Consider the following 72,089-nt stretch of genomic DNA (forward strand, 5'->3'; position numbering starts at 1 on the left):
GGTGACTCAGTACCTGCAGTATCCATCTAATACAAGCAAGGTATACTCTTACTTTGAATGTCATGAGGAGGGAAGATATCAAATCCAAGAAGGTGCAATATAATGAGACTGTGTTCTATGGTTTACAGTACATAATCAAGAAATATTCTATAACAAAGAGCTTTAGAATCTCCTCTATTTAGGGCACTGACTTTGCTGACTGGGCCACAGTCAGTGTGTTCCTGCTGCTGTTGGTTTCTGCATTTTTTTGGTGGGGGGGTGGAAACCAGATTCCTGAACTGCTGAATTACCTAGCTAGTTTGTTTTGTTTTTTTTAAATAAACCCCCACACTACCACCTAACTGCGGTAGTGCTTTTTTTTCCCCCAGCACCCATGGTGTGCGCGTGCAGTTGTGAGACACAGTGAGAGACACAAGGTGCCTAGCTAGTTTGTTAACTGGTATTCTGTCTTTATTGAGGACTGATTTCTAAATTGCCTGATTCACACAGTCAATACCTTTCATTAGGGGATTGCTGTTTCGCTGGCTGGTTACAGCCTGTGTTACTCTTTTCCCTTTTGCTATGAGAAAAGGACTATGTTGATTTTGTGGCAGGGTTTAGCCCTTGGACTCTGGTTTTCTTTTGGTGTTTGGACTGAGCTCCTGTGAGAAAATACACCTTTCCAGATGAGCTGCTGCTGTGCGTAGGCCTGGCCCTAGGACTAGGCCTCTGTAAAGACTGAACACTTATGTGTGTGTTGGGAGGTGAGCAATTGATGCAGCCTGAAGTTTGGGAGTGGACCAAATCCTGATTTAACTGCACCTTTACAACGTACTGTGTTCCTGTGAGTGGGCCTGGTTCTTTATAGATGGGCCAGGTCTCTTTGGAGACTGAACACATGTGTGTGGTTGCTGCCTTAAGGAGTGGACTATGCTTTTGGCAATGGATGCTGTAGACTGGAGTGTACCCTATTTCTTACAATGCGCTTTGTATACTGGAGTGGACTCTGTTCATTGGAATGGACTCTACATTTTGAAGAGAACTGATTATGGTAACAGACCTGGTACCAGAAGGGACTCTGACTCTTGTTGTTTGTTGGGTTTATCATCTACACTGTCTTGAGCCTCCCTGGGTTTGGGAGGAGCCGGAAGGGACGTGGTGTGGACTGAAAACCAGCAGGGACATAAGAGCAGGCTGCCTTCAAGTGACCACAAAGTGGGAGAGATGGGTAGCTTAGTGTTGTGGGGGACAATGGTGTGGGGGGGGGGGGGAAGAGTCTGTACTCTATGTGCTGTTTGTTATGTAATTGGACTGTCTTGTACTGTTAATTTGTTATTGTTTTGTGATGACTGAAAGTGGGATTTGAGGTTTGTCCTCCTTTCCCTGAAAACTGTTTGAACAGTGGAGTTTGGGGCCTGGCTTAGCCACTCCTGTCCCTTGTAAATTACTGTGAATCTTCTCAGCCGAAGACTGACTCTGAGCTGACTGGCTACAGTCTGCGTACTGTACTCTAGTAAATAAAGGGTGGCTTGGTGATGGGATACTGGCCTCTGTACAGTTATTTCAACACATTAGCTAAAGAGGTAGATGTTAAGGAATGTCTTAAGTGGAAAAGAGCGTTAGAGAGATAGTGATTTAGGGAAGGGATTCCAGTATTTAAGAGTAGTCAGCTAAAGGCACAGCAGCCAATAGTGCAATGATTAAACTTAGGACTGCTCAAGGGTGGCATGATGGCTTAGTGGTTCGCACTGCTGCCTCACAGCACCAGAGACACAGGTTCAATTCCCACCTCAGGCAACTGTCTGTGTGGAGTTTGCACATTCTCCCTGTGTCTGCGTGGGTTTCCTCTGGGTGTTCTGGTTTTCTCCCACAGTCCAAAAATGTGCAGGTAAGGTGAATTGGCCATGCTAAATTGCCCATAGTGTTAAGTGCATCATTCAGAAGGGAATGGGTCTGGGTAGGTTGCTCTTCAGAGGGTCAGTGTGGACTTGTTGGGCCGAAGGGCCTGTTTCCGCACTATGGGGAATCTAATCAAAATGATAGAATCAAAGGACTACCGATATCTCCCTTGATTCTGAGGATTGTACCATGTTCATTGCTTCTCATCCAAACTGAAAGCAACTACAACTGACATCATATGACAATAGCTAATCCGTGTCCAATGGGCAAAGGCATTATTCCCAACATTCCAATATTTCATGCAAAAGTAAACAAGTAGTGCATGTGCCAATCATTTACACCTACTAGTTATCGAGTATATAAAGAGCTATGAAGAAAATCATCACGGGTGGACATAAAGTATGTGCTAATTCCAGTCTGTCCCACCTTTCGGCTGCCTCTGCATATGCATTGCTGAATCTTAGGTATTTTTGGCCGAGTCAGTGTATTATCAAGTATTTTGGAGGACTTTATGCCGTGAGGTCGACAAATTCTCTTGCTATACTTTACCAAACTCATCATATTGATTACTTACCGTACCCCATGGCCTCTCTCCCATCTGATTCTGGGTTAAGCTTATCACACGCTGCTCCAGGAATGACTTGGCACTCACTACGTTTCATGGAATTTCTCAGCATCCCTGACACACGTGCCCCCTTTTAGAAGGCTGTCGTGCACCCAGACAAGCACTGTCACATTCACACCTGGATCAGGATAGGTGCCAGCCCTGTAGGAATAAAGTCAATGACCTCATCCATTCCGCCATCCTAAGTATCTCTAGCAATACTTCATGCTCACTCTATCCCAGCCACGGTACCCAACTCCCACCGAAGCTCATGTTCTTCCATTCTCAGTGAAGCATCTTCCCTCACTTACTGCCACCTACTCCAACTCCTAACGCTACTAACCCTTCAAACTCTCTAAGTGGCCTGCTCACTTGCTCCAGATACCTCCTCACTTGCAGCAAAATCTGTGCCATCCATTTCCACCTCCTGACATACCTGTCCCTCTCTCATTCTGGCAGCTGAACAGTCTACAATAGTTCAGAGAGACAGGACAGCTGCTGGGTAGCCCAATACCCAGTTCCTCATCCCTTATGTGGGGAGGATCCTGACTCTAACCATCCTGAGAGCTGACCATTTCCAATCCTCTGACTAGTATTTGGACCTCCCTTGACTTGACTGAAATTGTTGACAGATATGACAAGTTTCCTTTCTGTGTGTCTCCCCTAAAAGGCAAGGCAGAAGTAATCTGAGCATGGTATTTCTGGCTGAAGGGACAAAGCACAAGAAGGCAAGACAGGGATGCTGTGAGCATCCAAGTAGGCTCAGACTGAGTGAATGCTAAGATGGTATGTGGAGAGCCAGGATATCCAGCCTGGTCTAGTCCATAAGCTGGATGCATGTCCATGAGTGCACATTGTCCTTGCAGCAGCATTACAATGATAGTTGTCAGTGCAGCATTGAAATGGCAAAGCATTCTCCTGGAAATGGACAGTAATTGTGCCCATTGTTGGCTGTTCCTAGGTTGATGATTTATTTTTCTCTCTGAATACCATTTCTATATCCATTGTTGCTGCTATGGTAACTATTCATGCTAATCCATTGCCTTTCTTGTGGAATGGTTGATTTTGGCACTGATGGTTACTTTGTACTCTGATATCACATCTTCCTCATCAACTTTGTGCTGCAGAGGTGCATCTTTTCCAATTGCACATTTACCACATATAGTTGAGGTTACAACATCTCTCCACATGTCCTAAGTTGCCAAATGGACTGACTTCTATCTTGTTTTATGCCCCACATTACCACTGCACCCAAGAGGGCTCAGAAATAATGCTTATGTTTGTCCCATATCAGCTGTGATTTTGTGTGTATGATACATAAGTTTTATATAGTAACACACTAAAAATACACCATTGTGCGAAGCCTTTACTATAGGTTTTTCAATCACCAAGAAAACCCTCATGTGGCTAATGAAACATTAATCAGCAAATCCTGTTAAGGGCAATGCAGTCATCCAAAAGGTGAAAGGGGGACAGGGTTTGCGGGAGGAGGGGAAAAATCAAAATGGACTTGAGGGGGCAATAAAGCATGCCGTTCTTCTCAATTTCCACCTCCCCGTAAAGACAGTGAGAGCATAGGTGGGAACAGCATGCTCCCTCTCCAAGGATACCGGGACTCGAATGTTACCACAGAAAAGGGGCAGGCAGGCAGCAGAGATGACTTCCCCACAGCCCATTGTCTGGACCCTGTTTATAGCCAGCCTGGCAGGTGCAGGAGGAAACTTTTCTGAGGTGATTCTCCCATATGCCCATCCCTCTCCATATCAGGTGCCCAAAGATCAGGAGTGTGATGCTGAAGGGCAACCAAACACAGAATGGAAGGCTTTTCAGATAACTGACTTCTATTGAGAGCAATATATGATTACACTGATCAGCACTCCAATGCCAAGCTTTGGCAATGATTTGGCAGCTTTATGAAAATGAAATTTGGCTTTTTGTCATTTCACTTTGATACTATCACTCATGCCATTTAATACTCTAAATTCAGTATTTTTCAGTTATTTGAAATGTAGTTTGAGTGTGACATTACATTAGTGACTAGACTGGATGACTTCCCATACCTTCAGTGGGTTTGCTTTGTACAAATCCTGTGTTGGATTTTTAATGATCCAATTGATTTTAACTGTTTGATCAATCTTTCTACGTAACGGGGGATAATGTGGAGAGAATGTTGAAGTTGAAATTCCCAGTAATTATGAAGTGCATGAATTCTTAATTTGTGAATTGAGGGCCACTGTGGCTCATCACAATACCTGCAATGTCACAATGACTGATATCTGTATCCTTCAACCTTATTGGTAAGCGTTGTCATTTTGTGAATGGCTCTTTAGCTTTCTTTGGTATTGATTCCAAGCCTTGCCTTCTTTTCCAGATCCCGGACTTGAAACTGGATTTGAGAGGAGGTGGAACTTAACTTGTCAGACGCTGAATTGGTCCTGCGTTTTTGACTACTGCAAGATGATACCCAATGGAAGGCATCCAAAACCTGCGAGAACATCTTTGCGATTATTTTAGGATTTGTTCAGTAGTCAATGTCCTAGTAACCTTCAAAATGTTCCAAATCTCTTCTGGTACATGTAGCTCTACTGATCCACACTTCAGATTTGTCCCCAATGAGACAAGAATACTTTACCTCAAGTCTACTATCTAGAATTGCAGATCTTTTGGTTCTTCTTATTGCATGCTGATATCAGCTTCATTTCTTATCTTGCGACAAGTACTGTTCCAGTGTCCAACCTCAACTTTATCTTCAAAGGCTCCATTTTCAGGTCACCATCTTAAGCCACTTTGCACAGATCTGTGAAGCTCACATTGTTATTTACATTGGCAATGTCTATCTGATACTGCACATTAATTTAATGTGCTCCTTTTGCAGTCACAATTCTAAAAGCTACAAATTATTTACCACTTTGAAATATTTTCTAGGCAGTGCCAATCTGCTGAATGGTGTACAGTGGAGTTATCATCCCTCCAGCAGCCAGTTTATCTTCTTTCCAGCAAAATTATTCAGTTTCTTCCAGTGAGGACACTGCTTTCCCGGTGCTGGACATGTTTCCTTTTCTTTTACATGGTGTCCTCAACAATATATAAATTGCTATATTTTTTTAAAAAACTAAAGAAAAGTGGATGCTGGAAATTGGAAACAAAAACATAAATCGCTGTAAATACTCAGCAGGTCTGCTTGCAACTGTGGAAAGAAATCAGAGTTCACATTCGGTTCCAGTAACCCTTCTTTGGAACTGATAGTAGCGAGGAAAAGGTTAGTATATATGCAGAAGATAGGGGTTGGGGAGGGGAAAGGAGTAAATGATAGGTGGAGATAGGGTTTTTGGATCACTTGGCTCTTTGGGTTCTACTTCCTACAATGGTTTATTTCTCCCTCGACTCCCGCAAGCCTATCTTTACCTCACCACTATCAGATCTGAAAAAGAGTCACTGGAACCAAAACATTTACTCTGATTTCCATCCACAGATGCTGACAGACCTGCTGAGTTTTTCCAGTTTTTGTTTCTGGATATAAATCCTTTATCTTGGCTTTGACCTTTCTGCTGGATTTTTTGTGAATATTTCTTATTCTCTTTCTGAATTTCATATCAAACACCTACATGTCATATAACATTAGTAGACATTTAAAGCTGTCTTTGAGGCCTTCAATATTTCTCCAGTTTTCATCTGCTCCACAACAAGACTGAAAGTACAATACAACTTGTAGCACTCTTTCCACAACAGTGATAGTGGTGGTGGAAAGCCAGGGACCGATTTGAAACTAAAATATATTTTTTTAAATGGGGCAATGTTTAAATGGGAACTAATATAGGTCAGTGAATGCATAGGTAATGGTTGAAGACAACTTTGTGAGTCAGCACATAAGCAACAGAGGTGTTAGATGGCCTCATGTTTCCAAGTAAGTCCAATCAAGAGTGTGTTGGAATATCAAGTCTAGAGATAACAAAAGAAGGCTTGAGCACCAGATGAGCAGAGACTTGAAAAGAATTGAGTTATGTTAACAGTGTTGGAAATAATGATGTGGATGTAATCAGGAGCTGATTCTGAGATAACGTATGACACCAAGGTGTGAACAATCTTGTTCAGCCTCAGACCATTGCCATGGAGTGAAATGGAACTAGGTTAGAGTTTATGTTTGGGACCAATACCATTGAGCTTTACGATACTTGATTTCAGAAAATTGTTCTGCTTGATCTGATACTTGCTAAGCAGATATGCGATATGATAGATCGGAAAGGGAGGTGATGGTTTTCAGACAACATGGCCGGAGACACACAAATGAGAAAGTAAAAAGGGCAATGATTGATCTCCTGGGGTCCAGATTTAATGGTGGAGGTTTGGAAGAGATGCCATGACAGGCGATTTTCTTTTGATGATTATACAGTTAAGAATGGCACTGGTCAAATTTAATCCCTTTTAAGCTTGAAGGTATTTGAGAAAAGTTGGAGGAGGTTGGTGAAATCAATGGTTCCAAAGGCTACAGTTAAGTCAAAAAGAACCAGGTGGAATAATTTATCAGATCATAAAAGTAATTTGCGACTTTGAGAACCATTTTGGAACGATGGCAGCTGTAGAAACTTCATTAAGGTGATTTATATGTTAAAGGTGGACTGCAGCGTGTGAGGTGATAGATCATTTAAGGTCTTTGGAAAAGACATGGAATATTGAAGTAGTTTCTGTGAGAAATTCTGTGAAGTTAGGCAACCTTTTCATACCAGGGAGATCCCCTAGTTTAAATAGCTTCCTACAATTTTTACACTTGCAGAATAGCTTGATATAATCTATTGTGTACACACCACTGGCTCCTCACCTTTCCCCTAACCCAAACTCAACAGAATGAATGTTTCATGTAAATATGAACATAGTAAAATAAATAACCATTTCAAACAAGTATTGACAAAAAGTCAGCAAAAATCAAAACTTGTAAGAAGTTCATTACTACTTCCTTTCACAAGTAAATGTTTCTTAAAACCAGGTGGGGAAGAGATTAGCTTCATGAACTGCTAGATTCAGCCTTCAGCCATTCTTGAGAATGCACCGACAACATGCCATGAATTGGAACTTCCCTGTAGCTGACATCCGTTATGCCATACTGAGTAGTCTCTGCTCTACATATCGAAACGAAAGAAAACCCTGCAGACAATAATGTATTCCTACCACATGCAGAACACAAGATGTGCAATCCTTATGTTGGTTAAATATCTTTGAAGTACGTAAACCCCATCTCCATCTGCAGAAAGTGACAGACTGCAGTTTTACTGACTGGTACAATTGCATTCCTATTGCGCCACCTATTGGTTTTTTTTACAAGTCTGTTGGATTCTCATGAAAACTGTTTTTAGATTAAAGATTAAATTCCCTGCAGTGCGGAAACAGGCCCTTCAGCCCAACCTGTCCACAGCAGCTCTCTGAAGAGTAACCCATTTCCCTCTGATTAATGCACCTAGCACGATGGGCAATTGAGCATGACCAATTCACCTAACCTGCACATCTTTGGATTGTGAGAGGAAACCAGAGCACCCGGAGGAAACCCACGCAGACACGGGGAGAATGTCCAAACTCCACACAGACAGTCTCCCAAGGTTGGAACTGAATCTGGGTCCCTGGTGCTGTGAGGCAGCAGTGCTAACCACTGAGCCACCGTGCCGTTCCTTGACAACACTTTGATTGATAGGTTGTCCATGCAAATTGGACACAGACAGTGGGTGGTGATGGGGGGATTGTTACTTGTCTCTGGTTGATTCTGGAATTGATTGGCATCTGTGACTTAAAACATTGGAGACTGTGTTATCCCGTATTCTGCTTCTCATTGATGACAAAGCACTGCCATACTGGTAGATGTACATAATTTTGCAAAGATAAAGAAAGTTTTCTGCCATGTTGTGTACTAAATAAATCACATATGAGATACATTGTAAATCTGCTGGGTCTCTGGAGAAGATTAGATTAATTACAGTGTGGAAACAGGCCCTCCGGCCCAACAAGTCCACACCAAACCGCCACCCACCCATACATTTATCCCTTATCTAACACTACGGGCAATTTAGCATAACCAATTCACCTGACCCGCACATCTTTGGACTGTGGGAGTAAACCAGAGCACCCGGAGGAAACCCACGCAGACATGGGGAGAACGTGCAAACTTCACACATTCAGTCGCCTGAGGGGGGAATTGAACCCTGGTCTCTGGTGCTGTGAGGCAGCAGTGCCACCGTGCCGCCCACAAAGTTACTATTCCAGTCAACAAATTGTTCACGTTTTGGTGTCCATGCTTATAAAGTTTAAAAATCACACAACACCAGGTTATCAACCACCTGATGAAGGAGCAGCACTCTGAAAGCTAGTACTTTCAATTAAATCTGTTGGACTATAACCTGGTGTTGTGTGATTTTTAACTTTGTGCACCCCAGTCCAACACTGGCATCTCCAAATCATGCTTATAAAAGAGGCTTCTCAGGTTCATGAGACACAGCTCAAGAAGCATTGGGTTTTCACGAGTTTAGGAGTCTACGCCACAAGGGCTTGATTTTAACTGGAGGTAAAACTGATGGATATTGGTAATGGCAGGGTACGATAGGTGAACAGATTAAATAATACACCAAGGCTTGGAGGGATTTAAATTGTTGGGTCTCAATTTCATGTACAACCTCTGTCTATTACACAAGAAACAATTCAGATATGCAGGAGCCCCAATGGAGGAGAGAAGTCTTCCATGAAACTCACCAAAATTGGCACTTCAATTTCTGGTAAAACTCAGCCCACTATGCCAGATGATTTATCCATCCAATGTCACTGGAGAACAGTTATACCAGACTTGAACCACTAACTCTGGTTCCCTCTGCTCAGGGACTTCCAGGCTTGCCAAGATTCTCCAGCACATTATTTCTTCTTTTTTCAGATTTCCAGCATCTGCAGTATAATCGTGAATTCGCTCTGATAAATATGAATATACAAACACATTGATTAAGAAAAGGCCATGCTGCAAGGTATCTGGAAAATCTTTCTCCAATATGTTAAATGAAAATGAAAAGTCAGAGGTGATCATAATATATATGCTGAATGGTAATTAGCTCTGCCTACCATGTTTGTAATTATCAATTGTCCAGCCTGAATGCTTTCACTGCAGGGTGGTCATTTCATTGTTGTGATCTGTGGTTGTAATGAGTCAAGTTTGAACCCAAAGTGAAACTTGGTTTGATAGATCATAGTTTCAATTTTGCAATTTGTTTACTGTGGTGATCAGTCATTGAACATACTCACAAGAGGCTGTCAATGTATTGTTAATCAAAGAACATCAAAATTTATTACGTACAAAATAAAAGGCAGTCACTCGGTTGGTACTAGGTATGGAGGGATTTTCTTGTGAGGGGAGGTTGTGTAGATTGGGCCAGTATTCATTGAAGTTCAGGATAATGAGGGGAGACCTTATTGAAACATATAAGATTCTTCAGAAGCTTTACAGGGTTGATGCTGAGAGATTGCTTCCCACTGTGGAAAGGTCTAGGACTGGAGGGCATAAGCTCCGTAGGGGGTAATCCATTTAAGACAGAGATAATTTTTCTCTCTTCAATGCGTAGTGAATCTGAGAAATTTTTTACCCACAGGGCTATCGAGTTTGGATTGCTAAGTATATGCAAGACTGAGGCAGACAGATCTATAATCAGGGAAGGAATCAAGTGTTATGGGGATAAAACTGGAAAGTTGGAGTTGAGCATTATCAGATCAGCCAAGATCTCATTGAATGGTCGAGTGCCCCCCCACTAATTCGTCAGTTTAGGGAACTATGCTCTTAGAAAAGAAATGGATGAGAATTACTTGAAAGTCATGTAATAAATTTCAGAAACAAATATTCAACTTGTTTATCCTCAACAATCTTGCAAACTTCAAATCTCAGTGCCAGGTCACCTGTTTCCAGTTTTAACTTCTTTGTTCATTATGTGTGGTTGTAACTGATTTCTTTATGGCAAATTTATTCATTCATTTAAAGCTGCTATTTTTGTAAAGTCTTCTTGACACCCTTAAACAATGAGCATAACTCACTTATTTATTAACATAGGTTCCTTAGCACCTCTTCCACATGCTCAGTTTTGAGAGATTTCTTTCTTATTGACATTAAACCACATCAGATTTTTTCTTTTATCCTGACTGTTTGGCATCGGCTAAACTGCGCTGCTGATAATGGAGGCCTTTAATGCTTTGAATTAACTGCTCCTCTCTCTGAAAGGACCTACCCACTCACTTGACCATTCCAAAGAACTTGGTTCTGCCTCTGTCTCCATGAGTCATGGCACTTTTGTTGCTATGCATCAGTTCAATACTTTTTTCCGTTCTACTCTTGTCTCCAAAGGACTGAACCATTCACCTCAAGACTATGAAAAGCCCCATTTAACTGCATGTAAACAAATTTCCAAACATTCCAATGCCACTCAGAGAATCAAAAATGAAACTAGATTTATGTCTTTCCTATCTTAACACATTGTAGTATTGGGCTTAAAAATGTATAGATTCAGACCTAGGGAGTGTTGCTGAACAAAGAGACCTTGGACTGCAGGTTCATAGCACCTTGAAAGTAGAGTCGCAGGTAGATTGGATAGTGAAGAAGGTGTTTGGTATGCTTTCCTTTATTGGTCAGAGTACTGAGTACAGCAGTTGGGAGATCATGCGTTGGCTGTATAGGACATTGGTTAGGCCACTGTTGGAATATTGCGTGTAATTCTGGACTCCTTCCTATCAGAATGATGTTGTGAAATTTGAAAGGGTTCAAGAAAAGATTTACAAGGATGTTGCCAGGATTGGATGATTTGAGCTATAGGGAGAGGCTGAACAGGCTGGGGCTGTTTTCACTGGAGTGTTAGAGGCTAAGGGATGACCTCATAGAAGTTTATAAAATCATGAGAGGCATGGATAGGATAAATAGACAAGGTCTTTTCCCTGGGGCCGGGGAGTCCAGAATTAGAAGGCATAGGTTTAGGGTGAGTGGGGAAAGATATAAAAGAGACCTAAGGAGCAACTTTTTTCACACAGGGTGGTACATGTATGGAATGAGCTGCCAGAGGAAGTAGTGGAGGCTGGTACAATTGCAACATTTAAAAGGCATTTGGATGGGTATATGAATAGGAAGGGTTTGGAGGGATGTGGGCCAGGTGCTGGCAGGCGGGACTAGATTGGGTTGGGACATCTGGTCAGCATGGACGGGTTGGACGGAAGGGTCTGTTTTTGTGCTGTACGTCCCTATGACTCTATGATTCTAGTAAGAGTTAATAGTGAAGGGTGAATTGTACATGACAATGAGCAATTGAAGTGAAGTGAAAAAGTACATGAAAATAGGCCTTGTGCAGGAAACATGCTTGTTGAGCTGGGAGGTAGCTGCATAACCTTGACTGGCTGTGGAAACTTTTTTTTCAGTGAACATAGAGCTGCCTTGAAATATTTTTCAACTTATTGTCTGCACAACGGAATGTCTGGAAAAGCACTGAGTATCACAAAATAGAGATTTTTTGACTCAATAGTATTGGGAGAGGTGATGGCTTAATAATATTATTACTGAACTGTTTATTTAGACACCCAGATGATGTTTTGGGGAGCTGGGTTCAAATCCTGCCATGGCAGGTTGTAGAATTTGAATTCAATAAAAAAAACTGGAACTAGGCGTTCAATTATGACCATGAATCCATTGTCGATTGTCAGAAAAACCCATGTGGTTCACTAATGTCCATTAGGGAAAGAAGCTGCTATCCTTTTGCTGGTCTGGCCTACATGTGACTCCAGACCCACAGCAATGTGGTTGACTCTTAACTGCCCTCTGGGCAATTAGGGATGGGCAATAAATGTTGCCTAGCTAGTGACACCCTCTTCTTGTGAATGAATAAAGAAAACAAAGTATTAATATCAGGGTCTTTGTCCTACTCATTGCACTTTTCACCACTGGGCTGGTGTTATGAGACTGGTGCCATGGATTCTGAGATAGAGCTCTAAGTGCCATCATCATCAAAGACCTCAACAGCAGAAGGCAGTGTGGGATTCACTTATTCATAAGTATGTACGTTATGTAGCTTAAGCTAATTTGTTCACTCATTAGTTTATAAGTCTCTAATATATATTAAGTTAATAAATTTGCTTCATATTAAAGTGCATGATGTCTTTTTTTTATTCATTGTGATTAGACCAAGCTTCCAAATAATAACAATAATAACATACAATGAGCCTTCATCATGGCATGAACTCTGCTTTAGCATCTTGGAATAGATACTATATAAATGTAAGTTGCTGGTGCCAACCCAACAAAATTCAAATATTACAAAATTAATGCACTGGAGAAAAAGAATTATACAAAATGGAGAAGGTTAATTACATTGAAATAAAGTAGCCCTGGGTAATATTCTTTAGTTGACCTTTACTAAATTATCATATGAATGACTGAGAGTCATCAGTTTCTATGGGTTGAATCTTCCACTTCTTTGAAAAAGTTCGAGTTGTGTTGAACTTTTGGAAGGGTTTCTCACGACGAGATCTATCTTATTCACCCTATTTTAGCAAACTCACTTTATTAATTACCCACCTCATCATATGGGTGTCTGCCAAGTTCAACTTGTGCCCTGTCTTACCATGCACCATTCCTGGAATAATACTTTGCTCTGTGCAATGACTGCCATCCATTGTGTCCTTCCCATCATTAAAACATGCAGTAAATCAGGCTTAGCATTAGCTTTTCAAAGTTGCCCTGCTCACTGATGAACAGAATCTGAACATGGTGAAGAGGAAGATGGCATGATGTTTCTCTGATGGAGGTTGGAGTGGTTAGGTGGTGTAACAAAGAGGTAACCTCTTCCAGGAACACTAGCAGAGGAGGAGATGCCAGCAGACTGTGCCTGAGGTGGCAGCTTGGGTCAGTGCCATGTCCAGGGTGCATTTGAATGGTCAGCAATGCTGCAAAGACAAAGATAATCTCTTCTCTGCCAGGATATGTGCCACATTCTTCTCTCTACCAACTCACACTCATGCTATCTCTGCTAGTGCTGCTAATCCCCACCAAGGCTCTTTCCCCTCAGCCTCCTACAGCACTAACTCTACATACCCTTAGTGCTGCCTTCTCATTCCTTTGGAATGTCACGCCAACTCATCTCCACATGTACCAGGACTATATGGACTTCAGTAAGGCGTCTGACAAAGGTTCCCCATGGGAGACTTGTTGGTAAGGTTAGATCTCATAGAATACAGGGAGAACTAGCCATTTGGATACAGAACTGGCTCCAAGATGGAAGACAGAAGGTGGTGGTGGAGGGTTGTTTTTCAGACTGGAGTCCTGTGACCAGTGGAGTGCCACAAGGATTGGTGCTGGGTCCACTACTTTTTGTCATTTACATAAATGATTTGGATATGAACGTAGGAGGTATAGTTAGTAAGTTTGCAGGTGACACCAAAATTGGAGGATTTGGTCACCAGCGAACGTTACCTCAGATTATAACAGGATCTTCATGAGATGGGCCAATGGGTTGAGAAATGGCAGATGGAGTTTAATTGAGATAAATGCAAAGTTTTACATTTTTGGGAAATCAAATCTTAGCAGGACTTATACACTTAATGGTAAGATCCTAGGGAGTGTTGCTGAACAAGAAGACCTTGGAGTGCAGGTTCATAGTTCCTTGAAAGTAGAGTCTCAGGTAGATAGGATAGTGAGGAAGGCATTTGGTAGGCTTTCCTTTATTGGTTAGAGCACTGAGTATAGTAGTTGGGAGGTCATGTTACGGCTGTACAGCACATTGGTTAGGCCACTGTTGGAATATCGTGTGCAATTCTGGTCTCAGGATGTTGTGAAATTTGAAAGGGTTCAGAAAAGATTTACGATGATATTTCCAGGGTTGGAGGATTTGAGCTACATGGAGAGGCTGAATAGGCTGGGGCTGTTTTCCCTGGAGCATTGATGGCTGAGGGGTGACCTCATAGAGGTTTATAAAATCATGAGGGACATGGATAGGATAAACAGACCAAGTCTTTTTCCTGGGGTGGGGGAGTCCAGAACTACAGGGCATAGGTTTTGGGTGAGAGGGGAAAGATATAAAAGAGACCTAAGGGGTAACTTTTTCACACAGAGGGTGGTGCGTGTATGGAATGAGCTGCCAGAGGAAGTGGTGGAGGCTGGTACAATTGTAACATTTAAAAGGCATTTGGATGGGTATATGAATAGGAAGGGTTTGGAGGGATACGGGCCAAGTGCTGGCATACAGGACTAGATTAGGTTGGGATATCTGGTCGGCATGGACAAGGTGGACCGAAGGGTCTGTTTCCATGCTGTACATCTCTCTGACTCTATGACTAACAGCCATGCCACCCACTATAATCTCACTCCTTTCCCCTTTTTATTGTATTACTATTGAAAACTGACAATAACAGGGTGGAGGGAGCCCATTAAGGGCGGAGATGCATACAAATAAGGGAACATCAACAGATTTTATTCAACATAACAATAGTAAAGGTCAAAGAGATCCTATCTGAGATTCTACACTTTCAAGTCCCGTTTCCATTTTGTTTTAACATAGCTTCTTGTATGCATTGCAACAAACTCAGCAGAATGATTCACCGAGAAAGACAGATCCAGACTGAAATCTGCTTTCATAGATTATGTTTTGCTTTGGTTTAAATAAAGTGGTCTCTCACTGAAACATGAGCACACAGCATTGCAGTTTTTGTTTTAAAAATAAATCACAAGTTTATTAACCAAAACTAATGAAGCTATAATAGTATGAGATAAACTATTTACAATGTTACACATTCAAAACATTTTAAACACACAGTAAAAGTATAATTCCATCAATCCCAAAGTACTCCTTCACAAGGTCCAAAAAAACATCCTTTGTACAGTATTCAGACTAAAAGGAAAAAATTTTTTCCAAACACCTCAACAGGCTAAAGGTAACGTAACTTTAACTCGTGTACTGTAAATGCTGATAGTTTCATCTTCGAGCAATCACACACTTATACATACTCTGCTTGAAGTGACCTCCTCAGGGTTTTAACCTAACATTTCTGGTGTGGAACAATTGCTAACTTCTTACTTAAAATTGTCTAATTTTGCTGTATTCCTTCCTTCTCAGAAGCACTGCTCTATATAACCATCTCCAAACAAAGATTTCATGGTAGGTTTTTACAGTTCCTGCGGTGGCAGGGGAAAGTGCCAGGATGGGAGGGTGGGTTGTAGGGGTGCGTCTATCCAAGTTCCTAAAGGAGCCTTCCACATCCATCAAAGTTTTACCTGCACATCCACTAATATCATTCATTGTATTCGTTGCTCCTGATGCGGTCTCCTCTACATTGGGGAGACTGGGCGCCTCCTAGCAGAGCGCTTTAGGGAACATCTCCGGGACACCCGCACCAATCAATCACACCACCCCGTGGCCCAACATTTCAGCTCCCCCTCCCACTCTGCCGAGGACATGGAGGTCCTGGGTCTCCTTCACCGCCGCTCCCTCACCACCAGACGCCTGGAGGAAGAATGCCTCATCTTCCGCCTCAGAACATTTCAACCCCAGGGCATCAATGTGGACTTCAACAGTTTCCTCATTTCCCCTTCCCCCACCTCACCCTAGTTCCAAACTTCCAGCTCAGCACTGTCCCCATGACTTGTCCGGACTTGTCCTACCTGCGTATCTTCTTTTCCACCTATCCACTCCACCCTCTCCTCCCTGACCTATCATCTTCATCCCCTCCCCCACTCACCCATTGTACTCTATGCTACTTTCTCCCCACCCCCACCCTCCTCTAGCTTATCTCTCCACGCTTCAGGCTCACTGCCTTTATTCCTGATGAAGGGCTTTTGCCCGAAACGTCGATTTCGCTGCACTTTGGATGCTGCCTGAACTGCTGTGCTCTTCCAGCACCACTGATCCAGAAAGATTTCATGGAACTGCCCAAAATAAAATTTTTAGAAAAAGTCTCTTCGTAGGCTTATGGGTGTTTCCCCTGAAACTTTTAAAAACACCTAACTCTAGAAATTTCTACCAGCCTTCGAAGCATAATGGTTACCTTGCCAACTTGTAAAACATCCCAAGATAAACAAAAATCCATCGGTACTGCCAAAGTTGCACACGACCCACAGATTTTTGTTCATTTGAAGATCCAAAAAGGGAAAGTTTGGGACCAAGACAACTTTGAATGAGAGCATGCTTCAGAGGGGACACATCCCTGAGGCCCGAAGCCTGTTTAACAGGGTGCATCTTGCGGCACCTTGTGAGTTGTGTCTATTTATTATCCTGATGTTTAATTTCCATTTTTTAAGGGTTTCTGTGGCCTGCAGCCTCATAGTTTTCAAAATGTTTGAAACCTGGTATTAAAGTAACTAAATCTTGTAATTTGACACAAACATGTTAGCCCCCTATACCAGAGATGACTCCTCAAAGACTAAATCAAAACACTAAAGGTGAAGCCCCATCCTAAAGACTCATTATAATGTCAGAGTAATAATGTATGAAGGTCAGTTTGATAAAATGATGGTTATGAGAGACAGGCTTGGAAAAAGAGATGAGAATGAAAGTGGTAGAGAGGGAAATGCCTTTGAGGTTATTGCACAGCATTTGCAGAAAATATTTAACCTAACCAGGCCCTACAGAAAAATTATGTGTCCTCTGGGATCTTGCTGTACATAATGGTTGGAACAATAACTGTTTTAACACTTATTATTTTCAACCTACCTAATGGGTCTGAAATTGAAACTCTGAAATGTTTTACTGATTTGTTCACATTTGCATCTTGCTGAGGGATTTTATGAGGTTTCAAAAGAGAGCTGGACATATATTTGAAAGTGGTGAATTTAGAGGGCTATGGAGATAAGGCTATGGAGAATAGGACTAACTCTTTCAGGAACTGGTACAGAAATAATGGGCCAAATGACCTGTTCCGTACTGTAAATTCTGTATGGTTTTATGATTTTACAGAAATACTTGCAAGCTAATTATTAAATACAGTCACACAGAAAACTTAGGTCACTAACCTAAACTTAATATAAATGACATTAATAATGAATATAAATCTAAGTTTAAGTCATTAAATTCAACAAGAGAAAACTATAGATTTGTGATGTCACTGGACTAGTAATTCAAAGTCCCAGGAGATATGAGTTTGAATCCCACTATGGCAATGTAGAAATTTGAATTAAATAACAATCTGGAATTAAAATCTAGTCTAATGATGACCATGCAACTGACAATCAATTGTCGTCAATAGCTATCTGGATCATTACTGCCCTTTAGGAAAGCACATCTACCATCCTTTTCCTGGTCAAACTTACTTGTGATTCCAAACTCTTAACTGAAATAGCCTCGCAAGCCATTCAACAGGCCTACATCCCATGAATGAATGTTACAAAATGCTCAGTAGCGAATATTAAGATGGAGAGATGACCCCTTACTTATACCCCTGGAAGTCACTGTACCTCTTTTAAACACTGAACAAAAACATCCCCACCCTGACACGAATGCACGCACATGCACACACACAGGCAAGGCATCAATCTCTAACCATATTCTTGGTTCTATTTGACAGCTGTTCAGGTGATTTCTTGGCACATTAGAAAATGTGGGGTGTTGTCTTCATTGTTAGTAGACTCAATTGCTACAGCAGTGCACTCAGAACAAACATGGAACATAGAACATTACAGCGCAGTACAGGCCCTTCGGCCCTCGATGTTGCGCCGACCTGTCATACCAATCTGAAGCCCATCTAACCTACACTATTCCATGTTTGTCCATATGCTTGTCCAATGAAGTGTTGACCTTGCTAGATCCAACAATTTCTGAGTATTCTGTCTCTCTAATACTGTTTGGTGAAGGTTGAACCATCAACTATTTACGTTTTGACTTCTCTTCTGACAAGTTCAGCTTCACCAAACTCACATTTGGCTGCTATTTGCCTCAAGCAGGTGCTAAACTGTTCAATTTGTTTTATGCTTTGTGCATCTGAAGACAATTGTCTCATGTATTGTATTCTTACTGACTCTAGAATAGAACGATAGTGCCTTTGTAGCTGAACTGTAGACATTTTGGAGTTAAATATTCCAAGAATATCTTTTGCATCATCACAGCTGCAATGGAAAAGTGAAATTTTTTGTCTTTGATTGTCTGTGATAGGAAAAACTTGTTTTCGCATCTTCAAAAGCCAAAGCTACATTTGCTAATGTGGGAAGCAACTGATGGTTCCAGATATACTCCAAAAGGCTATATATGGTAGATCGGGCATAGAAAATATTATTTTTCTCAGCAGTAGCGAATGAATTTGTTTGGAAAGCTTTCCTGCTTCACTCTTCTAAGTCTGTGTAGCTTTAAAACAGCTTAATTTTCTAAATGTTTTTGGCAACATTTTTCTCAGCAGTCGTGAGGCAAGACCTTTCCAAAAGATATGTCTTCATATTTTGGATTATTCTTATCACTCATGTGAAATTCTCAGGAATAGAAATAGCTGTGATAGCGAAGAATTAAAAGCATACAAACAACATGGTTCCTGTATTCAAAGTTTCTCACTTTCTACTTCTGCTTGCAGAGTCCCTCTGCTGGTATAATTCAGCATGATACCTTGAATTGAACAGTATTTACAACATTGCAAAGCATTCCTGATGAAGGACTTTTGTCTGAAACGTCAATTTTCCTGCTCCTCGGATGCTGTCTGACCACTCTAATCTTGATTGAAGGCCACGGCCTAACCCTCAGAAGTGAGGATGAAGGAAAAGTCCAATGACGCTATTAAGGTTTTTTTTTAAGTTTCTTTTGACACTTTGTTCTTGAATTTTCTGGAACAGTGGCGATGACAACTTGTCAGACAATGTTCATCACCATTATCTCTCTAAATCTGATCAGAATTTATGGATGTTCAGAACATGGGCAGATCAACATGGAACCCTGAGGTTGCAGTTTGTCACACCTGGGGCCAAATTGTACAGGTGGCAATGGTGACTTGCCAGCTCCCCCTGCCCCACCAATTTCCAGCTATTATGCGATGGGTGACCTGCACAAGCAGAGAATAGGATGCCAGCCCTTTGATGCAAAATTCCAGAACTCAAGTCAAAATAGACTGGGGCTATTTTACCTGGAGCATCGGAGGCTGAGAGGTGACCCTATACTGGTTTATAAAATCATGAGGAGCATGGATAGGGTAAATAGGCAAGGTCTTTACTCTGGGAATGGAAGAGTCCAAAACTACAGAACATAGGTTTAACATTAGAGGGGAAAGGTTTAAATGAGACCCAAAAGGCAACTTTTTTCATGCAGAGCATGGTACGTGTATGAACTGAGCTGCCAGAGGAAGTAATGGATTCTAGATTAGAGTGGTGCTAGAAAAGCACAGCAGTTCAGGCAGCATCCGAGGAGCTGGAAAATCGACATTTTGGGCAAAAGCCCTTCATCAGGAATAGCTTTTTCCTGAAACGTCGATTTTCCTGCTCCTCGGATGCTGCCTGAACTGCTGTGCTTTTCCGGCACCACTCTAATCTAGAATCTGGTTTCCAGCATCTGCAGTCCTTGTTTTTGCCCAGAGGAAGTAGTGGAGGCTGGTGAGATCAACATTTAAAAGGCATCTGGCTGGTTAGATGAATAGTCAGGGTTTAGAATGATACTGGCCAAACGCTGGCAAATGGGACTAGATTTATACAGTCCATGATTTGGAGATGCCGGTGTTGGACTGGGGTGTACAAAGTTAAAAATCACACAACACCAGGTTACAGTCCAACAGGTTTAACTGGGAGCTTGCAGAGCTCTACTCCTTCATCAGGTGGTTATACTCCTGAGGTCCTGGGGTTGGATGAGCGACACTTAAAGGTCTCAAGAGACCAAATGAGCATCAACTTGTCGAACCACAGGCTCCAAGTGAGGGAAGGGCAGGAAGGCTATGGGCAGGACACCTGTCATAACTTATACGTGTGTGGGTGAGGGGGGGAGAACATTTTTTTAAAAACACCGGCCAAAGTGCGGTAAACATTCAACCTGCAGCCTAACTGCAGGTTTCACCACATGCCCCCCTCCCCCTCCACTGTCCGGGAGGACACATTGACCCTCATCAAGGCCCTCCCGGGGTCAAACAACAACAGGGGGCAAGGGTCGGAACCTACGTCATCAGGCTACGCCACAGACTGGTGACGCGTTGTGTGTGTGTGTGCGCGCGCGCGGCGGCAACGGACGGACATGGCGACGGTTGACAGCAGAGGTGAGCGTGCTACCAGGGGGGAGGGGGCATGGAACGGAAATGGGAGGTGAGGGTCTTTCCATGGGGGGAGGTCATTGTGGAGGAGCGGATGCGGATGGGGATGGGGGGGATGGGATGGAGGTGAGGGTGTCTCCATTCGGGGGAGGGTGTAGGAAAGGCGGAGGTGAGGGTGCCTCCTTTGGAGGGGTGGGGAAGGTCAAGGTGAGGATGTCTGCATTTGTGGGGGGGGGTGGGGGAAGGAGAGGGTGTCTCCATTCTAGAGGGGGTGGGGGAAGACTGAGGTGAGGGTGTCTCCATTCTAGGGGGGGGTGGGGGAAGACTGAGGTGAGGGTGTCTCCATTCTAGGGGGGGGTGGGGGAAGACTGAGGTGAGGGTGTCTCCATTCTAGGGGGGGGGGGTGGGGGAAGACTGAGGTGAGGGTGTCTCCATTCTGGGGGGTAGACGGCGGTAGGGCATCTCGATTCGGGTTGGGGTAGTAGGCGGAAGCAGAGGTGAGAGTTATAGAAATGTGCAACATGGAAACAGATACTTCGGTCCAACTCATCAGTGCTAGCCAGATATTCTATATTAATCTCCACAAAGATCGGTGCTGGGTCCTCTACTTTCTGTCATTTACATAATTGATTTGGATGTGAGCATAAGAGGTACAGTTAGTAAGTTTGCAGATGACACCAAAATTGGAGTTGCAGTGGATACCTCCAGTTGGAAAATTGGAGTGTTGTTATTTGTTACCTCAGATAACAACAGGATCTTGACCAGATGGGCCAATGGGCTGAGAAGTGGCAGATGGAGTTTAATTCAGATAAATGCCAATTGCTGCATTTTGGGAAAGCACATTTTAGTAGGACTTATACACTTAATGGTAAGGACCTAGGGAGTTGCTGAACAAAGAGACCTTGGAGTGCAGGTTCATAACTCCTTGAACGTGGAGACGCAGGCAGATAGGATAATGAAGAAGGCGTTTGGAATGCTTTCCTTTATTGGTCAGAGTATTGAGTACAGGAGTTGGGAGGTCATATTGCGGCTGTACAGGTCATTGGTTAGGCCACTGTTGGACTATTACGTGCAATTCTGGTCTCCTTCTGATCGGAAAGATGTTGTGAAAGGGTTCAGAAAAGATTTACAAGAATGTTGCCAACGTTGGAGGATTTGAGCTATAGGGAGAGGCTGAGCAGGCTGGGGCTGTTTTCCCTGGAGTGTCAGAGGCTGAGGGGTGACCTTATAGAGGTTTACAAAATTATGAGGGTCATGGGTAGGATAAATAGACAGAGTGTTTTCCCTGGGTTTGGGGAGTGCAGAACTAGACGGCATAGATTTAGGGTGAGAGGGCAAAGATATAAAAGAGACCTAAGGGGCAACTTTTTCTCTCACAAGGTGGTACGTATATGGAATGAGCTGCCAGACAAAGTGGTGGGGGCTGGTACAATTGCAACATTTAAGAGGCATTTGGATGGGTATATGAATAGGAAGGGTTTAGAGAGATATGGGCCGAATGCTGGCAGGTGGGACGAGATTGGTTTGGGATATCTGGTCGACATGGACAAGTTGGTTTGTTTCCATGCTGTACCTCTCTATCACTATGACTGTAATCTCGTCCCATTTGCCAGCACTTGGCCCATATCCCTTTAAACCCTTCCTAGTCATATACCCATCCAGATGCCTTTTAAATGCTATAATTGTGCCAGCCTCATCCTCTGGCAGCTCATTCCATATATGCACCACCCTCTGCGTGGAAAATATTGCCGCTTAGATGCCTTTTAAATCTTGTCCCTCTCACTCCACACCTATGCCCTATAGTTCTGGACTCCCCCACCCCAGGTTACTCTGAGGTAACCTTCTTCGCTGTCCACTACACTTCCAATTTTGGTGTCATCTGTAAACCTTCTAACTATACCTCCAATGTTCACATCTAATCATTTATATAAATGACTAAAAGCAGTGGACCTATCAATGGATCCTTGAGTCACACACCAGTCACAGTGTCTCTGACCTGGAGTTGGAGAAAGCAGAAGTGAGTGTGCCTCTGAGTGTCTCCCTCCTGGAGGCTGGGTGCCCTGACTGTGCTGCGGAGGAGCGAACAAAGCATATGTCCAGTGCCAAACATCTAGGCTATTGTCATTTTTTTTTGTTTTGCTTGCCTCTGCATGTTTATTATTTTGAGCATTAGAATTGTATCTTAACAAGAAGCCTACCCCTGTTCGTGTCTTTATTAGCTCATCGTATGCTAAGTTTCATTTTTGTTCATTTTATCTGCACAGCTTGCCTTTGTACCATTTATTATAATTGGCAGAATCTACAAGACTCTTTACCTCTTGATGTTTTGTACTAAGGATCTCCCAGCCTCCCAATCCTGCACTTACGCCTCTCCCTAACTTCTCTCCTAGCTTTTCTATTTAACTGTCTCAGCTCATCTTGTCCAGAAGCCCCAACTCCTGGTATGGTTGTTCCTGGTAATCTGATTACTATCTAATTTTCCTTCTCAGCCCCAATGTTGTTCAAGATTTTCTCTTTCCTGGTACTGCCCAACACCTTTAAATTTGCCATTGTCACTCTTCTCATTTAAAAATCAGCTTGTGACTCATGGATCCTTACAAACTTTCATTCTGTCCCTAACTTCTCATTCCTTTCCAATTATGTGGAGGTGCTGGTATTGGAGTGGGCTGAGCAAAGTTAAAAATCAAAGTTAAAACTGAGCAAAGTTATAGTCCAGCAGGTTTACTTGAGAATACAAGCTTTTGGAGCACTGCTGCTGCTTTGTCAGGTACATAGAACTCAGACTTTATAAGTAAAAGATCAAAGTGTAGTATAACTGATGCAATGTAGTTGGATAAACCTAGGTGGCTATTAAGTCTTTAATCACCTTCTTTTAATCCTCTGATAAACCCTTAAGTTATTTCAGGACTGTGACTTGAAAGACATTCTGGGATTTACATATTAATCAATCAAAACCTGCATCCCCAATCTAAATGATTAAATATTTAACAGCATCTAGGTTTGCCAAATACATTGCATCAGTTGTATGCCGCTTTGATCTTTTACTTACAAATTCTGTGTCCTATGTACCTGTCCCACTAGCTACCTGACGAAGGAGCAGCACTCCGAAAGCTTATACTGTCAAATAAACCTGTTGGACTATAACCTGTGTTGTGTGATCCTTTCAAGTGTGCTTCTGTTTTACTTTCTAAATCCGTGGCCATCTTTACATCTCCATGTTTGAATCTGTCTAATCAAGTTTGCATTTTTGAAATAGATCTTACTGAAGCTGCAGATTGACCTCCAATGTGACTCTAACTATTGCTTTTCAACCTTCTTGGCCTTGCAGTTTTTTGATGCTGCTAACCTCACCAACTTCTCTCATCTTTTGTCCAGGCGGTTGAGACCACATACTCAGTTGATTCTTAGGAAAATCAGTTGCAATAACTTTTCATCCTGCGTTGGTACCTCTGGAACCCCAAGGATGTAGCCTCTGTCCCTTCTTCTTTCTTGATTGCATTTTGCACTCAGTGACAACATCTGAAAACAGTGCTTCCACTTATATGAAATCTGCACCCAAATTTACCTCAGCATTGCCTTTCTTGACCATTCTACCTGTAGTTTGACATTTACAGTAGTGAGTAGAAATTTCCTTCAACTAAATATTGGAAAGACAGAAGTTAATGGAGTTTGGAGTGGACATTACCACTTATTCCATTTCTGTATCTGCCCATCATTTGAGGCTGATCTAGGCTGTTTATGACTTTGTATTATCTCACAACATCAACTATACCCTCACTGTTACTTCATTAAAACTCAAACATAATTTTAGTGAGTTTTCAGAAGATTTGTAGGTTCTGGATGTAGTTTGTTCGCTGAACTGGAAGGTTCATTTCCAGATGTCACGTCACCCTACAAGGTGACGTCTTCAGTGGGCCTCCGGGCGAAGCACTGTTGATAATTCCTGCTTTCTATTTATATGTTTGGGTTTTGTTGGGTTGGTGACATCATTTCCTGTGGTGATGTCATTTCCGGTTCTTTTTCTCAGAGGGTGGTAGATGGGGTCCCAACAGGGTCAAACAGAGACACACACGAGAATTCCTAGAAGCATGGCATTCCAACCAGAAGTCTATCAACAAACACATTGAGTTAGACTTCATCTATCACCCCCTGAGAAAAAGAACCGGAAATGACATCACCATGTTGGTTTCCATTTATCTGTCCTATTTTTACAGATTCCAAGATATGTATCTTAATTATCTGTTAAAATGTTCCCCATTCCAGAATTTGACAGAAAGGGTTTCCTACATTTAGAAAGGAAGTGAAAATGGACAAAGCATTTGGAGAATGAAACATTGATTGTTTGCATTTGTTGTGCCTGTTTGAGTATATTGCAACATCTGTCATGATTTTGCTGTGGTTTATTCGATGATAGAGTTTAAGTATTTCTTCATGTGATCAGATTGGATTTTTTTTGGAGGGAGGTTGGTTAAAGAAACTTGGCTAACTCAGTGTTGAACTGGTGGAGTTTCCTTACCAATGCAGAAATGAATAAGAAGAATATGCTGTTTTATCAAGCAATTTAAATAAATACGTACCGAGACTTGAACTTATGAAAAGGCTTAGACTGATTCTCAGTAGATAAGTATTAGTGGAAGTTTTATAGTGTGATGGTAAGATGTTAGGTGGAAAGAGACTTTTGGGAGGCAGGTTATTGCTGAGGTTTTTGTGAGACAACATTCAAAGAAAATCTTCTATTTATTGAGCTCATTTCATGATGCCAGAACAGTTCAAAGCCTTTTCAGTAAATGAAATATGTTTAATGTGTTGGTAACTGTTGTCCTGTCAGAAATTTAACAATCAACATCTATTTGGCAATATCTCAACAGCAGCAATAGAACAGTGATCAGGTCATTTGATTTCTTGATATTGACAAACTGACTACTACTGGTCTGGTTTCCTGAAAGAAATTTCCTCTTTCAAATAGTGTCATGTGATTTTTTAAAAACATTTGTTTGAGGCCAGGCCTCAGTTTAACATCTCATCTGAAAGACTGCAGTTCAGTTTGTGCAACGCTCCGTTACTACTGCACTGGACAGTAAGCTTGTTCATGCTAATCTGAACATGTCTGAAAAGTAGGAGTCAAAACTAGAAACAATTGCACAGATGATAATACAGAGATGGTGGGTGTCCAGTAGACCAGAGTCAAAGGTCAATGAGTTTCAATAGAGAATACAAGGTTTGAAGCGTTTGCAGTGCTAGAGTGGATTTTTATGGACGTAATTGGGGAGAAAGGTAGAAATAATTGTGTTAAGACTCTATGATAGTTCAGTTAGTGAATACATTGTCTTTATTTCATGGAATCATGCAGAGGGCTTTTAGCCCATCAAGTCTGTGCTGACCCGTCTGCACAAATCCCATTTTCCAGAGTTGGCCCACGGCCTTGAATATTATGATATCTTGAGTGCTCATCCATGTGCTTTTTTAAATGGTCCTGCCTCTACTGCCCACCCAGGCAGTGCATGCCAGATTCCCACCACCCTCTGCGTGAAATAGATTATCCTTAAATTCCCTCTAAACTTCCTCCCCTTCCCTTTAAATGATACCCGTTTCACTACCTTTCAAATAGGGGGAACAGATGCTTCGTGTTCACCCCGTCCTTGCCCCTTACGATCTTAAGCACCTTAGTTGGGATCCCTTCAGCATTCTCTGCTCTAAGGAAAATAACCTGAGCCAATCCAGCCTCTCTTCATGGCTAAAATACTATAACACAAAGAATATCTTGGCAAATCTCCTCTGCACCCCTCCGTGTGTTTGTATCCTTCCTGTGGTGTGGTGATAAGAACTATACACGATACTCCAGCTGTGGCTTAATCAAAGTTCCAACATAACCTTCCAGACTGATAACAGCAAGTGTCTCATATGCTTTCTTAACTGCCACACTAGCCTGCCCTGTCACTTTCGGAGATCTGTGGGCAAGTGCCTCGAGATCCCTGTGTTCCTCTGAGCACACTGGTCCATTCATTAAGTATTCCCTTGTCTTGCTACTTCCTACAAAGTGTATCACTTCACAATGTTCATGGTTAAATTCCACCCGTCACTGATCTGCTCATCTGATGAATCCATCTACATCGTGCTGGATATGGGTTACAGGGAGGATGGGGTTGAGAAGCTCATCAGCCATGATTGAATGGCAGAGCCGACTCAGTGGGCTGAATGGCCAAACTTCTGCTCCTATGTCTTTTGGTGTAACCTAAGACATTCTTTCTCACTGTCTTCCACCCAGCCAATCTTCGCATCATCCACAAATTTACTTATCATCTCTCCCATATTCTTATATATATTGTTTATGTATTATGACAAACAGCTTGGACTCAACACTGATCCTTGTAGCGTGCCATTGGACCCGAGTCTCCTGTCAGCCAATCAGTCTTCTCTCACCACTTTTCTGAGCCAGAATCACTGGACTTAATGTTAGTTCTGTTTTCTGTCCACAGATGCTGTCAGAACTGCTGAGTTTCCAGCAATTTCTGTTTTTATTTGTTTCAGATCTCCAGTATCAGCAGTTCATTATTTTAGTTTACTTCTATAATCACTTTTTATCTCCAACCACTAAGCCAATTTACCCTGGATTCCAATTTTATCTTCTTTATCAGTCTCCTACATGAGTCTTTGTCAAAAGCTTTGCTGAAATTCATATAAATTATAACAATTGCACTGCCCTCTTCTACACACCTGATCAACCCTTGGAAAGTTTGAATTTGTTTAAATAACTTGTCTCTGACAAAGCTATACTGATTATCCCTGATCAAACCTTGCCTGTTCAAGAGAAAATTAATTTTTTCCTTCAGAATTTTCTCCAACAGTCTAACATTGGGTTGTATAGATTGTGATATCTCTGTTTGAATTTTCTTCTGTGCATTAAATAATCTCAATCTTAAAGGTAGTATGACTTGGTGTTGAGAGAGGGAAATTCAGACAGGGTTACCACTATATTGGCTTGTTTAAATGTGTGCAAATCAGATGAAGAGAGGATTAGAACTTGAAGTTGAACAGCCTGACTGATTGGCACTGTCCAGGTAGACACTTACAGAATGGACACTTGGGTAAGCCACTGGAGGGTAATTGATGCTGTGTGAATGATCACCTAGTAAGACATTCAGAAGATGGCAGATGGGAAAAAATCACTGACTTTTTTTTATGATACCTAGCTATCTCTGCAAGTGCATTTAGTTAAAGCTGTGTGACAATATTTGTGTTTTGTCCACTTTGCATTCTGAAAGAGTTATTCCAATTAACATTTTTTTAAAAAATTCTCTTGTATTCATTTCATCCTATTTCTTAAGATAACCTCCTGGGGATCTCGTGGGTGGACAGTGCTTGGATTCCAATCTTAAATCCAGGAAATGTGCTTGACTACTTCTCTGAAAGAAGCAATCCCTTTTATGACCGCACTTGCAATAATGAGGTGGTCAAAATGCAACGTCTCAGCTTGGAACATTTGCAGTAGGTATTGTTTGATAATCAGTACAGCCTAAAATGCAGTCATTTTCCCAGAACGGCAGTGTAATATCCAACTCCATTTTCTATTCAGTGATGATTTTTGAAGTTAATTCATTCATGCTCCGTAGATTGACTAGACATTCAGTGTGATGATATATGATGGCGATAAGACAATATGGTCAGTAGTTCTAGACCAAGTAGAAGTCAGGGCTTTTGATTGTGAAATTATTACCCCTTCAGTAAGGCCAGGTTGATTTTGATTTAATAGCCTAAGGTGTAAAGTCCTCATTTTTAGAATTTATCCAAAAGTTTCGATATTAAGAACTGCAATTTTCTATATTAAGATCTGTATTATTCTTAATTTTCTGTACTTTTTACATTCAAATCCATCAATTCATGTTTTTCTTTTGATCTCTGTTGTAGTTTTTCACTTTGCTTCTCTTAGTAAAATCATGCTTAAAGGATGATTGGGGTCACATAGGGACCTAAAAAGGAATTTACACACAGTGGCTGAGGTTTTAAGGTTTTGCATCTATTTTTACCAAAGAGCAGGATGCTGCCTAGGTCGTAATAAAGGAGGAGGTAGGCTGACTGAACTAAAAATGGATAAAGAAGGATTATTGGAAAGACAGGATATACCTTTTCAAAACCAAATGCCAAGGACTAGCTGATGGACGCATCTGTGAATGTTGAGGGAGAAGCATTTTAATCCTTCTTTAGATATGACGGATGGTTCCAGAGATCTATGGCGTTTACAAATATTAAACACTTATACAATAAAACTGTATAAGGATAAATCTGATTCGATAAATTTAATCTCTGTGGGAAAGCTTTTAGAAATAATCTGGGACAGAGTTACAGTCACATGGATAAGGCAAATTAAGTACGGAAATCCAGCACAGATTTGTTTTTTAAAAAAATAAATTGTGTTTACCCCTCTTGGCCAGCAAAAAAAAACCTCAAACAAGTTAATGAGGGTGATGCAGTTGATGTGGTGAACAAAGACTTATAAAAGAGGTTTTTGGTAAACTGCCACATAAGATTGTCAACAAAATTGTGACCCATGGAATAAAAGTAAGTGTCACCATGGATCTGGGGTAGGCTGAGTGACTGAAAATAATGGTAAATACGTGTATTTTGCGTTAGTGGAATGTCTGTAATGTTGGGGGAATTTGCAACTGTACTGCTTAGAGAAGATTGAAGAATTTTGTTAGTGATGCCCCTAATCTTGAGCAATCCAGACAGAATAGATATCAAGAACCAGAGGACTTTTCTATATTTTTGCCAAACACCTTAAATCAGTGATAACATGAGTACCATACTTCTTACTCAGCAAGTGGTTAGGACCTGCAGTACATTGCCTGAAAGTGTGATGGAGGCAGATTCAATGATGGCCTTCCAAAGTGACATCCACAATTAAATCAAAGGGAAGACATTTACAGGGCTGTGGGGAAAAGGCAAGAGAGTGAGGCAAGTTGAACATCTCTTACAGCTCTCTGACATGGTCATTACATGTCTTATAGTGTCCTCTGCAGTCACCATTCTGATTCTTTTATTGATGATGTAGTTACTGCATTCAGGGATTGTCTGTGAAGCTGTGTACTAATTTCAACATTGGTTCTACTTTAGAATTGATATTGATGGTAAAAGTTTCACTAATCATTTACTCTTGTTGCAATGCAGCAATATGACTGGCTTGGAATACATTCTACTACATGCTCAGGAGCCCATACTATATATAATTCGGAAGCAGCATAGATACTCTCCAACTCAAGGTAAGATCTAGCTGTATCAGAGAAGGCAGTTATGACTTCAGTTTGGTTTAAGACCAGAGTTGCAGTGCTTCACGGATCACTGCTTAGAATATTGTTACATTTATGAAGTTTTGATAAAGATTCATTCCAAATTTCTTTGTCCATTTGACTATTCCAAAATAGTTTGTTTTTATTCAAGCTATACTTGGCTACTTTGGGAATGTTCAGCTCAGTTAACAGAAAGTACAAAACATTGCAGCAGAGGTGTATTCCGGTTTTGATGTCAGATGATAAAAATTAAGATGTGAAGTCCAAAGCTGTAGCGTTGACTGATATTTGAATTTTATATAGAAGAGCTCATACAGCTGAAGGAACAAATAGTGGTTGCGGCATTTTCCACCACTCACCATCCAAGTAATTTGTTCTGTGTGGCTGCTCTTCATTATGTTTTGTTTTGTTTTGCTAATTATTTAGATTAGATTAGATTCTCTACAGCATGGAAACAGGCCCTTCGGCCCAACAAGTCCACACCAACCCACCGGAGAGTAACCTACCCAGACCCACTCCCCTACCCTATACTTATCCCTGACTAATGCACATAACACTATGGGCAGTTTAGCGTGGCCATTTCACTTGACCTGCACATCTTTAAATTGTTGGAGGAAACCAGAGCATCCGGAGCAAACGCACGCGAACATGGGGAGAATGCGCAAACTCCACACAGACAGTCATCCGAGACAGGAGTTGAACTCAAGTCCCTGGCGCTGTGAGGCTGCAGTGCTAACTACTGAGCCACCGTGCTGCCATAAAACAAAGTTTGAACCCAGGATCTCCTGTTTATTGGACAGGCGCTTTAATCAATAAAGCCACAGTGCCACACAAATCTTTGTATTTAATGTTTGTAACTTGCAATATAAACCCTGATTTTTGCCTGTTCCTAACTGTCAATGTCCAGGAATAAATGCTTTCCAAATCTCATCAAAATCAGGTCAATGTCAAAGAACAAACTGATGAAAGATCTTAGTATTTCCTAAGTCACCATTAACCAACTGAATGATTCAACTGCTAATTGTGAAGAAGTTGCATTTTTAAAATGTCTCACTGTAAGGTACCAGTTGTTAGTACTAATCACCTATGATATGGGATATGTTTTAATTAACTAAATCGGTTGTATATGCAGTGTGGCTCGCTCAGTTTGCATACCTCTCTGTCTAAAGTCTTCAAACTCTCTGTATTTTCCACATCCTAAATATTAACAAGTATACATTGAGACATTCCAGACTTATAAAACTAATGCCATGTGTATGCATTCTGACAAATAGAAGATTGTAGCTACACTAAGATGTTCTGATGCACTGTGCAGCAATATTGTCACTGCTGGTAATACAGGGGAAAGTCACAGCCAGTTTGCATTATAATTTAAAAAATCAGATCTGTTTTAGCAGCATGGCTGAGGGATAAGTGCTGGGTAAGGTTTCAATATAAGATCTTTTACAAGGACAAAATAAGTAATTGTTTCCAAAATATGACCACTCTGATAATGTAGCATTCCATAAGCACTACGTTGAAGTCACAGTGCAAAGCAAACTGAGCTGGAAGATTTGTTTTTGAACATTTCATCACCATACTAGGTAACATCTTCAGTGAGCCCCCGAATGAAGCACTGGTGGTGTAGCCTGTTTTCTATTTATATGTTTGAGTTTCCTAGGGTTAGTGATGTCATTTCCTGTGGTGACATCATTTCCTATGGTGATGTTATTTCCTGTTCTTTTGGGGATGCCACCACAGGAAATTGACATCACCAAATCTAGGGAATTCAAATATATAAATAGAAAGTGGGCTACACCACCAGTGCATCACTCGGAGGTTCACTGAAGATGTTGCCTAGTATAGTGATGAAACATCTGAAAATGAACCTTCCAGCTCAGTGACCAAACCTACGTCCAAAACCTTAACCTGAGCTACAAATCTTCTCAAAAATTGCTAGTGCAATGCAAATCTGAAGCCTCTGGAATAGTATTTGAATCCATAACCTGCATTAAGAGAATCATCATTTGATGCAGCATGGAAGGAGGCCTTTGGTCCATTGTGTCTGTACCCTAAACATTCTTCTGTCAGAAGACGGAAGGTTTAGGTCCCCTGTAAGAACAATCCAGTTTGTCACTCAGTCATACGAGTGAGATAGCTGCTTAGTGACTGTGCAATTCTTAGGCTTCAGAATAAATTCTTAGCCCATCTATCTGCTGTGGTGGTGTTTGTGTGGATATTAAGATGGCATAGCACTACTTTGCAACATTAGCAAAGATGCTTCTTCGTTCTTCATTTTGCTGCTTTGGGGACTTTGTTTTATGCAGAGTGCCTTCCATGTTATCTCCAATAAATCACTGTACCTCGATTGTAAGCAAGGTGCCTTGAAATTTTATGGGAGATGTGTTAATGTATCATAAAAATACAAGTCTGTTTTGATATTTAGATACAGTTAATGAATAGCTTGGAAAAAGATTGATTTATAAAATATATCTAAGGTTGGGATCCAACTGGTGCTGCCAAAATTCCAGTAATTGTTCCATATTGAACCATTTTACTGATGGCTATTCCAAGTGCCTGACTTAATTTATGCTGCTCTACCATCTCAGTAGTGATTTGCCAGGTTTGTTTCATGCCATGGATGTCATCTTGTCTTAAGGCAATCGTTTGAGCAGCATCAATTATCCTCAGTGCCTTACCCAAGTGTATATTCTGTCTGGATAGTGCTAATCAGTCAGACTGTTCAACTACAAAGGCATCTCAACAAGGTATAATCCACTCTTCATCTGATTTGCACACATTGTAAAGAAGAGCCATAGAGCAGAACCCTTCTCAACCCTAAATTGTATTAAGACTGCCTATCACCTTTGAAGTTGAGATTATTTAATGTACGGATGGAAACTAAAATAGAGAAATTGTGATCTACACAGCCCAATGTCAAACAATTGGAGAAAATTCTGCAAGGTCAAATTAATTAGGGCTAACCACTTGCCAAATCATATTCAAACATAATTTATTTTAAGGATAAAGAATAATTAATCTCTAATTTCAGATTAATTCTTTGTGCTAATTGTATTCCCTCTTCTAGTTACTCCTTTGGCTGACTATTATATCATTGCTGGAGTGGTGTATCAAGCGCCTGATTTGGGATCAGTAATAAACTCTAGAATGGTGGGTGATTTCGCTTCATGTGGTTTTTCATTGCTCTTCAGTGATATGTCTCAATAAAAAATGATTTATTTTGAATAAGTGAACATTGATGAGGTTGCTGAGAACACTTAAACTGGGGAGCCAGTTCAATTTATTGTACGTGTGGTACAAATTGGCTTTTTTTGTAACCTGCCTTGTCTGCAAGAAAGAAAAGAACAAAATGTCTTTTCTTCTGTCCCTCCAGTGTAGTTGCATTATGCACAACAGTGAAAATTGAAAGAAATTGTGTAATGTGTTACATTTTGTGTTGCTGATTCACTTGTCGAAAAAGGCATTAAACTGAGAGAGAAAACTAACGTCAGGTTTAAATGCAGCCATTTCATTAAAGCTTTACAAACAGATCATGGAATGCAATAATACAGGAGGGCAACATTTGGACTATTGAGTCTGTCCTGGTTCTTCTAAAGGGTAATTCTTTTAGTCCTACTCTCATTTTTTTTCTCTATAGCTCTGCACTTTTCCTCCTTCAAGTGTTTATCTAATCCATTTTTGAAGGTTATTATTGAGTTTGCATTCACTCTCCTGTTCAGAGTGAATTCTAAATCCTAACACTTTTCATAAATAGGGTTTTTCCTCATGTCCCTTCAGATATTTTAGTCAGTGATGTGAAGTTTGTGACCTCTGTTTATTGATCCTTTAACCATTGGAGAGTTTCTCTTTGTGTACTCTAACTTTATAATTCATGATTTTTAAACAATTCTATGAAATCTCCTCTTAGTATTCTCTATTCTAAAAAGAATAACCCTGGGCTCTGCAATCCAGCCATATAGATGTAATCCCTCATCCCTAGAATCATTCTACTTAATCTACTGTCACTTTGCCAAAGCCTTCAAAACCTTTCTAGGATGTGGCAGCCTAAAGTGGACATAGTGCTCAAGCTGGGCCAGAACTAACATACTTAATGGTTCTCTGTGTCTCTAATTATAAAGTGGGGAATGCCAAATGCTTGATTAACTGCTCATTAACTCATGCCACTTTCAAAGGTTTGTACAGAAATCATTCTCAAGGTCTTTGCGTTCTTTAAATACTGCGCAATATATATTTAGTAATTATAATTGTCTGCATTCTTGGTATCAAAATGTGTCACCTAAGTTTGTAACACTACATTTAATCTGCCATATGTCCACCCATTCCATCAACCTCTGTATGTTCTCTTGATGTTGGCTGCTATACCTCCAAGTTTTGATCATTGCAAATTGCAAGACTTTACTCTGTACCCCTAAAGGCAAGTTCTCTGAAGAGAATTAAAGGGTTGTTGTCAGCACCTCAGCAATCTTGGATGCATAGCATGTGGACCAGGTTGTTTCCATGAATCCCTTGAACCCATTATGGATAGCGTGAAGTCTGCACGATTGCCACATTTGGTTCTGGCATGTGCAGATATTCTCTCAGTTTAACAAGTGTTTTGAAACTGAAATGTGTTGGTACTTGTGTAATTAGAATACTGCATAAACCTCTGTGTAATGGTGTTGAACTACACTGTGCATCTAGACATGCTCACTTCAAAGTGTATAACACTCTGGCCCATGTGCAAATCTCAGTTTCCTTTCAAGTCGGCATTTCTTTTCAGGCACTGTGAAAAGAAGACTGCATTACTGGAGATGTGGCAACTGATGCATTGCTTTTATTTCCCTGTACCCAAACTAGCTGACAGCAATACATGCAGTTCAGTCTGCATTTGATGAAGCCATGTCTTACTGCCGATACCATCCTTCCAAAGGATATTGGTGGCATTTCAAGGATCAAGATGAGAGGGGTGAGTTCCAGTATGGAAATACCAGGGAGTTTGCTAATTTCTTCCAAAAGTGGCCACTTCCACAAAATAATATACTGTCAGCTGGAAAAACATAACCTGACATGGAGCACTCAGCTGTGGATGCAGGACCCTCCTGTTTTGTATATTGTCTTAGCAAACCTTTGTCATGAGCTAGAGAATTTTAGAGATTGTATAAAGGCAACAGAATGTTAGAAGTGGACTGATCCCACTACTTTGTGACTGCATAGTGGATCAATTTCTCATTCAGTTTGAAGTATCCGGGGAAACCATGACCCTGCTTAAATTCTGCTGTTTGTCCACTGTCCTAAAGAAACTGTGCACACGTATAATGAGCGTATTCAGAGAGCCAGCAACAAATAAAGGGCTTACATCACCTATGCTTTATTTCACGAAAGCAAATTCACTCCATCAGAAGGTCTGTAGAATAGTTGTATATTATGATACAAGCAATACAAAGTGATAAATGAGAAACAGTTTAGTGATTGAGGTATTGAGGGTTTCAATCCCTCTGCAGTAATTTGACAATTTGAATTGATGTTCATCAATGTGACTTCAAAGGTATTAGATTATTTTTAAAAATTGCTTCACTATTTACAGAAGGTAATGGACCACTCTTACTCTGTCTGACCTATACGTGGCTCCAGTCTCGCAGCAATGTCATTGATTCTTAAAACCCTTTTAAGGTGCAGCATTTCAACTGCAGCAAAGAATGGCAAAATCCCAGAAGTCCCTTACTAATAGCACTGTCGATATACCTACACTGCAAGACTGTAGCTATTCAATATTCTGTTCAGATAATGAGGGAGTGGCAATAAATGCCAGTCTTGACAGAGAATTATCTCCTGAGAATTATTTTTTAAAGAAGGAGGTAAAGAAGATGTCAGACACTCCAAAATGTCTGCAAATTATATTACTGCAGCAGGTCAGTGAGCTAGTAGGAATTGTCTTGAAAGGTTATGAATGACTATCACTGCTTTTATAATGCCATGAAACAGTGACCTGAGTACACCTCAATAAGAAAAGCAACTGTGAAAATCTGTCATTGACTTCTCTCTCTTGGCTGAAACAATTAACTGAACATCCAGATTCTGTGATCCTTCCTGTTAACAGCAAACAGGATCTTAATTTTTTTTAATGATTTACTTGTGATTTAGTGATTTCAAGCTGGTGTCTGTTTCGTAAATTAGTGGCCCAATTGACTGTCTGAATACTGAGCTGAAAATGTGTTGCTGGAAAAGCACAGCAGGTCAGGCAGCATCCAAGGAACAGGAGATTTGACGTTTCGGGCACAAGCCCTTCTTCAGGAGTCTGAATACTGAGCCCTGATCACTGACCTGCTCCATCTGAATTATTGTTACTGCAGTGAAGTTCAGAACGTTGACACTAACAGCCATGTGACAAATGTAGCAGATACAGCCATCTACTGCCATGTGTGGTGCAATTTGCAGTCAGCAAAACAGTGCATCGTTTGTTAGGTGCACTCTGCAACCACTGATCTCAGAATAACTCCACACAGTTGGAAGCAAAGTCATCATCTTTACACCCAGCACCTCTGTGTATAGATTCCTGGCTGATAAGTTTATAATATTTTGTGCTCATTTTCAGTTTTGGCCGAAAAAACAGATGGCTACCCATTGACCAACAGAATTTCCTTGTCCAGAATTACATTCTACATCATGCCAAATCCACATAGTGAGAGAGCGAGCTTCTTGCATCTTGGTTCTAACGCATTCTAAAATGGCATTTTCACTAAATATTTTCCTTCTTGAAGTGGGACTTGTAAATTGCTGAGAAAGTAGATATGTGAGTGTTAATAAATGCAAATGATTAAAACTTCTGCAACATTTTCTATCTCAAGAATACACCATAGCTTCGCTTATGAAGTGAAAGGCCCAGACCTGTGGCCTACCTTTCAAGTTCAATAAAGTGCCTGAGTAGCAGAGAGGAACTTTCTGTGATAGTGAAATTGGTTATGCAATACCTCTAAAAGGGATCAAGTTCATTAACTTACATCCAGCAAAAACATTTTTCAACTCCTTTTGGAAACAAATTACATTCTAACCATCTTTTCATTTCAACTCTTTCTGTTCATCCTGTCCAGATAAAGTAAAGCCAAAATCGAAAAAGAAGGAGGAACCAAGTTCGTTGTTCCAGCGTCAGAGAGTGGATATGTTGCTCCTGGATATTCGGCAAAAATTCCAACCCAAGTTTATTCAGGTAATTGTCTGTAACTTACCATGTTCCTTTGTTTCAAATAAGTAATTGAAAAAACAGTATAGATATAGAAGGTAGTACTGAAGTGTTTTTTTTTAATTCCACAAGACATAGAGAAAGTGAAAGGTTTAGATCTTATAGTGGGCAAGAATGGATTTCACTGAGCTATACAGTGCCATAGATTGACTGACCATTATACACTTTGAGAGGCTTGGAGGTAGCACCCATTTACAAATCTCACTTCAAGAGCCAACACAGTCTGTCACTTTGCAACTTAATGAATAGCTCCAATTTGGCTTTAATGGGATCTGAACCTGACTTGATTTTAAAAAGAAAGGTTTGTCATTATTCTAAACAGACTAAGGTTATAAGCTTTCAACCAAAAGCACATGTCATGCAGGTTTGATGTGCTACTCCCAAAGAGTGTGGGTTTGAATAATTTCATTCATACATCTCACCTGATCATTTGAATTTTCCTTTGAGGGGTGGTCGGAAGAGATCTTGTTAGTTGCAGTGTAAACATAGAGGTGATTTTCCCCCATTATTTCTTTTTCTCTTATTTACATCTACAACAAAAATGTGGCCACAATTTCAGTATACCATTGTAACTACTGAACGATGCAGTGTCAGAACTTGAATTTTCTTTGTTGCTTGGATGTCCCGAAGTGTTCCTTATATTGCCTGTTGGTTTCATTTTCAGCCCAAATCTGGAGACAAGCCTGTGCCAGGTGAGTATTTTTATCCTGAATCAAGCTAATTTCGATCAAACTTCTCAACTAATATTTTGACTGCAAACATTTCTGTGTTTATATTTCTGCTTTTCAGTGGAGCAAGTGAAGAAAGAAGCCGAGCCAACAACCGAGACCATCAAACAGGAAGAAAAAGACTCCACAAAGAACTCTCAGCAGAGCTCAAGCACCAAAGCCCCCCCTGAGAAACGAATGAGACTCCAATGAAGAGACTTTTCTGACTCTCTGGCTCAATTGTTGTGAGCCATTGAACCTTTGGACTTGATTTTGTATAGATGTGATTTTTTTTTGTGCTTTTTATTTTTATATGTCAAGCATGAAATGGGTTCATCTCCAGGAGATGCTTAATCCTTTCAGTTCTCAATCCTTGTCCAATGCCAAGATTGGGTCTGTTCTTATTGCTTCAGACATTTTCTGCAGAACGTCCTGCTTCAGTGGATACGAAGAGGAATCGGTAAAAAGATGTGCAGTTGTAATTTTAAGAATTACAGTATAAAAAGATAAAGCTTAGACTAAGTGGTGAGACTTCTGATGCTTGTAATATTGAGGAAATTAGTGTAAAAGATGGTTTATTGTACATGGGTGTTATTATCCCATGACACCATTCTTTAACCAATGGATATCCATGGGCAATAGAAATTGGAATCTCATCAAAATACATGGACACTATTCCAGCAAAGTTGTGATCTGGTGGCCATTTATAAGCAAGATTTACTTGCTACTGATCAAAAGCTACTGATTTTTGTATATTGATAGCCAGCGATGGTGTTTTATTTGTAGATTATTCTGCCCACTGTGTTGCTAATGATGCAGTGCTGCTTTCCATCTGACTGAGATTAGGAACGTATTACTTGGAAGTGTGAATGCAAGAGCTATTGCAGTGTACATCTTAGCAATTCATTGTGTTGTTTTGTAAAAATATAGATTATTAAGAATCAATGGGCCAACAGATCCCCACCTGATGCCTTACTTGGTAAAGGCAGCTTTTGGAGAAGCGTAAAGCAAAAAGCTTCCACATTTGGCAATTAATGTGTTGGAATAAACTTCGGGAAGATCGTGATGGTTTTGCAGCTTATGCTAGAATCCATTCCTGAGTTCATATGCAAAGTGGGAATAGAATCAGCCAAGGGCTGCGCTTTGAAATTCAGAGTGCAGTTATCTATTGAGAAAAATAGAACGGGTGTTGTGTGGTTACTAAGATCTGAACAACTTTATTTCAGCAGGAGACAGGACCTCCAGAATATCAAAGTGGAAAATTTGTAAAGGTAAAGTTGTACAATAGCTTCCATTTAACTGGCTCAGTCCCATGCAATTCACTGCTTGAAGTTTCTGCCTTTTGCAAAGTCCTTTGCTGTGTAAGGAGAGTGGAGTGGAATTAGTGAGTAGGATCCCAAAAGGAGTAAGTTAGAAATAATTTGATCTTTAAGTTTAAATAAACATAATTTTAAAATAGTGTAACTAAAGGTCTGCCTGTCTGTTATTGGAAGTAGAATTAAAAATACAATTTTTTGTATCAATGAATAAAGAAGTCTGAAATTGTTTTGTACAGATTTTATTTTTAAGTATATTTAAGATGAACTTGTTGACATCCTGTGACGTTGCACACAAAATCAAGAGTACTGCAGATTCATTTGGAAGGAATTGGACAAATCGAAGGTGGAAGGAATCTAGGAAAAAAGCTTTGGGCAGTGTGGAAAATTGTGATCCTTGTACATTCATCAGAACCAAAATATCTCCTTAGTTGTGAGTGGAAGGGATTGATAAGCCAAAAGCACAAATGCTGAGCTTATTTTTTGATAGGCACTGATTTTTGTTTAAATGAATAGGCGGTGTCTTCTCTGCCATTCCCTTGCCCAATATTACAATGGCAAAACAGAAGCAAAAAAAAACTGGAAATCACATTGGGTCAGGTGGCTTCCATGGAGAGAGAAAACAAGCTAATGTTTTGGGTCTAGATGACCCTTCATCAGAGTGGTGCTTCGACAATGGGGAAAACTGGTTTGGGAGTAGCAGATGAAGATATATCGGCATAGAAGTGCAGCTAGAAAATTAGATCACAGTCATCTCTGTTCAAAAGCTGCAGTAGTTAGAGGCATGGCATTGGATTAGGGCAGGAAATGAGTGAGGAAGGGTATCACTTGCAAGGCAAAATCTTGAAATACAGTCAAAATCAATTAATGCTTAAACTCACCTGTATTTAACATTTAAATTTGCTTGGAAAATTGGAGCAAAATTAAATGACAGTGACTGTTTTAATATTGCACCAAATGGTTTGGTGTAAAGTTTCTGCTACATCTTCCTATGCAATTGCAGAAGGTACAAAACTTATTGTTTACCTCCTCACTATGTAAGGTCCCTGACACACTTCCCAGGTGAAAGTGATTTACCTGTGCTTCGTTCAATCCAGTCTACTGTATTCGCTGCTCACAATGTGGTCTCCTCTATACTGGGGAGGTGAAGTGTAGACACTTGATGACTTTGAGGAGCACCTCCACAAAATGACCCTGAGCTTCCAGTTACGTGCCAATTCTTTGCACCACTATATTCTCTGGCCAATATTTCTGTTTCATGCTTGCCACAGTGCTTGAGCAAAGCTCAATGCCAGCTGGAGGAACAACATCTCATCCTACAGCCCTCAGGATTCAACATAAAGTTTAACAATTTTAGAGCACAAGGACTTTCCTACATGTTTGTTCTCCATCCTCATACTTCTCTCTCTCTCTCTCTCTCTCTCTCTCTCTCTCTCTCTCTCTCCTTTGCTCAGTCATTAGCATGATCACCTGTAACCTTGCAAACAAGGAAGCAAATCCAGCAGCAGTATTTAGATTCAGCAAGATCATAGAGTGATCTAGTCAGAGAGAATCTGAGGAGGGGAGAGAGGACGGGGAATGTTGAGGTATTTGAATGGGGAAGGGTCAAGTTTAAATGTGTGCGCTTGGCCACTGTTCAATGTTCCTAACTTTGCCAGATTCTCACCCCCTGTCTGAGGTATATCAAAAGGGATTCAAAAGTTCACCAATCAAAGCAAGTTCTAATAAATGATAACACTTGAAAAATATAATTTCAAGGCAAGTATTCTGTTTAATAAATCATATAGCACTTCCAAATTATTGTCTGATGTTTCCTTGGCTCATGTTCCATCCCTTGTGCCTGTTTCAGTGAGATCATGGCTGGTCCTTGGATCCCTTTGGTTAACAAAAATCTATCAAATTCTGCTTTAGCATTAATAATTGGTCCAGTTATTGGTTGCCATTTCAGGAAGAAAATTCCAAATTTCTACCCCCCTTTGTGTGAAGAAATGCTTTCTAATTACAGTCCTTGTTGTAACTCCAGCATTTTCTCCTGGCCTTATAATTCCAGATTATCAGCAATACCTTCTCTATTTATTTGAAAACTTTGATCAAATTACACATGATGTATATAGATTCCATGCAATGCAAAGTCTAGCTTGTATAATTTCCCATTATTTAAACCTTGGAGCCCTTGTATCATTCTGGTAAATTGCTTTGCACTTCATCCAAGGCTGTCATATCAGTGCTAAGGTACTGATACTGATCCAAACGACTCTATTCCCCAGGTGGGCTGCAAACAGAATTTTATATAGTTGAATAATGACTTCTATTCCCTTGCAATCCAGTCCTTCAGATCTGAAGGCCAGCATTTCACTCCTTTTCATTCATAGAAACATAGCTGGGAGCAGGAGGAGGCCATTCGGACCTTCGAGCCTCCTTCACCATTCATAGTCATCATGGCTGATTGCCCAATTTAATTGCGTAATCCTGCTTTCTCCCCTTAACCTTTGATCCCATTTGCCCCAAGTGCTATATCTAGCCGCCTTATGAGTACATTCAATGTTTTGGCATCAATTACTTCCTGTGATAATGAATTCCACAGGTTCACCACTCTTTGGGTGAAGAAATATCTACTCATCTCTATCCTAAATGGCCTACTCCAAATCCTGAGACTGTGACTTTGGCAAAAATAATATTAATCTCTCAATCTTTCCTCATACATATTTTATTATATGTCTCCAGTGCTACAAGTCTGTTTTCATGTGTTAATAGCTTTTCACCTTTTGCCACAACTCCAACTACATTGCTTACGTTGTCAATCTTTTGTGTCATCACCAACAAGAAGCACAAAGGAATGGGATGTCAAAGGAATGATGCAGAAAGGGAGAAAAGAACAGAAAAAAGAAAAGAGTTGCATGAGACATGTTTAGCAGAACTGCTGGGTATACGCAGTGGTGGGGGGAGAAAAAAAATCCGAGAGCTAGTAAAGAGCACAACTGACATGTCCTTCCTTCCCAATGTAGAAGATAAGCACTCCTGGTTACATTTATCAATCTGGTACAGAGCCTCACCTACTCAGAACATGCTGAAAAACTGTGAACTCAAGTGCTTTGTGTGCTTTAAAATGAAGTTGCTGGTAAAATCTAAATGCCAGTATGTGCACCCAGCAGGCAAGCTTCTAAGACTGAAGTAAGATTTATCCATTAATCTAAGCTTCGGGCAAAATCTTGAAAATTCTGAACTTTGTATAATTAACATTGTTTTTTCAATCATGAAATGACAAAGAAGCTGCTGGACAGTATTGAATCACTATAGCTGTACTGTCAGTTTTAGACTCCCTCTAGTGTAACACATTTTAATGGCTTCACAGAGGTCAAAATCCATTAGGGTTGTGAATAAATTGCCTGTGTTCCCAGTTCTTAATTGCATTGTTTCCAATATGACTGTTTTCCAAAGGATAAACGTAAATCCCACTTTCATGTGCTCAATGACAACAAACTGAAAAATGATTAATATATACTCAAATTCAGATAGAAAGTGTTGAAAGGAATGCATGAACACATCAACCTTAGTTTTGCAATATTTCCAAATTCTATTCCCTAGTTATTTGATGCTTTACATTGATTTAGTATGAACATGCAAGAAGGACAGTCTTTTCAATAACAAAAATATTAATTCTGGGACTATAGTCCTTTTTGGTAATGGTGTGTGGTGAGGTAGTGATGTGCCTCTCTCTCTTGAGTTGCTGCAGTTTAGTAAAACCTAAACAAGTTCTGAACCAAATTCTATGTCATGTCTGTTACCCCTACAGTTTGCTTCAATACTTAAAGAACTGAGGAGATTTTTTAAAAAGACTATTCCAATTCTGCTTCATTATTTAAGTATCATCCTTACAAAGCAATCAATGTCCCACTACCACTCAGAGATTAGATTTCTGGTCAGAGATGGGGAATTCGTGTTTTCAAGTCAATGCAATCCATTTGCATAGACTCATGCCAGAACACAAGTGGTAGCAGTTTGTTTGGTGGTTCTGAGAACAATGAGAGGCACAAACTGGTAATAGCGAGAACTCAGGGGTTGGTATTTTACAATTCCATAATAAGGCCAGTCTAGCTAACAGCCTGATGTCATTTTCAGGGATCTAACCTGCAGACAATGTTCCAGACATTACCATCTCTAGGTACAACCTGTATCATCCGAAGGACAGGTCTTCCAGAAGGGATGGTATACTTTTCAACATTGTATCTGACTCCATGAAACCTTGTGGCTTCAGGTTAAACATAATGCTAATTTTCACTCTAGCCCCTTCTCTGATGGCTCAGTACTTCTCCATATTCAACATGAATTGGAAAAAGTGCTGTGAGTGGCAATAGCCCAGAATGCACTGTGGGTGGGGACTTTGATGTCCATCACCAAGAGTGGCTCAATAGCATTATTACTGAGCAAACTGTTTGAGTCCGAAAGGACATAGCTGCCAGATTAGCTGCGGGAAATTGACAAGAATATAACTTAACTGACCTCATCCTCACCAAACCTTCCTGTTGCAATTGACATAGGTTGCATAGTCCTTCTGGAGATGATGTCCTGTATTCACATTGAGGATGACCTTCATTCACTGCCATTGAATGGTATAGATTTCAAACAGAATTATCAGCTCAAAACTGGGCATCCGTGAGGCACTGTGGATCATCATTGGCTACACAATTATAATCACCCATTCTACCATTGCAGTCAAACTTTGAGATCAACTGTGGTTCAATGAAGAGTGTATGAGGGCAAGCCTGGAGCAGCACCAGAAATACCTAACAATGAAGTAGACCTGGTGAAGTTGCAATAAAAACTAGATGTGTGCCAATCACTTGAAGCAGCACAATTTCATTAGATATAGGAGCAGAATTAGGCCATTCAGCCCATCGAGTCTGCTCTGCCATTTGATCATGGCTGATATGCTCCTCACCCCCATTTTCCTGCCTTCTCTCCATATCCCTTCAACCCATCACCAATTAAACATCTGTCTATCTCCTCCTTAAATTTACTCACCGTCTCAGCGTCCATCACACTTTGAGGTAGCAAATTCCACAGATTCACAACACCTTGGGAGAAATAGTTTCTCCTCAACTCTGTTTTGCATCAGAGTTACATGATTACACGGCCAACAAATCTAAGCTCTGCTGTCCACATTCAGTCATAAATGGTGGTGGATAATTAACAACTCACTGAGGAGGAAGCTCCACAAATATACCTCTTCCCATTGACAGGGGAACCTAGCTCATCAGTGTGAAAGATAAGGCTGAAGCATTTGAACCATCTACAGCACAAGTGCCAAGTGGATGATCAAACTTTGCATCCTCTGGTGGTCCCCAAGATCACAGATGGCGTTTTTCATCCAATTTGATTTGCTCCATGTGATATCCAGAAGCAATCGGAGGCACGGAGTACTGCATTGTTTGTGGGCCCTGACAACACTTCGGTAAAAGTACTGAAGATATGTAGTTCAGAAGCTGCTGCACCTCTAGCCAAGCTATTACAGTATAGCTACAACACTGACATCTACCCGACAAAGTAAAGAATTGCTCACGTGTCCTTTCCACAAAAAAGCAGGACAAATCCAACCTGGCTAATTTTTACCACATCAGTCTTCCCTCAATTATTTGTAAAGTGATGGAAGGGGCTATCAGCAGGGCTATGAAATAACACGTGTAAAGGATGCTTAATTTGGATTCCACCAGGGCCATTTGAACCTTGGTTCAAACATGAACAAATAGCTGAATTCCGGAAGTGCGGAGGGCTTTATATCGAGCAATAACAACCAAACACATGGAAAGACCAGGATAACATCAAGCTTGGCTGACAAGTGACACCCCAACCCTATCCCATTCCCAAGTCTCCAACTCGGCACTGTCCTCTTTACCTGTCCATCACCTTTCCCATCATCTGCTCCACCCTCCTCCCCGACGTATCACCTTCCCTCCCACATTCATCTACCTATTGCATTCTCAGCTACCTTCCTCCAACCCCACACCTCTCCCATTTAACTCTCAGCCCCTCCCCCATCCCACAAGTCTCATTCCTGATGAAGGCTTATACCTGAAATGTCGATTCTTCTGCTCTTCGGATGCTGCCTGACCTGCTGTGTTTTTCCACACACTCTCAACTCTGATTTCAAGCATCTGCAGTCCTCACTTTCTCCTCCTGGCACCTGACAAGTAACATTGTCACCATACAAATATTAGAAAATTTCCAATTCCAACATACAAGAATCTAACCATCTTCCTATGGCACTCAATGGTTTTTCTGTTGCTGAATTCTCCACTAGGAGATCTCATTGACCAAAAAGTGAATTGGACTAGCCATATAAATACTGTGGCTCAGTGATTAGCACTGCTGCCTCACAGCACCAGGGCAACTGTGTGGAGTTTGCATATTCTCCCCGTGTCTGCATGGGTTTCCTCCAGTTTCCTCCCACAGCCCAAAGATGTGCAGGGCAGGTGAATTGCCATGCTAAATTGCCAGTAGTGTTAGGTGGATTAGTCAGAAGGAAATGGGTCTGGATGGGTTACTCTTTGGAGGGTCGGTGTGGACTTGTTGGGCCAAAGGGCCTGTTTCCACACTGGAGGGAATCTAGTCAATCTAGACAGATTAGAGGCTTGGAGTCCTGTATCCTACCTCCACAGTACCTGTTCACCATCAACAATTCACCAGTCAGAAATACTTCCCACTTGTCCAAAGCTACTCAAGAAGCTTGTCACCATTAAAATAAAGCACCCTTCTGGATAGCACCCCATCCACCACCTTCAATATTCACTCCCTTCACCACTGACAACAGCTGTTTATGCCATCTACAAGAGGCATTGCAATAACTTGCATACTCCCCCAATAGCAACTTCCAATTCCACAACCTCTACCAGCTATAATGACATGGTTATCAGATGATTGGAAACATCACCCTATGCAAGTTGCCTCCAAAACACAAACAGTCTTGATTTGGAAATGTATCGCTGTTCCATCACAGGGTCAAAGTCCTGGAACTATCACCCTAGCCATGATTTAGAGATGCCGGTGTTGGACAGGGGTATACAAAGTTAACAAAATCGTACAACACCAGGTTAAAGTCCATCAGGTTTATTTAGAAGCATGAGCTTTCAGAGTGCTACTCCTTCATCAGGTGGTTAAAGTTAACCTGAGAATGTTAACTTTTTAAAATAGGTTTGTGATTTACATATGAAAGAAGTGAAACTAACATGGTCATTCTAACAGATGAGAGACTTAACAAACAATCAAGATATTTTTCAATGTATAATTTCAGTTACATCACAGTGTAAACTTTTGCTATAAATTCTGTGTCTTACAATTGTGTATTCCACAACCACCTGATGAAGGAGCAGCGCACTGAAAGCAAGTGCTTCCAATTAAACTTGTTAGACTATTAACATAGAAATTCCACCTAATCTGCACATCGTTGGACTATGAAAGGAAACCAGAGCACCCAGCTGACCAAAAAGACCTTGAAATGCAGGTTCATAGCTCCTTGAAAGTGGAGTTGCAGCTAGATAAGATAGTGAAGGAGGCGTTGGATATGCTTTATTGGTCAGTGTATTGAGTACATGAGTTGGGAAACCATATTGCAGCTGTACGGGACATTGGTTAGGCCACTGCTGGAATATTGTGTGCAATTCTGATCTCCTTCGTATCAGAAAGATGTTATGAAACTTGAAAGGGTTCCGAAAAGATTTACAAGGAAGTTGACAGGGCTGGAGGATTTGAGCTATACAGAGAGGCTGAACAGGCTGGGGCTCTTTTCCCTGGAGCATTGGAGGCGAGGGGTGACTTTATAGAGGTTTATAAAATCATGAAGGGCATGGATAGGATAAATAGACAAAGTGAGTCCAGAACGAGAGGGCATACGTTTAGGGTGAGAGGGGAAAGATTTAAAAGAGACTTAAGGGACAACTTTTTCATGTAGAAGGTGGTATGTGGATGGAATGAGCTGCCAGAGGAAGTGGTGGAGGCTAGTACAATTGCATTTGGATGGGTATATGAATAGGAAGGGTTTGGAGGGATATGGGCTGGGTGCTGGTAGGTGGGACTAGATTGGGTTGGGATATCTGGTCTGTTTGGATGGGTTGGACCGAAGGGTCTGTTTCCATCTCTATGAGTCTATAACCTGGTGTCGTATGATTTTTAACTTTGTATCACCCTAACAGTACTGGAGATGTGCCTACACCCCAAGGAACGTAGCCCTTTGCTGCCATCCCTCAAGGGCAATTAGATTTGGGCAATAAATGCCTTAGCCAGTGATACACACATCCCATGAATGTATAAGAATGAGGAGAGTGAGAATGAAAGATTAGTTTTAAAAAAAGGATTCTTACATAAACATGTCTGTTAACTGTGTATTACTAATGTTTAGCATTTTAACAATGGTAGTAAGTGAGTAAAAAAGCAGAGTTCAGAGAGTAGAGAGATTTCAGGTGACATATTTAGCAATTTATAATGATTTTACTTTGGATTTCTTCAACTAAACACTAATCAAATTCTTAAGTTAATTTGATTTTGTACCTCTGACAAGAGTTTTGCACTTGTTGTCTGGAGGCTTGAAGGCTTTTCCAATGATCCATAGGTAGAAGAGGTTTCTGTCTAATCTAACTCAAATTCTGGATAACCTTCACCATGGGGCAGAGACCAGATATACCATAGAAATAGATCAATGAAACAACAATTTTCTTTATGTTTAGAAAGATTAAGAGCCATGATTCAAGTTCTTCTCAGAAACAATGCCTGAAATCTTGGTGAAGAAGGAGAGTATGGTGAGAGTAGAGTGTGTTGGATGCCTTAAGTTTTCTGTGGAAGCTCACAGTTCTTTCTTTAGACTGTTTATAAATGCAGGCATGTTCACTGCACACATATCAGAATCTCAACAGGGAATTTAGTTATTTCCAATTCACTGCAGCACAATATTTAAAATATTTGTTCTATTTGGTTGCATTTAACTAAGGCAGCCTAGAACTATTATTTTAATTTATGAAAGAAATGCTTTTGTAACTTCAAATATTAAGTAAATAGACTGTCACAGTTGCAATCAGTTGGTCATGAAATATTATGCACACTGCCTTGTCTACGTGTATAGATATTTAAAACATTAGAGAGAGCCAAGGGCTCTCAGAGAACGAAATCAATTCTCTACATAAATGGATGTAAGTAAGAAGAATGATGGGCTGAGAGAGACAAAAGAAAACTTTGGATTTACAATAGATGATTTTTCAAGTCCACTAACTTCTCCATCAGAGCATCACATTTGCAGTTGATCTTTTTTTTTGTCCTTCCTGCAACTATTTGAAAGATTATTTTTGATATCCATCACTCTTTGAGTACAAGGGTTTTTTTCCTCACAGAAATCAGTCTGAACTATATGGTCAAATTCCTACTTGGATTTATTATCATTAAGTTCACTGGAACAATCATATGTAAAGGAGATTGATGAATTTGATATGATTTAGTTTAAAATATCATTGTATGAAAACATTTTAAAATCTAACAATTTGCGAAAAGATCTAATATCTTGTATGCAATTGACTGTTTTCTTATTAAAGGGGTTTGCTTGAAAAAGTGACAGCAATCAAAGAATTGGAAAAGTAGCAAGTATTCCAAATTTCAGTTATCCATCCGTTTTAGAAATTCATTTGGTGGAGTAGTGATTGATCAGTCGATCAGCCTCTCTCCAGCCCGACAGCAGTGCTCCATGGCTGGTGCTGTGGTAGCTCCGATGTGTTGCTTCACCAGCAAATAAAATCTGCAGCGTCTAGAATCAGAGAGACACGATTTAAGTTGCAACAGCTAAGCATTTTTTCATGATTTGTATAACATGGATTCATCAGCATGAGGGATGACAATATTGGAGTGAGTGCAATATTTTCCATTTATCATGCAACAAGCGATCAGTCTAATTGTTTAATAGAAACCTCAATACCACATCTTCAGCTAACGTATCTCATTTGTAGCCTTCATCAGTCTGCTTTTGTTTCAGATTTTCAGCATTAACAGTATTTTGTGTTTATTTTGGATATTACTAAGTTATTTTCATTATCAATACAGCTGTGACCAATATTTGTAATATGAATAACAACTACCTTGTGCATGACACCCTATTGAAGTATAATAACCAGGAGCCTTCAGGAGTAGGTTAGAGAGAATCGCATTCACATCTACACTGTGCTTACATACATCTGTAACAACTAAATGTATTTAGTTGGTAAGATTATCTCTGGATATCCATGCAGCATTTTACAGAAGCTTTGAACATCATAACAGAAAAAATATTCATTGGATGTTCAGAAAGTTATTAAACCTAGCAAAAAAAACATTAAGTTTCAGTCATTCAATTGAATGAATTGAAGACCATCAACTGCAAGACACCATCTAAGCCATATATCATCCTGACTTGGATACGTTCCTTTATCATTACTGCGTCAATGCAATGGCATTTCCCATCATTAACATTCTGGGAGCACAATCACTACAAAAACTGCTATGATTCATAGAATCATACACTACAAAAGAGGCTCTTCAACCCATCGAGTCTGCACCATTAAAATCTACATTAAATCTACTAATCCCACTTTCTGGCACATGGCCCATATCCTTCAATGTTGTGACACCGATCAAAGTGCTCATCAAAGTACTTCCTAAAGGTTGTCAGGTTTCTCTCCTCAACTACCCTTCCAGGTTATGCATTTCAGATTCCCAGCACTTTCTGGGTGAAAATAAATGCCTCAGGTCCCCTATAAACCTCTTGTCTTTCACCTTTAAATTGTGCCTCCTTGTTATTGACCCCTTAAATTAAGGGGAACTGTTGATTTCTATCCACTCTGTCCATTACCCCCCCACCTCCCCCCCACCCCTCCTTTTGTCTTATGGACCTTAATGAGGTCCCCTCCAGCTTTTATTGTTCTAGAGAAAACAACCTGAACTTATCCTGCCTTTCTTCATAACTAAACCACCCCCACCTTGACAACACCTTGGTGAACATCCTCTGCACTCCTTCTGGCATAATCATATCCTTCCTATAGCGTGGTGACCCAAAGTGCACCTAGTACTCCAGTCATGGCCTAACTTAAGTTTTGAACAACTCCAACATAACCTCCCTGTTCTTATAGTCTTTGCTATTACTGATAAAGCCAAGTGTCCTGTAAGCTGTCTGAACTACTCTATTAACTAGTCCTGCCTTCACAGATGAGCACCACAAGATCTTTCTGTTCCTCTGAGCTTTCTAATGCTCCGTCATTCATTGAGTACTCCCTTGTCTTCTTCTAAAGTGCATCATTTTACACTTATAAGGATTAAATTCTATCTGCCACTCATCTGCCCACTGACCAACCCATCTATATCTTCCTACAACCTAAGACTATTAAACACCTGGCTAATTTTCATGCCATCTGTAACCTTACTTATCATCTACCCACATTCTCATTTATATTGCTTACGTATGAGGAGTCACAGAGTCATACAACACAGGAACAGACCCTTTGGTCCAACTCATCCACACCGACCAGACATTCCAATCTGACCTAGTCCCATTTGCCAGCATTTGGTCTGTATCCCTCCAAACCCTTCCTATTCATATACCCACTCAGATGCCTTTTAAATGTTGTAATTGTACCAGACACCATCACTTCCTCTGGCAGTTCATTCCATACATGCACCAACCTCTGCATTAAAAAGTTATCCCTCAGGTCCCTTTTAAATCTTTCCCCTCTCACCTTAAAACTATGTCTTCTAATTTTGGACTTCCTCATACTAAAGGGACCCAGCACAGATCCCTAATGTATGTCATGTACACTGGCCTCCAGTCATATAAACAATCTTCTATCACTCCCCTCTGTTTCTTACTGCAATGCCAATCCAGCTTGCCAAATTACCCTGGATCCTATATGCTTTTAACCTCTTTAGCAGTCTCCCATGTGGGACCTTATCAAAGGCTTTGTGAAATCCATGTAACCTACATCAATTTTACTACTCTCATCTACACAACTGATTACCTTCTTGAAAAGTTAACTCAAAATTATTAGGCATGACCTCCTTTTAACAAAGCCATGCTGACTATCCCTGTTCAAACCTTGCCACTCCAAGAAGATATCAATTCCCTCCTTTAGTGTTTTTTTTCCAATAGTTTCCCCACCACTGCTGTGAGGTTCATGGGTATATAATTCCTTGGCTTCTCTCTACCACCCTTTTTGAAAAGTAGAACCACATTGGCTGTCCTTCGCTGTGTCCAGAGAAGAATTAAAATTTTGGTTTGGAACCCCTATAATGTCCTCTCTCATCTCTCACAGCAGCCTGGGTTATGAGTCATCTGGAGCTGGTGATTGGTTCGACTTTAAGCCTGCCAACACTTCCAATACCTTCCCATTTCCTATGCCAAATTGCTCAAGAAGCTCACAGTCCCTCTTCCTGAATTGTGTGCCTACATCCTCAGTTCCCAAAGTGAAGACAGATGTGAATTATTTATCTAACACTCAAGTAATGTCCTCTGGCTCCACACACAGATTGCTCCTTTGGTCCCTATTGGGCCTACTCTTTCCCTGATTACACTTTTCCCCTTAATACACTTAAAGAATATTTTGGTATTTTCGCTATTCTTAGTCGCCAGTGTTTTTTTCATGCCCTGTCTTTGCTCCACTTTTCATCATTGATTTCTCTTAGAAACTATGAATTGTTGATGAACATAACCCTGCCTACATTTCCTACATTCTGTAAAGAATCCAGAAGCCAGCATTATTGTGATGTGTTTCTATAGTCTCCACTATCTGCTATTTATGTTTGCAATTGTGTGTGATAATGAGTGTGGTATCTTTGCTGTTGGTAAGCATAAGGTTTCATTGGCCAGGACTACATGTTGAGGGACGCGCTGAAGCTTGGGGCAGCTGCCGCCAAGGCGCGGTGGGGAAAAACCACCGTGTAACATCTGCCTGTCTAAAGAAGATCAGGGGGCCCATGCAGTCATTTGGGCTCTGCTGACGCCTCAGCCCAATATATGGGCGTAGGAGCGAGAAATGCACAGACCTGTATGTAAAAAAGGAAAATTCTAAGTTGTGTATGTTAATGAGAACATATGTATGGCATTACCTAATGTACAGTGTATCAAATTATTTTATGAATATTTTACGAATAAAGTATATTTTTGAAATTAAAAAAAAATAAGGTTTCATTGAAAATTGGCTTTTAATTATACTTATGCAAGGCTTGACATAGAACCACCCCTCAATAATTCTGATACTTGCGAATTTACATCATTAATGATGTAGACTATCCTATTATATATTAACATTGAACCTTTACACTGCAGGTTAAAGATCTGTGAGCAGACCAGCTGTAAGGGATTCTCTCTTGTGTTTTCTATTCTGCGACTCCTGTTCCATATAATACACATGTGTGAACACTGCGTTAGAATAAGACTGGGCTCAGTTGATTGGGTTACATTGATTTTCTGCTTTGTCTTAGATATTAAGAATAGCCACTTGTGTCGAGTATTGGAGGCCAAGAAAGTGTACTTCTGCTCCTGGTTCACAACTTAAAGAAGGCTGGGGGGAGATAGAAGTACACCTTACTAATATGAGTAAACTGGTTATTTAGAATTTTAAGAATGATACATCAATCTTCATGTCAGACTGTTAAATAGTGAGACTTACTGGAGAAGAAGTTCCCTCTTTTGCCTGTGGTAAGGGTTCAGCCAATGTGTCAATCATGTCTCCAGTTGAATTGATGGATATGTGGGAGTAGGAACCCCGAGTGTAAGGGTTACTGGACCATTTTGTCACAAAAGCATTTTTTGGTGCAGGCAGTGAAGGTCTCCCTAGGAAATATTACAATGATAGTTAAAGTAGACCTCACAAAATAAAATACCCAGATAATTACTGCCAGAATCATATTCCAGATACTGCATTTATGCAACAAAGGCAAAAAGTACTGGCAACAGTCTGGCACCATCTAAACAGAGTTCATCTTTCAACAGAATTGGGAAATGTTAGAGGTGGACAACTATTAAACAAATGGAACATCGGAATGAAAGCATGGAGCTGATTAAGAAGAAAAGGGAAGATCTATAATAGGATGGAGGGCAGGAGTGGTTGAGTGACAAAAGATATAATGGGTTAAGTGAAAGTGCAATGAGACAAAGAAGCCTCATTAGAAATGTTTGACACCTGCTGACATTTGTCTAGTTGAATGTCAAGATTGGACATTGGTGAAGCTTCTATTGAGAATTATTATCATACATGTTGGTTTATAAAAGTTAGTTGACCGTGAGCCCAACCAATCTGTTTATTCTGATAGTTCTATCCCACAAATAAATAGATTCCTCAAAGTTCCAAATTCATACCAGTAAATTGTCTGAAAAGTTTGGTGAAACTTGACGCTATTTCCTCAGGACTCAGAGATTCCACAAACTCTGCCTCTTTTCCGGAGATTGTTCCCACAAGGACATGACCAAACCTTTGGAACAAAAAGTCAGACTTTGGTCAACAGCAATTTTGTTAAATAAAAGGATAAGATTTTGTGATAAGCACTTTCGGTCTGTGTTTTCTGTGTTGACTAATATCTATTTTCTGTTAATGCAGCATCTAGGTGCATACTGAATCAGAAAACTCCTTTTATCTTTCAGAAACAATAAACTCAGTGAGAAATTGAGCATAAGAACCTTTGGTGAGATGACAAGCTGGTCAAATATTAAAATGCAATATATAATTTATTCATCATTTTTTCCATTGTGTCCTCTATTGGATGCTCTCACTTACTGACATGGTTCAATGTCCTTCATTAGTATTACTCATTCATGGGGTGAGAGTGTCACTGATTAGGCCAGCTTTTATTGTCCATCCCTAATTTAAGAGTCAATCACACTGCTGTGAGTCTGAAGTCACATGTTGGTCAGACCAGGTAAAGATGGCAACTTCTTTCCCTAAAGGGCATGAATGAACCGGATCGGGTTTTTCCAACATTTCAAAATGGATTCATGGTCACCATGAGAGTCTTAATTCCAGATACTTTCTTCATTGAATTCTGCCTTGGCAGGATTTGAATGCAGGTCTCCAGGACATTACTGGAGCCTCTGGATTAATAGTCCAGTGATAATACTACGAGGCCATCACCTCCCTGATAAGCCTAGATATTTAGCATCATGAGCTATTTTATAATGGAGGCCATCACATGCAAGTCTTGCAAAGGCTGAAGTGGAGTGCACTCGACAGCAAACAAAAGCAGCAGGCCTGACTGATTTCCTTCTTCCTTACAAATCATAGATTCTGGGACCAGTCGTAGTGCAACCTGCAAAACCCACACCCCTCCTAAAAAGCTTGATTCCAAGCTGACTCAGTATTCAACATTTCTCTGGTTTGTGTAGGTCAGGATCATACAAAATGGCACAGATACCAACAAAGCTTTCAATGAAACTCAATGAGTATGTTTTATGCAATCTTGATTGTGAGTAATCTTTCTAAATTTAAGATTAGAGATGGCATGTAATTTGTGATACAATTAATTGTGCAATAGATAGATTCCCGACAAAATTGCAACATTTATGTTGGGGATTTAAGGGAAAATATCCCATGACACTTAGTGCAAATGTAATTAGGAAAAATTAGGAAGATGATCACAGATGGGATAACAGGAATGATGACAGAAATACTGCCTTAAGGAGGGTTCCAAAGCAAGAGAAGGAAATGGGAAAGGGGAAAGGCTTGACCTGCATCTACCCTGTTCATCCCGGTAAGGATTTTCTTTGTTTGAATGAGATTACTTCACATTCCTCAAAATTCATGGAATACAGGCTCAGTCAATTTAAACTTTGCTCACAGGACAATTCCTCCTTCCCAAGAAGTCTTGTGGTGAGTCTTTATTGCAACCCCTCTATGGGAAGTATGTATTTCCTTAAGTAAGGAGATCAAAACTGTACATAATACTGCATGGTCTCACCAAGACTGTACATAATTGCAGGAAGACATCTCTGCTCCTACGTAAAAGTCCTCTCTTAGTAAAGGGCAACGTACCACAGTGTTATAGAGTCATTGAGATATACAGCATGGAAAGAGACCCTTCAGTCCAACTTGTCCATACCAAACAGATATGCAAAATTAATTTAGTCCAATTATCCAGCACTTGGCACATACCCCTGTAAACACTTCCTATTCATATACCCATCCAGATGCCTCATAAATGCTGCAATTGTACAAGCCTCCACCACTTCCTCTGGCAGCTCATTCCATATATGTCCCACCCTCTGCGTGAAAACATTGCTCTTAGGTCCCTTTTAAATCTTTCTTCTCTCACCCTAAACCTATGCCCTCTAGTTCTGGACTCCCCCTTTCCAGGAAAAAGACCTTGTCTATTTATCCTATCCATGTCCCTCATGATTATAAACCTCTATAAGGTCACTCCTCAGCCTCCAGTGCTCCAGGGAAAACAGCCCCAGCCTGTTCAGCCTTTCTCTATAGCTCAAAGCCTCCAACCCTGGCAACATTCTTGTAAATCTTTTCTGAACCCTTTCAAGTTTCACAAAATCCTTCCTGTAAGAGGGAGACCAGAATTGCACACAATATTCCAAAGATGACCTAACCAATGTCCTGCACAACCACAACATCACCTCCCAACTCCTATTCTCATTGCACTGACCGAAAAAGCAAGCGTACTAAATGCCTTCTTCAACATCCTATTCTCCTGTTACTCCGCTTTCAAGGAACTATGAACATGCACTTCGAGGTTTCTTTGTTCAGCAACATTCAGCTGGTCCTTAAGATTATTAGTAGCTTCAAAGTTCCCGACTTTGTACTACTACAAAAAATCTCCATATCTATGGGTTTGCCCAAAAGTGGATAACTTTGCCTTTCTCCAAGGATTAAGGTTGTTTGCGTTATGTGGCAGTGGTAGAAGGCTTAATGGACAGATTCAAATGCATTAATTGAAAGATGGGCACAAATTTGTGAAACAACAATTGATGAAGGATTTTGGAGAGGATGGTGATGTAAAAATAGAATATTAGCTGTCAATGAGAAAGGAGGTCAAGTGTTGTAACCGTAAAGTCTATCATTATAGATTGCTGCAGAATGCCTCAGTACTCATTTTCAATTTTCCTTTGCCTCTTGCTCCCCCTGCTGGTACTATAACCTTTACGTGTGGTCATCCATTCAAACGTAAGGAGAGGCAGAATATTCTGTACTAGGGGTTGAACAACAAAGATAAACTCTAAGGACTCCATACTTATTTTGTTATTTCTTTCAATACTCCAAATAATCGATTAGCGCAGAGTAAACAATTCACTAGTACTTCGAGAATGAGGGTATTGTCCAATACAATTATGGTGGCAGTGAAGGTTGATGTCATGTCCCCTCAAATATTCGGTGCTACATGCCACCATTTTGTTTGACAGAGATGGGCAGCTTTTACACATTAAGACAGATTATTGCCAGAAACCTTCCTGTGGTCGCGACTTTGATACAGATAGTTGACTCTTCTGAATAGGAACAGGGAATTAAAAGGCATAGTTTGATTATACTTCCTTAACCTTTACTTACAAAATAAACCTTTAAAAGCAATGTCTAGTCACTTTTAAAATTCTTTTTCCTAACTCATTGACAAATCAAAACAGAAAAAAATATTTATTCAAATGTTAAGATTACTGTTTACACGGTTTTGTTACTGGATTAGTAACCCAGAGTGGTGAGATCAGCAGTCAGAGAATTTAAATTTAGTTAATTAAATACATCTGAAATAAGAAAATGTTTGTGTCTGTAATAGTAACCATGGTCCACTAACCTCAAAATTGCAGTATTGTCATAAAAAATAGTTTACTCTCTTATGTTGCAGAAATTAACCTGTTCCTAGCCAGTCTGGCCTGTATGCCATTTCAAAGCCCCAGTAATAGGGTTAACTCTTAAGTCTTACCAAGCTTTGCCATCATTTAAAAATGACAGACTGCAAAGAATCAGAATTTAGTTCAATCATCATCTTCTCAAGGGCACCTCATAATGGGCAATAAATACTGGACTTGCCAACAAAGTCATCGTCCCATGAATAAATAAATTTAGAAAATCAGTTACTGCTAAACATTATTATCATAGTTTTTGTGAAAAGAATTGCTTATCTCTGACGTTATAAATGTTGCATTCTCATCAACAACATAGAATTGTGAAAAACACAAACTTTCAAAAATTTGCCACTGATACATGGAACAATAATTTGCAATACTTTTGACAGAGAACTGTCAGCATTTGCCGTCATTAGATTAGATTACCTACAGTGTGGAAAAGGCCATTTGGCCCAACAAGTCCACACCAACCCTCTGAACAGCAAACCCCCCTCCCCCCCCCCCACACACATTTACCCCTAACACAATGGGCAATTTAGCATGGCTAATTCACCTGACCTGTATATCTATGGACTGTGGGTGGAAACCTACACAGATACAGGGAGAATGTAGGTGAAAACAATGACTGCAGATGCTGGAAACCAGATGCTGGATTAGAGGTGCTGGAAAAGCACATCAGTTCAGGCAGCATCGGAGGAGCAGTAAAATCGACGTTTTGGGCAAAAGCCCTTCATCAGGAATACATGCAGAGCACCTGAAGGGTGGAGAGATAAATGAGAGGGGGGTGGGGGTGGGGAGAAAGTAGCATAGAGTACAATAAGTGAGTGGGGGAGGGGATGAAGGTGGTATGCCAGAGAGGAGGGAGGAGCGAATAGGTGGAAAAGAAGATAGGCAGGTAGGACAAGTCATGGGGACAGTGCTGAGCTGGAAGTTTGGTAATGGGGGGAGGTGGGGGAAGGGGAAATGAGGAAACTGGTGAAGTCCACATTGATGCCCTGGGGTTGAAGTGTTCCGAGACGGAAGATGAGGCGTTCTTCCTCCAGGCATCGGGTGGTGAGGGAGCAGCGGTGAAGGAGGCCCAGGGCCTCCATGTTCTCGGCAGAGTGGGAGGGGGAGTTGAAATGTTGCGCCACAGGGCGGTGGGATTGATTGGTGCGGGTGTCCCAGAGATGTTTCCTAAAGCACTCCGTGAGGAGGCGTCCAGTCCCCCCAGTGTAGAGGAGACCGCATCAGGAGCAACGGATACAATAAATGATATTGGTGGATGTGCAGGTAAAACTTTGATGGATGTGGAAGGCTCCTTTGGGGCCTTGGATGGAAGTGAGGGAGGAGGTGTGGGCGCAGGTTTTGCAATACGTGCGGTGGCAGGGGAAGGTGCCAGGACGGGGTAGGTGGGTTGTAGGGGGGCGTGGACCTGACCAGGTAGTCACGGAGGGAACGGTCTTTGTGGAAAACGGATAGGGGTGGGGAGGGAAATATGTCCCTGGTGGTGGGGTCCGTTTGGAGGTGCAAACTGTACACAGACAGTTTCCCAAGGCCAGAATCAAACCCATGTCCCTGGTGCTGTGAGGCAACAGTGCTAACCACTGAGCCACCATGCTGCCCCTAAGATTGCATCTCTAAATCTGTCTGTCCCTTCAGGGTGCAGCAGGAATACAGCTGAACGTTGACATCCTGAAGTTTATTTTATTATTCATTCACAGGATAAGGTCATCACTGGCTAGGCCAATACTTATTGTCCATCCCAGAGGGCTATGAAGAGTCAACTGTGGTTCTGGAGTTACATGTAGTCCAGACCAGGTAAGGATAGCAGGATCCTTCCCTAAAGGACATTAGTGAACCGGATAAGTTGTGGTCTGTCCTTCACATCTCTGCCACAGATTCCTCTCATACCCCTCACTCACCAAGTTTGCAATCTAAGAAATACATTGATTGGGTGATTTTTTTCCATTTTACCTATGACAGTTAGAAAGTCTTTAAAATGTTATCCCTCACCCAAAGGTCTGTAACTACAGGGTTCCAAATACCTGCTATCTTTAACATAAGGAAGTTTTCCCTAAATTTACTCCTTTCACTTTGACTCTGACCCAAGTCTTACATTCCCAAAGTAGAAGAAATAGCTTCTCCTGATCTATCATATCTATTCCTGCTAAGATTTAATCAAGTGACTCTCTAACCCTCTAAATTCAGGGAATATAAACACAGTCTGTGCATGGTCTCCTCGAAATGTAATCCATAAGGGTCTAAATACATTTTGGATAAAGCTACACTACATTCCTTCAAGGCCAATATATCCATCCTAAAATGTGATGACCAGAACTACTCCAGTACAAGTAGGCCTTTCTGTAGCTTAAACATGAATTCTGTCCCCTTCTGTTCTAAGCTCTTATGAGGAACAGTTCACAACATTTTGATTTCACCAATAATTCTGCTCAATGTAGGTGTATCATACACTTTGAATTTCTGATAAAAATGCAAAGGCATGACTGCAGAACATGTACTGCTGCTGTACAGATGGGAGTTTTTCTTTAGTACCTTTCAGGTGGCCTGAACACATAAATGACTGGAACTCGTCTCCACCACTCAGCCAGGTTGGGTTTCTGGGCAGACAATGGGGTCTCATCCTCCCAAACCAATCCAATTATGTCTGTATTTTCATCCCAAAATGGTGCCTCATACTCCAGGTAAATCTTATTCATTGTACCAAAGCCCATGTTTTGAATAGCATGCTGATACTTCTTGGGAAGGCTTGGCTGAAACAATGACTGGCTATTTGCCTTTAGACAACCTGTGAATGTGAATAGAAAATAAATGACACTTTAAACATCATTCCTTTATCATAATTACTCCATTGTTGCTTAAATTAACCATTTTACTACCGGCACATTATTTCCTTGTGTTGTTTGTTATTGTTAACATTTTGCTCACACCCAATCGTGACAAAAACAGGGACCACTAATATGATGGGCATGGATAGGATAAATAGACAAAGTCTCTTCCCTGGTGGGGGAGTCCAGAAGTAGAGGGCTTAGGTTTGGGGTGAGAGGAGAAATATATGAAAGAGACCTAAGAGGCATTCATAGGGTGGTACATATATGGAATGATCTGCCAGAGGATGTGGTGGAGGCTGGTACAATTGCAACATTTAAAAGACATCTGGATGGGTATATGAATAGGAAGGGTTTGGAGGGATATGGGCCGGGTGCTGGTAGGTGGGACTAGATTAGGTTGGGATATCTGGTCGGCATGGACGGACTGGACCGAAGGGTCTGTTTCCATGCTGTACATCTCTATGACAGTAAATCTACCTAATTTTTCGGAAAACGTTTAGCAACTCATGTTAACCCTAACTATTGAGACATTTGCTAGTGTACAAACTACTGATTTTTGATCTCTACTGTTGCTGCTTCCAAATAATTTAGCATTAATTTTACTCTTTTCTTTTACAAACTGATGTGAGTCATTGTAAATTTTCTAACAATCTGTAATCTTTAAACTCATCCTTTCAAGTTCCCTGACCCTTTTCACATGTGGATATTATTTTGAGAACAATGATCTTTTGAACCTGTTGAGAAAGTTCGATTAGCAGAGGTTCCATAGGACTTTGGTGAAGCCTCTTCTGGAGGACTGTGTCCAGTTTTTGTCTCCATGTTATAAGAAGGGTACTATTAAGCTGGAGGGGTTCAGAAAAGATTCAGCAGAATGTTGCCAGGAATGGAAGGTTTAAGTTATAAGGAGGGGCTGGGACTTTTTTCACGGGGGTGTGGGAAGTTGAGGGGTGACCTTATTAGAATTAGATTCCCTACAGTGTGGAAACAGGCCCTTCGGCCCAACAAGTCCACACCGAGCCTCTGAAGAGTGACCCACCCAAACACATTCCCCTACCCTATATTTCCCTCTGACTACACAGTGGGCAATTTAGCATGGCCAATTTACCTGACCTGCACATCTTCAGATTGTGGGAGGAAAACCACACAGACACAGGGAAAATGTGCAAACTCCACAAAGACAGTCACCCCAGGCTAGAATCGAACTTGGGTCCCTGGCATTGTGCTAACCACTGAGCCATCATGCCACCAAGTTTATAAAATACTGAGAAACATCAGAGGCTGAGGGGTGACCTTATAAAGGTTAATAAAATGATGAGGTACATGGATAGGGTGGGAATGGGAGAGTCCAAAACTAGAGGGCAAGGGTGAGGGGTGAAAGATTTAAAAGAGACCTAAGTGGCAACTTTTTCACACAAAAGTATGGAATGTGTATGGAATGAGCTGCCAGAGGAAGTGGTGGACGCTCATATGATTACAACATTTAAAAGGTATCTGGATGGGTATTTAAATAGGAAGGGTTTAGAGGGATATGGGCCAAATGCTGGTAGATGAGACTAGATTAATTTAGGATATCTGGTTGGCATGCATGCATTGGACCAAAAGGTCTGTTTCCGTGCTTTATAACTCTGCAATGCTATGACTGTTTGAGGGGCATAGATAAGGAGAATAGCAAAGGTCTTTTCCTTAGGATATTGGATTTCAAAACTAGGGAGCATACTTTTAAGGTGAGGGGAGAAAGATTTTAAAAAGACACGAGGGACAAGTATTTTACACAGAGATTTGTTTGAGCATTGAGTGAACTTCCAGAAGAAGTGTGGATGAGGGTGCAGTAATAGTATTTTAAAGAAATTTAGATCAGCATGTGAATAAGAAATATTTGGAGGACTATTGGCCAAACGTAGGCAGGTAGGACGAGGTTAGTTTGGGATTAGGGTCTGGTTGGATCGGTAGGTCTGTTTCTGTGCTGTATGACTCTGTGATTTTATGACTTCCAAGTGTTTTTTTGTCCAACCAATTAGGTGAAGAATGAATGAACCACTGGTTAAGTATCCCTGGTACTCTTTGATTCCAACTCCTATTCCAGTTTATTTTCTGGCCGAAATATGTATCAATAGATAAGTAAGTGAATACTTGGATGATGAAGCTGGTTAGCTTGCTAACCAAAGATTCTTTGCAAAATTTATGTGAGGGGATAAAATGGATTGGACCAGCTCCTATTGTCTTTCTGCTACATTCCATTGACAATAGTCTTTGGACCTGAGATGACAAACACCATCAAACCATGCCAACATGCTGAAGAATTTGTAAGGATTACAATTTTTCTTGCTTCTGTTCACTTCAGAATACATTTGACTTGATCCCTAAGTTAGAATACTTTTCCATAAGAATGCAGAATACTTCCTTTGGCATAACAGTGGAAGTAATAACATTGATTTGGAGATGCAGGTGTTGGACTGGGCTGTACAAAGTTAAAAATCACACAACACCAGGTTATAGTCCAACACATTTAATTGGAAGCACACTAGCTTTCGGAGTGACGCTCCTTCATCAGGTGATGACTTGTCCCTCTGTCTTTTTAAAATCTTTCTCCCCTCACCTTAAAAGTATGCTCCCTAGTTTTGCAATCCAATATCCTAGGGAAAGGACCTTTGCTATTCTCCTTATCTATGCCCCTCAAACAGTCGTAGAATTGCAGAGATATAAAGCACGGAAACAGACCTTTTGGCCCAATGCATCCATGCCAACCAGATATCCTAAATTAATCTAGTCCCATCTACCAGCATTTGGCCCATATCCCTCTAAACCCTTCCTATTTATATACCCATCCAGATACCTTTTAAATGGTGTAATCATATCACCTGATGAAGGGACGTCGCTCTGAAAGCTAGTGTGCTTCCAATTAAACCTGTTGGACTATAACCTGGTGCTGTGTGAGTAATAAAATTGTTATTGTACTGTGAGCCAAACTAGAGGGATCCCATCAAAATGAAACTGATGGTCCAATTACAAGATACATATTCTGAAGAAATTACTGTGGATCATCATTAGTCTTAGCTTTAAAAAATAATTGGAGCTCAGTGAAAGGTTCACTGACAAAATAGTTACCCAGTGAAATGGTTACAATGACGTGGTCAGCTAGAATGTGATTTCCATCTTCACACAGCACTCTGACTGGATACAGTGAAGTGTCCTCCGATTTGAAGTTTCCATCCCATTGGATTTGTTTAACTGGCCTCTCCAGCAACAGTTTCTCTTCAGGGATAACCTCCAGCAATTTCTGCAAGAGGCTGGGAAACAGTCTGGAATGATACAGCATTTTGTCACCCATTGACAATGCAAACGTAAAGAAAAATCAGCGAAGGCAAACAAGCTTATTCCATCCGGATACGGTGAACCCACAGGCAAGCCCTGAACCACTTTGTAATCGTGCTCTTCTCTGGAAGGGTGGGAGGTTAATTTAGGAAGATGTGAGGGAAATATTTCTCAATTCCGTACCCCTGAATACCATTGATCACCCACACTTGCATCAGTCATCATCAGCACCTCCCCTGATCTCCCCAGGGACATCCCAGGGTGACAAAGGCTACCTCTGGGAGACAGCAAGAGCTCATCTCAGCTCCTAATAATTTATTTATAGTTAGAAATATTCTTAATTCAGAGGAAGTTGTCAGGTTAATTTTAAAATGAGTGCAATACATCTGCACTCTATCCATGCCTTGGCAGTCTAGTCATCATTCTATCCAACACAATTTGCCTCATCAAACAGGTTGTTTTATTTAAAAGGCTTTAGCAACACTCATTTCTTAAAAAGACTCAAAGCTTCCCCTTGTAACTAAGAGCTAGAAAATTGGTCACATTCTTCCAGACCTCTTCCAGATCCTTGATATCGTTTGTCATGGAGAGACCAACAGCATTGGCTATGAACACTGAGAATATTTAACAATGGCATGAGCTAAATCCTTAACCCTGAACCTTAACTCTTCATCAAGGACACTTCTATGTTTATGCATTAAGCCAGGTTTTGCAATGAATGATAACCAAATTTGCCTTGTTGATCTAACTTTTGTCAAACAATTTAGATGATATTCCAGCACTCAATTCCCATCAGGATTCTCACATCCTACTTAAATGAAGACAGTTTCATTCTTTTGAAAATCATCAGACAACTTACAATTATTTATTACCCTTAGAATCATAGTTAGCAGTGAATATTTGAATATGGAAAAAAAATTGATAGATTAGCTCAACTGACAAAAATCGAGTCCACAAGATCAAGTAAGTGTGGGTTTACGCTGTGAGGATGGGAGGGTGGTTTGGCAAATGTTTCCGCTAGATAAGTGGAGCTGCAGGACTAAACTCTTAAAATTCTGTGGAATATAAATGAACAAAATAGTGACTGATTTTTTTTTGCAACTGTCCAACTTGGGAAGTCAAATCATTTAATCCAGTGAAATGTGACTGGTGAGAATAAACAGTCCAGTTGATGTTATTAAAGCTATTTAGTTTTTTTTTACACAGGAATTGAGCAATAGCAGTTCAATGATTATTTCTTTTTGGTTGAGCTTAGTATCTCAGATTGATATACATTTGGGAGATTAGTTTAGGTTTATAGTCCTGAGATAACTAACCAGATAACAATGTGATAATAACAAGTCTCTTTCTGTAAACATTTCAGTGCTGATATTCTTGCATCAGTGTGAGGGTCATGAGTTCAAATCCCATTCCAGGGAGAGCACATAACCTTGACTAACGCTTCACTGCAGTGTTGAGGAATATCAATTCTCTCAGCTTTCAATGTACCTACTTATAAATTGTAGAAAAAATTCTGATACAATCTGTAATCTAACCTGTAGGCAATTTGTGATATAAATTGTAATATATCCACACAATACAGCAACATTAGTTAACATCACTGAATCCAATAAAATCTTAAAGAGATATAAGATTGTACAAATGTAATTCAATTACTTTTCAAAGATCAAAGGAAGTGCAGGTATTATTCATCATCCTCATATGGCCAGAAAGGGTCAATTCCCTGGTGATGAACTAGAGTCTGATGTTCACCTAGAACAGGAAAGAATGACAGGTTCTCCACCTCAAACAATGCTGCTGAACCACTTAGATTTTCAAGAAACTTGATTATTTTATCAAAAGTACTGCAAGTAGAAGTTTTCAAATGTTGGGGCTTCTAGCTCCATCATCAAAAAAAAACATCGGTGGACACATCCCTCCCAGCCTCTTCACTCTTGCAGGCACTTCCTGCTCCACAGAGTGTTACGTTGCTGGAGACAGGGCTGCCAGCCCTCACTGCTGAGGAAATCCCATCTCAAAGAGCAACCTGGAGTCCAGTCTGTTCATCATGCAGCGTCATCAGCAGTCATGGTCCTAAGGATGGGCTCACACAGTGATGAGTGGGATTTGGTGAAGTAGGAGAGGATGCTGAGGGTCCTGGTGGCAAGTCCATACAGAGTGGAACTGCTAGTGCGGAGGGGGGGCAAAGCAGATTTTTTGGAGTGTGGGTATGTACTTGATCTGGAAAGCGGGGTCATTGGACACCACTCCCTTCAACACTTTCCAAAACCAAGACCAGATCAGAACAATCTTCAATCAGCCTCCCCCTTCATCCCGGATCCACTCTGACAGCCTCAAATTTGGGCCTGAGTGAGAGCATAAGAACTAGGAGCATTTTAGGCAATTCAGCCCCTTGAGCTTGATCCACCATTTGGCTGATCTCACCTCAGCCTCAACTCCATTTTTCTGCTCACTCCCTATAACTCTTCAATCCATCACTAATTAAAAATCTGTCTACCTTCTCCTTAAACGTACTCAATGTCTCAGCATTATCTGGGGTAGTGAATTCCACTGATTCTCATTCGGAGAAGTAATGTCTCCTCATTCTTTAAGGAAGCAGCCCTCGAGTGGCTAATTATCAGCCACTGTGGGATCACAAGTGAGGGGGGTGGGGGGGCATGAGTGTTTGGGCTGCTCAAGGCTTTGCTTCTCCCTCTCATAAAATTGCAGACTATTCAGGGGTGGGAAGGAAGCTGGCAGGAAGGTGATTTGGGACATCTACCCAAAAGACTTGGAAAATTGCTCAGGTATATCCTGTACACTAAATGCAGGAGAAAACCAGCCAACTTACCACCACATCATTCCACTCATTATCATCAGTAAGGTGATGGAAGGTGTCATCAACAGTGCTATCAAGCAGCACTTGTTAGCAATAAATGACGCTGCCACTCAGTTTGGATTCCACAAAGGTCATTACAGCCTTGTTGCAAACACAGACACGAGACCTGAATTTCAGAAGTGATGTGAGAGTAACTGCAGGTAGAATAAGGAGGCAGCTCCTGAATCCACCCCGGCCAGAACAAAGACCAAACTCAATGCTATCAGCACCAATCTGATGCACAGCAGCTATCTCGCCAACTGGTCCCTCAAGAACTCTGCATTGCTATGGCAACACACATTTTTACTTGAATGGTGTAAATTGGAGCCAAATGGATAGCGATGTCAAAGTCTCCAATTTAGTTCCACCATTTGGCTGACCAGGAATTGCTGTTCACAGTTGGCATGAGACTTGAAAGGGGTCAGAAAAGATTTATAAGAATGTTGCCAGAGTTGGAGAATTTGAGCTATAAGGAGAGGCTGAACAGTCTGGGGCTGTTATCCCTGGACAGTTGAGGCTGAGGGGTGTATAGGTTTATAGTGAGAGGGGAAAGATTTAAAAGGGACCCAAGGGGCAACTTTTTCATGCAAAGAGTGGTGCATTTATGGAATAAACTGCCAGAGGAAGTGATGGAGGCTGGCACAATTGCAACATTTAAAAGGCATCTGGTTGGGTATATGAATAGGAAGGATTTGGAGGGATATGGGCCAAATGCTGGCAACTGGGACTAGGTCATGTTAGAACAGCATGGACGCATGGACTGAACGGTCTGTTTCTTTGCTGTACATTTCTGTGACTCTATGTGTTGGTGGAACTTGAAATTGATACTCAGTCCTTTTGGCACTGTTATGAACCTTACCTGGCCATCAAATCCTGGAGTGGATCTTGAATCCAGACCTTCTAGTTCAGAGACAGAGATGCTACTCAATGTCCTACAACAGCTCCATTATAACCATTGAAATGGCTAAAAATATCAATATCAGTTAACATTACATACAGCAAAGATTGTTAAATGTGCTTTACTAACCCTGGAGAATTTCGATCATCACCTTCAATGTTTTTATACTCTCTGTATTCATGAACAGATACATCTCCTAGGCTATTTGTTGCAAGATGGATACATTGCCATTTCATTGACATGCTCAACAAAGCCAATTTCTGTATTCTCAGCTCGACATGGTCATCAGTCCATTGTTTGAGTAAGGTCTTTACTTCCTCTGAGTAGACTTCAGCAAGGCTTTTAGCTTGAGTGTATCTTTTCTCTTCAGCAAGACAATGAGCACGCCTCAGAATGCTGCTTGCTAGATTTCTCATTTCCTCAGTGAAGTCAGAGTCGAGCAGTTTCTGAGTGTTGGTGAGCACTGACCACTCTGTGCCTGATTTATTGTACACTTGCTGCAGAAGGTCATTTTGTATGGCCAGTTGAAAAATGGGGTTCTTCATGCTTGCCCCATGAATATACTGGGCTCCTTCATCGACCACTGATTTACCTGAATGTATTGAGTGAAAATACTTTAATTCAGATGTAACCACTGTGCCAAATGCTTCCTTAATAAATATATTTAAGGATAAACCTAACATCAATGATTTCCCTTGGTTTATTTTGTAAATTAAAAGTGTGTATATTGGAAAGATTATAAGTCTACATTCCGCAAAAGAACACAGTCCCAGACACACAAAGTTTTTAACTGCATCAACCATGTGGTTTTGAATTTCAATGCTTTATTTTAGGATTTAAAAATATAATTTAAATATCACATCCTGAACCTTGACTAAATGAATTTTTTGTACACGCTGCTAACTCATAAAGTTTAAATTTCCTAACTTTAACAAGACCATAGGGCTGCTCTCTCACTAGAGACAGACAACTGATAGTGGTTTAAAGTGAGGATCACTACACCTAACTGAAGGAGAGGGTCCTTCATGATAATCTCAACCAGGGCAAGAATTGAACTCATACTGTCATTTTGCATTGTAAACAGCCATCTAGCCAACTGAACTAACTTATACTGTCACACTAATGGGCCATCAAATGGATCCCACAACTGTATGCTTCAGATTCCTCAAATGAGCAGGTTAATTCATTATTCAACATGTACTCTTAATTCTTAAGTAAAACTCTTTGTTAAGTTTCAAGTTTGACAAATGGTACCATTGTAGGAGGGAAGCAGCACACAGGGGAAAACCGCTTTCAGTTTACTAACACACACAAAGGATTTGAAAACATTGGGTTTACATTTTTGAGTTGAAGTGGAGATGAATGAACTTCCAGGAGTACAAGGTATTTAATCTTTTATTTTAGTTTTGGTTTATGAACCAACATCTGCTATTTCCGAGAGAGTGTCTGCTAAATGAAGCTAGGACAAATATTAACTGAACATTTTCAAATGTTACCAGATGTAATTTATTGCATGTGAGTGTATCCACATAGGCAAATGGGACTTGCATAAGTGCAATGGTACTGTCCCTACCTCTGGGCTAGGTAGGCCCAGCTTCAGACCTATCTGCCCCAGAGATGTGTCACAACATGCCTGAACAGGTTCATTAGAAAGTATCTCAATGTAAGAAAGCTCATGAAGTTATTGTTAGTTCACTGTTTTGCATCTAAAATGTTATACATCCTTGGTTGTTCGTCTGATATCCATATTGCCTTTTACAAAGCTTTGAAAAATCTACATCCACTCAATAGCATTGAGCGATGGGTGAATGTATTAATTATTTGTCATTGTTAATGCATTTTATCATTTAATCTACCTGAGCAGAGACTTAAAAAAGCCCTGGTCCAATGTTACGTGATTTCCATATTCACACACATTTACTGCTTCATACCAAATGGATAGCTCCTGATCCGTCCTCCAGGCTGACTTGATGCCTCAATAATCTGCACATCAGTGAATCCCTGTTGGTACAATTTTTCAGCAGCTGCCACACCAGCTATCCCAGCTCCAATAATGACCACCTTTGGGATTTTCTTCTTGGGATTCATGCTTCAAAACAGAAGAAAACAAACACACATACACACACAAATATAGTTACATCTCAGTCACCTGGAAAATGGTAATGAGTAAATTGTTGGAGCTTCAGCCTACTAGGTTTCTGGGTCCTGAGAGACTATTTCTTGGGATCTTAAATGAGATAACTGGTGATATAACTGATGCATTGGTTTTAATTTTCAAAATTCCCTCAAATCAGGAAAGGTTCTATCCCATTGGGAAGGAGTGAATGTAATTCTTGTATTAAAAAATTGAGGAAGATTTAAAGCAGAAAACTACCTGTTGTTGGGACGATGTTAGAAACTATTGTTGAAGACAGTTTGGCAGGTCACTTAGAAAAGTTAAAGGTAATCAGACAGAGTCAGCATGACTTTGTGAAAGAACAATAATTTTTAGTCATCTCATTGGAAATCTTTGAGGAAGTAATGTATGCTGTAAAGAAAAGGGAACTGATGAATGTAGTGTACTTAGGCAATTGTGAGACTCCCCTAAAAGGTGGGTAGGGTATAATTAAAATCCACTGGTCACAGGCTGATGATATCATCAGTTCCACAGCTTATATTTAACAGTGAGAGAGGAGGCCCATGGCCTGGGTTGGGGGGGTACATCAGGTCCCAATAATGGGCCTGGGACTCGAGGGAGATGGGAGTGTCCGGCTGAGCTTGGGTTAGGAATTCACTGTGGCTTCAATCCTCTTTATCTCTCCACTAGCCCTCAACGATTCTCCGCGATATCTGTGACTGCCCCTAATGCTGGCAACTTGATGATTCCCAATCCTAATTGCACTGTCATCAGTGATTGCGGGTTCAGCTGCCTGAGTTCTGGAATTCTCCCCCTAAACCTCTCTGCCTCACTTTCCTCCTTTTGAGAGCTACCTCTTCAAATAAGCTGTTGGTCACCAGCCCTAGCAAAAAAGCTCGGTATTAAATATTTTCTATAATGCTTCTGAAGGTTTGAGGACATCTTGTTACACTGCAGGTTGATGAATAAATTATCATCCAACTCAACTCTGACTGTGTGAAGTGAATGCTAAATAGCTGCTGCTTATAGCATTTGTTATAGTCTGGGAACACCACCCTGCTATTCAAGAATCACAAGGAAGCTCTGACATTGCCTGGTCCTGACAGATTATTCAATCTCTCCCTCACACTCAACGGCCCATCCAAATGACTGCTATGAAGTGACCTCACGAGTACTTCATTCCAGCCAGAAGGCTGTTAATCTGGATGAATATCAAGTGAGAATTTGCAACATTTCTTTTTAAACAAGGCCCTATTGTTGTGATCGGTTGGGCCATTATGTCCCAATCTTGCTGCGTTGTGGATCCTTGTGTCTTCCTGCACCCTCCCTGTCTTTCCAATATTATACAAGAAGTAATTTACATGTCAAACAACTTCACCAGCAACATCCAGCTCTTTAGTGTTTAATTTCTCCAGCAGTTACAATTACTATCATTATGAGTGTGGAACTTCTTTTCCAGTAGATTTTAGCTCTCAGTTGCTATGCTGTTATTAACTGTTGAGTTTGTGAATAGCATTCATTTTGCATTTTTAGATATAGCTCACTCTATGTTGTCTCATTTTATTGTGAGCTGAAAATGTATTGCTGGAAAAGCGCAGCAGGTCAGGCAGCATCCAAGGAGCAGGAGTATTGACATTTCGGGCATGAGCCCTTCTTCAGGAATGAGGAAAGTATGCCAAGCAGGCTCAGATAAAAGATAGGGAGGAGGGGCATTGGAAATGCGAAAGGTGGAAGGAGGTTATGGTGAGGGTGATAAGGTGAGGGTGATAGGCCAGAGTGGGGGTGGGGATGGAGAGGTCAGAAAGAAGGTTAGGAAGATGGTGCTGAGTTCGAGGGTTGGGACTGAGACAAGGTGGGGGGTGGGAAAATGAAGAAACTGGAGAAATCTGAGTTCATCCCTCGTCGTTGGAGGGTTCCTGGACGGAAGATGAGGTGCTCTTCCTCCAGCCGTCGTGTGGCTATGGTCTGGCGATGGAGGAGTCCAAGGACCTGCATGTCCTTGGTGGAGTGGGAGGGGGAGTTGAAGTGTTGAGCCACGGGATGGTTGGGTTGGTTGGTCCGGGTGTCCCAGTGATGTTCTCTGAAACATTCCACAAGTAGGCGGCCTGTCTCCCCAATATAGAGGAGGCCACATTGGGTGCAGCGGATGCAGCAAATGATGTGTGTGGAAGTGCAGGTGAATTTGTGGCAGATATGGAAGGATCCCTTGGGGCCGTGGAGGGAAATAAGGGGGGTGGTGTGGGCGCAAGTTTTGCATTTCTTGTGGTTGCAGGGGAAGGTTCCGGGAGTGGAGGTTTGGTTGGTGGGGGGTGTGGACCTGATGAGGGAGTCACGGAGGGAGTGATCTTTTCAGAACGCTGATAGGGGAGGGGAGGGAAATATATCCCTGGTGGTGGGGTCCGTTTGGAGGTGGCAGAAATGACAACGGATGATACAATGTATATGGAGGTTGGTAGGGTGGTCGGTGAGGACCAGTGAGGTTCTGTCCTGGTGGCGATTGGAGGGGCTGGGCTCAAGGGCGGAGGAGCGGGAAGTGGAGGAGATGCGGTGGAGGGCATCGTCGACCACGTCTGGGGGGAAATTGCAGTTTTTGAAGAAAGAGGCCATCTGGGTTGTTCGGTATTGGAACTGTTCCTCCTGGGAGCAGATGCTGCAGAGATGAAGGAATTGGGAATATGTGATGGCGTTTTTACAGGGGGCAGGGTGGGAGGAGGTGTTGTCTAGGTAGCTGTGGGAGTCGGTCGGTTTATAGTAAATGTCCGTGAGTAGCCATGGACACCCGCATGGGCCTCAGCTATTCCTGCCTCTTCGTAGGATATGTGGAACAGTCTATCTTCTGCAGCTACACTGGCACCATCCCCCACCTTTTTCTCTGCTACATCGATGACTGTATCAGCGCTGCCTCGTGCTCCCACGAGAAGGTTGAACAGTTCGTCCACTTTACTGACACCTTCCACCCCGACCTCACATTTACCTGGATCATCTCAGACTCCTCCCTCCCCTTCTATCTCGGGTGACCGAATCAATATCAACACATTTTCAGCTCTGATC

General features: G+C 41.0%; 2 protein-coding genes across 4 annotated transcripts; one reads left to right on the forward strand and one right to left on the reverse strand.

The window, feature by feature from the left end:
- The first annotated feature begins 20,597 nt into the window (after positions 1-20,597).
- Positions 20,598-39,417, forward strand: med6 (mediator complex subunit 6). Of its 3 annotated transcripts, XM_060828341.1 has the most exons (8): positions 20,598-20,671; positions 27,991-28,150; positions 29,831-29,922; positions 33,017-33,099; positions 34,786-34,894; positions 37,017-37,132; positions 37,830-37,857; positions 37,955-39,417. In XM_060828341.1, exons 1-8 carry the CDS (start codon positions 20,650-20,652, stop codon positions 38,083-38,085), a joined length of 741 nt encoding a protein of 246 aa, XP_060684324.1. In that variant the 5' UTR covers positions 20,598-20,649; the 3' UTR covers positions 38,086-39,417. The 3 variants fall into 3 exon arrangements, with proteins under 3 accessions (XP_060684324.1, XP_060684326.1, XP_060684325.1); XM_060828343.1 differs by lacking the exon at positions 37,017-37,132; XM_060828342.1 differs by lacking the exon at positions 20,598-20,671 and having other exon boundaries at positions 28,075-28,154.
- A 9,429-nt stretch (positions 39,418-48,846) lies between these two features.
- LOC132818167 (peroxisomal N(1)-acetyl-spermine/spermidine oxidase-like) lies at positions 48,847-67,467 on the reverse strand. Its single transcript, XM_060828946.1, has 6 exons — positions 67,052-67,467; positions 62,961-63,154; positions 59,560-59,812; positions 53,545-53,657; positions 52,856-53,019; positions 48,847-48,969 (listed from the first exon to the last, which is right to left on the reverse strand). The coding sequence occupies exons 1-6, from the start codon at positions 67,465-67,467 to the stop codon at positions 48,847-48,849; spliced, it is 1,263 nt and encodes a 420-aa protein (XP_060684929.1).
- Positions 67,468-72,089: the final 4,622 nt, after the last annotated feature.

The sequence above is a fragment of the Hemiscyllium ocellatum genome, chromosome 8 (genome assembly GCF_020745735.1).
Source record: "Hemiscyllium ocellatum isolate sHemOce1 chromosome 8, sHemOce1.pat.X.cur, whole genome shotgun sequence".
Lineage (NCBI taxonomy): Eukaryota > Metazoa > Chordata > Chondrichthyes > Orectolobiformes > Hemiscylliidae > Hemiscyllium > Hemiscyllium ocellatum.

Coding starts and splice junctions, on each gene's coding strand:
- med6 (XM_060828341.1), top strand. CDS start 20,650: ATGGCGACGGTTGACAGCAGAG. Junction 20,672..27,990: donor GGCGACGGTTGACAGCAGAG/GTGAGCGTGCTA, acceptor CTATTTCTTAAG/ATAACCTCCTGGGGATCTCG. Junction 28,151..29,830: donor CTCAGCTTGGAACATTTGCA/GTAGGTATTGTT, acceptor GTTGCAATGCAG/CAATATGACTGGCTTGGAAT.
- LOC132818167 (XM_060828946.1), bottom strand. CDS start 67,467: ATGAAGAACCCCATTTTTCAACTGGCCATACAAAATGACCTTCTGCAG. Junction 59,813..62,960: donor CATTGTAACCATTTCACTGG/GTAACTATTTTG, acceptor TCACATTCACAG/GTTGTCTAAAGGCAAATAGC. Junction 48,970..52,855: donor AAGAGGGAACTTCTTCTCCA/GTAAGTCTCACT, acceptor CTCTGATTCTAG/ACGCTGCAGATTTTATTTGC.